General features: G+C 46.1%; 1 protein-coding gene and 2 long non-coding RNA genes across 43 annotated transcripts; 1 reads left to right on the forward strand and 2 right to left on the reverse strand.

Moving 5' to 3' along the window:
- Positions 1-3,600: 3,600 nt before the first annotated feature.
- On the reverse strand, positions 3,601-7,315 carry LOC120640441. The gene is made up of 2 exons (XR_005661791.1): positions 4,830-7,315; positions 3,601-3,928 (listed from the first exon to the last, which is right to left on the reverse strand). It is a non-coding gene; the product is annotated as an uncharacterized LOC120640441 (long non-coding RNA).
- Positions 7,316-15,585: 8,270 nt separating this feature from the next.
- LOC120640442 lies at positions 15,586-39,929 on the reverse strand. Of its 41 annotated transcripts, none has more exons than XM_039916266.1 (6): positions 39,489-39,805; positions 39,143-39,409; positions 38,981-39,046; positions 38,322-38,428; positions 38,184-38,226; positions 37,608-38,052 (listed from the first exon to the last, which is right to left on the reverse strand). In XM_039916266.1, coding segments are annotated over exons 1-5 (516 nt in total). In that variant the 5' UTR covers positions 39,563-39,805; the 3' UTR covers positions 37,608-38,052; positions 38,184-38,224. The 41 variants fall into 41 exon arrangements, 28 of the variants coding, with proteins under 28 accessions (XP_039772201.1, XP_039772215.1, XP_039772219.1 ...); XM_039916261.1 differs by having other exon boundaries at positions 38,322-38,373; positions 39,489-39,797; XM_039916263.1 differs by having other exon boundaries at positions 38,184-38,229; positions 39,489-39,795.
- On the forward strand, positions 35,137-36,614 carry LOC120640445. The gene is made up of 2 exons (XR_005661806.1): positions 35,137-35,274; positions 36,054-36,614. It is a non-coding gene; the product is annotated as an uncharacterized LOC120640445 (long non-coding RNA).
- Positions 39,930-72,089: the final 32,160 nt, after the last annotated feature.

Here is a 72,089-nt window from a genome sequence, read left to right on the forward strand (position 1 = left end):
CTTATGGAGAGTGGCCAACCAAGCACTAAGCACCGTGCTGGCCCCCTAAACCATGTTTCTAACAAAAGCCAGTTTTAACGAGACGTGAGCCACTCAAGCCACACAGAGTGCCACTCTCAGAATTAAGTTCAAGTAAACCATTAGTCAAATTAATTAAAAAGGACCAGAGTGTGTTATAGCGCAGCAACCTAGCACAACTAACCAAAATGCAACCCAAAGGTATATATAAAGGATATAAAGTGGCTAGGAAATCCTTATAGGCATACAGTATTAAAATGCAGTATGAAATTGTATTTAAAGATGATAGGTTGTTCATGTTATACTTGCCTTCCTCGTACTGCTCCTGCTGCTGCTCAAAGTGCTCCGAAGACGGCTGCTCCGGGTACTGGTACTGGGGCTCCTCAGAAGGATCAACGTCTACTCACGAACACATGGCCAAAACAATGCACGAAAATAAGCATACAAGCAATCACTAATAAAAACTAAGAAACAGTACATCAATACATAAAAACAGCGCACAAATCTATTCTCGAACTATTCTACGCGTTACAACGATCGCGTGGATATAAAGAACGCTAAAAACGGAGCTAAAACGCGTAATCTAGGCTAAAAACAAGTTTTAGGGGCTTATTTGTAAGAAAACTGATGTTCCAGGGGGTTTTCTGCTAAAACCGAGGACTAAAACGCAATAAAACACTAATTCCAGGGTCTAGCGTGCAAAAAGACCTAACTGGACTGCGGGTACTAATATTAGGAAGGTCAGGGGGGTTTGTGCAAAAACCGGGACCTAACCGTAATTATTTTTGACTAAGGCTGGATTGCGGGTTGATTAGCAGAGAGTCCAGGGACTCTTTAGCAAAATGGCCAGGCCGAACCGGTATTTAGGGTTCTGGGCCGTTGGATCTGGATCCGGCGGCCGAGATCTACTGCGGCTCCGATCTAATCTGGGCCGTGCTTCTGGGATCGGGCGGCTGGGAGGATTTGGGCGCGTGGGGGCGGCGGCGCCGTCGCCGGAGCTCTGCTCCGCGGCGGATGGTCGCCGGCGCAACCGAATCCGGTGTTCCCGGGCTCGATTAGGGTCGCGGTTTGGTGCAAAAGGACGAGCTAGGCGTGCGTGACACAGCTGGGCCAAAACCTGGACTCGGCAGGTGCCTGAGCGGCGCTGGGTTCAAACGGTGGCGGGTTGGCGCGGCGGAACACGCCGGCGAGCGGCATTCCGGCCCTGGATTGGGCCTAGGCGCCTCCATAGCTAGCGCAAAAGAAAGAGCCGGGCTACGGGTTCTCACCGAGGGCGTGGAGTGGTCGAAAACGTGGCGCAGACGTGCCGGCGGCGAAGTCCGGCGGCGGCGCACGGTCGGAGCCGGGGAAGAAGCTCGCGGTCCGGGTGACACTGGACTCCTCCGGGCTCCGGGGTGGCACGAACCGCGACCAGACGGCGCTACGAAGCCGAGAAAAGGGTCAGAGAGGTCTGAGGACCCCTGGAGGCGAGGAATTGCAGCGGCGGCGTGACTTACCGCCGACGGACCTTGGGTGAAATCCCGGCGCGACAGTGGAGGAGGGCTAGGGTTAGGGAGGCGGCTGCGGATGGGGGAGCAGGGGGTGCGGCGCGGCTACTTATAGGGCGGCGGAGGCCTTGGCGTGCGCGCACGCGGTTGGGAAGCCGGCGAAAACTGCGGCGAGGATCTCGGCAGCGCGGCGGGGAAGAAGGGGGCTGGCGTGTGGGCCCGGTTCGCCAGAGAGAGAGAGGGCGGCTGGCGCGCGGGGCCGCACTGTCAGCGGGATGAGGCGCGGGCACGGCTGACTGGGAAGCGGGCTGGACCGGTGGCGCGCGCGCGCGGGCGAAGCAGGCCGTTGCGGGGCTCGGCTGGGCCGGGTGGTGAGCTGGGCCGCGCACGGGTGGGAGAGGCGCTGGGCAGGCCGGGGGGGAGTGTTGGGTGGGCCACGGGCCGGACTGGGCCGAGCGGGGGAGAAGGAGGGGAGTGGGTTGGGCCGGACCTTGGGGTTGGGCTGGTTTTTGGGCTTTCTATTTTCCTTTCCTATTTCCTATTCTTCTCATTTCTTAATCTAATTCAAACAAAGTTTGAATTCAAATTTGAATTTGAATTCAAACCACACTCAACTAAAATTATGCACCAGCATGAATGCAACAAAAATTTAAACCTATGATAAAGTTTAAGTAATTAAGGAACAAAAATTAGATTAAATGCCAACTAAACACAATAAACCTTAGAAAATTGAACTAAAGCCAATTAATTTATTAATAAATACTGAAATTTAAAATTAGGGTGTTACACTTGCCCAGTGGGATCTCTTTAATAGTTTGCCAAATCTCCTCTTCACTAAAGTAGACATCAATACCTGATAAGTCTTTCTTTGGCAGATCAAGCTGATCGAGGTCTAGCGTTAGTGGATTGTGGGCACAAGTGCCCAGCAGGTCTTCATAATGATTGAAGAAAGCACCTGCCTTCTCCTCGTCCGGGATCAGGACCATGCCATCAACTAAAATGTTACCCACATTACTCTTCCAGTTATGGTGACATGCTTGCAGGTGGAAGAATCTTGTAATAGCGTCACCCACTGCTAGAAAAGTTAGATGGGAACGCTGCCTTGTGATTGTCCGCAGCAACGATGCCAAACCAAGGCAATTGAGCTTAGCTTTCCGGCACAATCTCTAATCATGAGGGACAAGCGGCCTAAAATCTTGAGCACAGCCAAAACGGAGTACTAGCTCCTTGGCGATCGCCAAATGCAAGCGTACCGAGCCAACATGCTTGGCGCTCTAGCTCTGCAGATCTTTTAGCAGTGTTGCGTAGTTTATAGTCTAAAATGCGGAAGGAATCAGCATCCCTCCATGGGCAAGTCCATGCCTCCTGGACCACTTTCATGAACCCATCAAACTTGGGCTAAATATTTGAGCTCTTTTACGGTGCACAATATGACCATATAGTAATATGTAGTATAGAAGAGATCTAACCATCCATTGAAAGAGGTAAGATTGTCATTATCAATTAAATATAAATTAAGAAGAATTCTTTGATTTTTTGCATTTGAACCCTCCATTCCAGCCCGTTGCCGCCCCCTCGTCATTCTCTCACGAGACTGGAAAGACGTGTATAGATAGATTTAATTCCATACTTTTGTTTATTTCAACTTCAAACTTTATATGTTAATAGCAGTATGGACACTACAACACATATAGACTTCTGCGACATTTCGTTTATGTCATTGAAAGTCATATTTTCATCATCTTTCATAATCTGTGACATTTGCGTGACGAAAATCGGTTCATTGCCTATACTGTCATAAAAGATCTTATGCGACGAAAACATATTTTTTCGTCATAAATCTTATGACGATTATTCTATCGTCACTAATTTGTGACACTCATTTTTTTGTCATAACCAATACCAAAAAACGTCACAAAACCATATGCTTGAATTACTGTATATGTGCCACGTAAGACAGAAAACATCATAAAATTTTTACATCATATGATGTTGCGATGACTAGAATATGACATAACTCCATTATGACGATTTGATTCGTAATAAAATATTCAAATTATTAAATTCAGCCCATTTTTTCATTCTTATTATTTGATTTAGTCTGAGATCACTTCAAAACATCATATTCATTTAAAACATGTAACTTTACAGAATATTTATTACAGCCCGACATCACTTGTCCAAAAACCAATAGATTCATATGCATATCACAACCCAACATCACTTGTCAAGTCACTCGATAAACAGCCCAAAAACAAAAAACACAAGTCACTCCATAATATGTTCACTGAACAGCAAAACAACTCTCTGAACTCACAACCAAAATGTATATTCCTGGAACTTTAGCTTCAAGTCTTCTAGCTCACTTTGCTGGTCATCCATTTTCTCTCAAAGTGCTGCTGAACCCTGCCTCTCTGATTCCACTTCAGAAAAATAATGCAGAAAACAAATAGCTAATTAAGAAAAATTATGCAGGTTGAGCCAATAGACAACTAGAACAAATCATATGGAGAAAATATAGTTTTGCATTTGTGCAGTACAGAGAAAACTAGTAGGCCAAACTAAGCCAATATTTTTCCTCTATCCTAGAAACAGAACGCATTAATTTTGGAGAGAATGTATACCTCATCAAGCTTGTGGAAAGAAACAACGTGTTCCAAACAGTGTGCATCCATTCATGGTCGACTATTGCTTTTTTTCAAGAACAACATTGTATTTAATGTGTTCCAAGAATAAAAAACCACAGCAGCAATTAACCCAATCTCCAAGGTCATACAACTTTTTTTTGAATAAATGGAGGCACACCTAAAAGGGGATAGCTTGCTGATTCACTGCTTTCTCTAGTAACTACATAGAAACCATTACATTCTATCCTGAATTTGACTGCATATGACTGACACCTATCTAGTGAACTACAGAGAACTTTCTGTATGAATCAACATCAACAAAGCCTTAACTTTCTGTATGAATATGACTGCATAATATAACTTGTGAAAAAAATAGAGGCTCTAATAGCTAAAATTATAAATTACCGAGCTCAATGCATGGTATTTAAATCAATCACATAACACAACTCATAGAACATTAAACATGATGTGCGCTAAGGCGTCTAGACTCATGCATGGCATTCGGAGTTAGAACAAATAAGAGAGATTCCCAGTGAAAGTATGCCCTTCATTTTTTACTAACCCCATGGCAAGAAATGTTTAAATTCAAGATGAACATTCAAGTTAGCTCCGAAATTCAGACAATGATAAATGACAAACTTATAAGATTGCTCCTATAAAGCAGAGTAAAAAGCAGAGTAGAGCATCAATCAGGTACCTGGTGGTTCGCTTCAAATGATGGAGGATTGGAGGCGGCCTTCGCTGCTCAAGGACGAAGAGCCACTTCTGCTCAAGCCATAATTCTGCTTCTAGTTCTCAAGGAATAATCAAAGATCACATTTCTCATAGACAAATGAAGAAACCGATTCAAATTTCATTTAGCAGAACTATCGCTCTTACAAATGGTATGAAAGCCTACTGATTTAACATGCATAAATGGTATGAAAGATATAAGCTAAAATGATTTCTTAACAAAAAAAATCAAAGACAGCATGCATAATTGATTTAACATGCATGGACAGGACATTAACACATTCTAGATTGCGTTAAGAAACTACACAATCAATTCCACAATCAGATATAAACTAAATCAATTCCACTTTATAGAAGTCTTATAATATGGCTAAAAGAATTGCACAATCAAGTGTAAAAGAATAAGCCACCATTTTAGACCATCCAATGCTGCAGAATAAGTATAGGCACATCTATATTAGTTGCTGAAAGAACTTTAACTGTTAGAAAGCACAAATGGAATACGAATCGCATGGATGAAGCATAAATCCACAAAAAAGGAACACAAATCACAGGGATGGAACACAAATCTAACACAAATGGAACTCAAATAGCATCTTTGTGAAGTTGTGCTCGCGGATCGACTTGAAGGACTAGTGTTGCTAACTGATGCTCTCATCGTCGTGAAGGGGGCAGCACCGCCGCATCGGCATGGAGGAAGGAGCCGCCAGGCCGCTATCACCCAGATCCAGTCGAGCAGCAACAGCCCCCGGCGGGCCGCCGTCACCCGGCGCGAGCAGAAGGAGCCGCCGGCCGACCGAGCTCGGGGGAGATGGGAGGAAGGAGGGTAGGGCCGGCCGAGGTCCCAAGTCCCAACACCCAGCGGGCGAACGGGTGAGAGCCGGAGGGCAGCTGTGCCTACGGTTCGCCGGCGGGGGGAGCAGCAGATGACAGCGTCAGTCGAGCAGCAGATGGCGGCCCCTGTCGCCACCGTGCCTGGCGGAGGTGGGGCGGGACTGCTGGATCCTCTGTGGAGGTCTGGAGGAGGACGGGGGTGGGAGCGCTGCAGGGGCGGGTGGCGGTGCTACGGGACCGGGAGGGAGGGGGTAGTGCTGTGTGGAGGGATGGAGGGAGGGTCGGCGGGTGGAGTAGGGTTGAGGAGGAGAGCGGTTTGGGCCGTGTTGGGCTGATCTGACGAGGCTCACGATGAAGGTTGTTGGGCCTTTTTACATGAATTCAGTCTGATCGGTTACTTCGACACCTAAAACGGAATTAACTGAGATTAATTCTGTTATTAGGAACATGAGGCCGAAATTTTAACTGAAAAAAAGGTTTCGGTCAGTTTGTATTTGATTTTGGTCTTTTCGGTACGGTTCATTGGTCCTGATTAATTATGCCCACCCAACTCGAGGGAGAAAATGACTAAATGTTGAAGGCATCACTACACAACGTTTAGTAATAGACATTATCCAACATGAACAGTAGGACATTACTCACCTAATAATTGCAGTGTGTGGTTTTATTAAATACATCGCTGGTTCGAGTTTCTCTAATATTGTTTTTTTTCATTTTGCTGGTGTGCACTGGGCTGCCACTTTCCTCCATATATTTTTATCTTTTTGGCAAAATATATGTATGTTGAATCAACAATGTCATAAACTTGTGACATTTACTAGTTGGCTTTTATGACGAATCAATGTTCGTCGCGTTATAGCACTAGACCAGTTTATGACGAATTTCAGCTAGTCTTAGTGACAAACACATCCTTTTTGTCACTAAACCATTGTGCCCGATAGAAAACATCACAAACACACTACCATAACCGACCCCCTAAAGCACAATTTTATTTTATCTATGGCCACATTGCGAATCCTCCCCCACTAAGGAGCCTCAACTTCGTGCACCCGAAAAAACATACCCACGATTTTTACTCTATGAAGATCTATGGCTCACGTCGCTTCTTACCGGGCTTCAACGCCATCCGACAACAGATGTTTTAAGGATCATCCCGCCGCGTTGAAGCCTACCCCCGACGCAATGCCATCCCCGCCGAGGTTCGAAGCCCACCGGCGCCGTTAAACGATTAAACGAAAATCAAAACAAAAAAAGCAAAATTCCCCAATCCCCAACCCTCGGTCTGGTCTCCACCCTGCCGCGTCCGCCGCACGCGCCGCGGAGCCGATCGCCGCTGACTTGCAGCGCGCCACAGATCCAGCCGCCGCCGCGCCTCCCTCCGGCCGTCGGAACTCCGCGTGCCGGCGGGATGAGTAGCGGCAGGCCCCGACGCGCCAAACCCTAGAAGTCGTGGGCGCGGCTTAGGCTCGGGCGAGGTCCGGCCCCAGCCCCGGCCCCGCTGTAAGGATCACCGGGGTGTCCGACCCTAGAGGGGGAGGGGGTGAATAGGGTCGCTAATCGCTTTTTAACCTAGGGCTCAAACTATTTGCATAAGATAAACCTAACACGTCCTATACATGCTAGTTATAACTAAGGTTTATCTATGCTACTCTCTACTTACCCCTAAAAGACTTGCAACCTAACCAATCCTAATCAAACTAACTAGGAAGGTAAAGATATGCAAGATAGAGTAAATGCGGAAACGTAATGAGGTAAGTAAAGAGGTAAGTGAAAGAGGGATGCAAACTCCCGAGTAGACACGGTCATGTAACGTGGTTCGGCACAAACGCCTACGTCCACGGGACACCGAGGCTCTTCCGATCACCGTCTTGCTCTACGCCACCAAGGCGATGCCGGCAAGCAAAGGCAAGTGCCCCTAAGACACCGAGTCTCGTGCACCGCCACCGTCTCTCTCGGTCACCCGGCCGTAATCCACTACGGAGCTTCTCCACCAAGGAGGGGGCCTCCTCTTCCCCCGCACAAAGTGTCGTTGCCACTCCACACCAAGACGGAGGGTCACACGACGGATCACAAGTTGCTTGCCGCAGTAAGACTTCTCTCAAGGGAGCTCTCGCAAGAACTAATCCCTATTACAAGCACTAAGCACTCTCACAAGTGTGCTTAAGCCTATATGATGTACAATGAAGCTCTATGGTGGTTGGAGATGATCTTTAGCTCTTGTATACTTCTTTGAACTCCAGCACTTCTCAAATGACCTGGCCTTGGGGGTATATATAGGCAGCACAAGCAAATATAGCTGTTGGAGAAAAGCTGCCTGAAATGTGCTTAACGCCGGTTAATCCGATGTACCCCAAAAGCCATCATCGGTTCAACCGGTGTATGTAAACTGCTACTTGAAAAACTAGCCGTTATCAATCAACCGGTGTATCGCCGGTTTAACCGATGCAATCAACTGGTGTATGTAAAATTAGCGTCGGTTTAACCGTTATTGTAACTTCTTCACGTTCCTCCAAAAACCACCTCTCTGGACAACTGAACCGATGCAATTGACCGATGCATCGTCGGTTCAACCGGTGTATGTATTTTCATCGGTCTTCGTTTGGCAATGCACCGACGTATGCATTTTCTTCAACGTCGGTTAATCCGGTGAGTGTATCTTCAGTTTCCAGCTTCTGGACAATTACACCGGCGTGTGTCTTTTCCTTAACATCGGTTCAACCGGTGTATTGAATTTCTTCACAGTCTCTTCGATTCTTGTCCTTTGGACCGAAGAGGCCATTTTCGGGCCTTGCTACGCCTCTCTTCTCTTTGTCATCACTTGAACCTAAAAGCCTGAGAATAGTCATCTTAACAATCACATTAGTCCAAGTGTTGTGTGTGTCATCAATCGCCAAAATATTATATTGAAATATGGCATGAGAGGCCATTTTCGCTACACCCGCGCGGCGCTGCCTTGGCGCGGGCGGAGCTTCCCCACGCACGCCCATGGTCCGCTCCGCTTCCCGACGGGCAGTGAGGAAGCGTGCTAGGGGAGCAGACAGGCGGAGCCCAAGGCCCCTGCCCGTGTAGGAGACCTCATGTGTAGGCATGTGACCATGCGCGGATGGATAGGGCTCGCTCTGGAACTCAATTCGGGTGGAAGTGAGCTTCCTGAGCAAGGTTACCAGCTCTGCCTTTTCTTTGTCAATAAAAATTGTATCCATGGAATTTGTTTTCTTGGCTTATATACTCAAGAACTAGTGTTGGTATACGTTTTAGATTTTTACGGCTACTATAACTATTTATAACACTATAGTGCAATTATTCAAGACTAAAATCAAAGCTATAGCTACACAGTTTTAAAAATACCCAAACTTCGGCAGTGGTGTTCCTCTAGTATCCTAAGATCATGGAAAATGTTTCATGTATAGAACTATTACTATTGTAGAATATCAAGAAATAAAAAGCAAACCATTCTACTAGATCTAGCTAAGACTAGTGTTTCATCCAGTTACAAGTGCTAACCGGTTCTCAAAATTTTACACAAGGCTATACATAGCACAAAGTATCTACCAGCCAAAAATCACCTAAAGTTAATGAGTAGAACTCCTAGAACATTTATAGCCTATTTAATCTAATCTTTTTACTAGGTTAAAATGTAGCCTGAATCTGAAGATGTGCATGAAATAAAACCTGTCTATCTTGTTGCAAGGATTCCAAAACATTCGGATTTGCATTTATATAACTTTTCTACGAATTTATACGTATTTTCAAAGTTTGCTGTTTTGAGTTCAAGTACAGTTGCAGATTAGACCCTAGAACTTTGGTTTCTTTTAAGTGGAGGTCCCTGGTCGGATTCAGAGCAGGGGAGGGACTGGTGGCACCGTTTCCGGCGAGGTCCGGCCATGGCGGCGTGGGGAAAGTTGGGAGAAAGGATGAGGGGCTCAAGCCGCACCTAACAGTGGTCGTAGCTCGTCGGGAGATGGCCGGAGTGGGGCTCTCCACGGGAACAGGCGGTCGGTGGCGGTGCTGTCCGTGGCAGCGGCTTACCGGCGGCGATGGGTAGCACTACTGGGTCGAGGAGCTTCAGTGGGGGCTGGGGAACTTGTTTGGGTGTGGAGCGGATTTGGGCAATGGGGAGGCGGAGCGACGGCGCCACGGTGAGCTCGAGCTCACCGGCATCAATGGCGGGCGGCGGCGGCTATGCGTGCGTGCAGGGGCGAGCTGCCCTTTTATAGGCAAAGAAGGAGGGTGAGGGGAGAGCGAGCTGGGAGTGACCTGCTGGGGAAAGGGCCGCCCGGGGTAGCTCGGCAGGGGAGAGAACGACCGTGGAAACGGCAACGGCGTTACCGGCGTGTCAAGCAGAGGCGTCGGTGGGGCGTGTGGTGTGCTCGGAGGGCGCCAGGAGGAACTGGTTTGGCCGAAACCGTGGGCGAGTGGGCTGTTTGGTCTGGGGCGCAGCCACGCGGCTAGCCAGGTGTCGCCAGCGCCGGCGTACGGCGCTGCCGTAGGCCGGGCGTAGGGAGGAGGGAGAGGTGAGATGCAGGGGATGGCAAACTCGTAAATAAACCAAAGTTCAAAATCTAGTTCTGTAAACTCCATTTTTCTCCTTCATCTTGGCCTCAAATGAAAAACTTTTGAATATCATTTTTGTTCCGTTTTTCAAGATCTACAATTTTCGTTTCAGGCACTTTTTCATTTGAGTAATGGTTTGTGAGTTATTTTAAAAGATTCACAAACTCCATAAAGGATTCATTTAATTTGTTTATTTGGATTCAAATTTGGCTCACTTGCAATTAGGCACATGTGACTAATGTACCAGATTCTTGTGTACAATATGTTGGTGAGGTGATTTGTACACAAAATATAATTGAAATTTCTCTTATCTGTCCTCACAAGTGAAACCACTATTTGAAATTGAATTTCAGTTACCTTTTGTTGCCTTTAATAATTGATCTGTTCTCATATTAATTCTCCTCTTTGTTCTAATTTGTCTATTAATGACTTTTGAAAACTTAGGGTGTCACATCGCCCAAGTATGAGGTTGACTCCAAGGTCGCCCTTTATATCCATTGTTGACGGTCCTTAAGTGCCAAATTCGACCGTCAACCAGACTCAATAATAAAGGAAAACTATACACCTTACTCGCATATTTGTATCACTAACCATGCTACATAGTTATTTTCGAGTTTTATGCATTTCAGATGAGCAAGAGTGGAATAAGATGAAAACACGCATCAGACACCACATAACTATGCAGAATATCGCATCCATCGTCACACACTTACAAGGAGGGCCCATCTGGCAGAGAAAACAGGCACGCCATGCAAAATGCATACAAGGAAAGACATCAAGGCCCACATGTCAGCCTGCTAGAAGAGGATGAGGATGAGAGGCAGCCAAGTGGGAGTCGCCCTCAAGTCTCCTGATCACCTTCCATATGTGCATTTGGTGGGAACCGACCTCCACTAATATAAATAGGGCCCCCTCTCACCCCTCTCAACACACACACACACACACACCTCTCATTCCATTTCTCCAAGGAGGCTCTCTCTCTTGCTCTCGTAGCTAGGTAGTGGAGCTAGGCTAGTTCTTCCTTAGCGAAGCAAGTTGTTGTCGGGATCATTGAACAATCCTCGACTCCTGGTATGGCTTTGTATTTGACTTGTCAGCTTTCTATTCATAATATAGAGTTATGCCATGGTTGCTTTACTATCTTGTTTGTTTATCAATCCATGCTTAGTTCGTTCATGAGTTGTGCTACGGATTTGGTTAGGCCAGATGATCCGGGTACGGATAGAGGTTCGTTGTGTTTTCGAGCTTGCTCTAGTGTTTTGCATGTCCATCCGAAGGGTGGGAGACCCTGGCACGCTAGGGTAGTGACTTTGTACATGAGCATGGTGCTCGGGTATATGCGGGATCCTTAGGATATAACCATGCTCCACGGTGTGACTGGGGTAGATGGCATGTGGTGACAGCCCTGTCCGTCCTGCGTAACAGCTGTGTTGCCTTTAGTGTATTCCCCGACGTTCGGATTCGGTGTAAGAGTTCATGCAAAGAGGTAACGGGACTGCATGTACTCCAGTGTGGGACCTTCTCCCCGCTATCCCATTTTCCTGGCACCTGCAGCCCTAACCATGTCCTAACATGACCTCAGCTTTGGATAGAAGCACTAGGACACCTAACCTAGCCTAAGCTCCAGTTGACATAACATAGGATAGATTAGTTTTTATTTTGTTCTTTCTCTCTTTTTTTCCTTCCTCCTGGACTGTGGTTGTGTGCTCGGTCTCCCATTACCCTTACCTATTCTTTAGCATGGCTTACCCCTATCAGAGTTCTACCTATTGCTTGAGGCACAATGTTATGATTAAAGTCAAGTACAATACCTTTGCCACTGCCATCCTTTGGGAAAATATAAATAACAATACCCTTACTCTTCAGGTGAAATGCTACAACGGTATATCCGTGCACTTGCGGATCCTTCTGTAATCGTATAGACTATACCACGAGAGTGGCGTTCCTTTGGTGCAGTTGCAAGAATGGGTCAACGCCCTCGTTTCTAGTGATTACACTAAGGAATTCCAATGAGCATTTCTAAGGCCGTTGCCGGGAACACAAAAGCCTGGTAGCGACTTAAGAAATGCTAACATCCATTACCACAAAGTTGGCAAGGATGAAGGAGTCTCGTACTCGCACCAAAATGTTCTCGACTATCCCTTCGGGATATCGAATTGTTGAATCTGCGAGCTGCACAGCCATGTATGTTGGGGATAGATCAGGGTATTGGAGTGCTTCATAAATTACCATGGGCATGATGGTGACGCTTGCCCCCAGATCGCAAAGGGATTGCTGCTGACGGTGCTTAAGTGCCAAATCCGACCGTCAACTAGACTCAATAATAAAGGAAAACTACATACCTTACTTGCATATTTGTATCACTAACTTTGCTCCACAGTTGTTTTCGAGTTTTGTACATTTCAAATGAGCAAGAGTGGAATAAGACGAAAACACGCAGCAGACGCCACACAACTACGCAGAAGATCGCATCCGGCATCACCCACTTACAAAGAAGGCCCACCTGGCAGAACAAACGGGCGCTCATGCATAATGCACACAAGGAAAGATACGAGGGCGAACCTGTCAGCCTGCCAGAAGAGGATGAGGATGAGGGGCGCCAGGGGGGTGTCGGCCGAACCCCAGGTTCGGCCGAACCTGCCCTGCCTCCCGTCCAGGTGCACTTTGAGGAGGAGTAGCTGCCAAGTCTCCTGATTACCTTCCATATATGCTTTGGCGGGAAACCGACCTCCAAGTAGTATAAATAGGCCTATCCTCCACCCCCCTCAGAGACACACACACACTTCATTCCACAATTCCAAGGAGGCTCTCCTCTCTCTTGTTCTCTTAGCTAGGTAGTGGAGCTAGGCTAGTTCTTCTTTAGCGAGCAAGTCGTCCTCGGGGTCGTTGAGCAATCCTCGGCTCCCGGTATGGCCTTGTATTCATTTTGTCAGACTTCTATTCATAATATAGAGATATGCCATGGTTGCCTTACTATCTTGATAGTTTATCAATCCATGCTTAGTTCGTTCATGAGTTATACTAAGGTCTTGGTTAGGACATATGATCCGGGTATGGATAGAGGTTCGTTGTGCTTTGGGGCTTGCTCTAGTGTTTTACTTATCCATCCGAAGGGTGGGAGACCCGAGGACACTAGAGTAGTAACTTCATGCATGAGCGTGGTGCTCGGGTATGTGGGATCCATCGGATATGATCGTGCTCCATGGTGTGACTGGGGTAGACGGCAGGTGGTGACAGCCCTGTCTGTCCGGTGTAACAGCTGTGTTGCGCTTAGCGAATTCCCCGACTTTCGGGTTCGGTGTAGTAGTTTATGCAAAGAGGTAACGGAACTGGACATTCTCCAGTGTGGGTCCTTCTCCCCGCTATCCTATTTTCCTGGCACCTATAGCCCTAACCATATCCTAACATAACCCCAGCTTTGGATAGAAGCACTAGGACACCTAACCTAGCCTAAGCTCCAGCTGACTTAACATAGGATAGAGTAGTCCTTTCTTTTGTTGTTTCTCTCTTTTATTCCTTCCTCTTGGAGTGTGGTTGTGTGTTGTGTCGCATTACCCTTGCTTATTCTTTACCTGGACTTACCCCTGTTAGAGTTTTGCCTATTGCTTGGGGCACAATGTCATGGTTAATGTTAAGAACAATACCTTTGCCAATGCCATCCTTTGGGACAAAATAAATGACGATACCCTTACTCTCTGGGTGAAATGCTACAACGGTATATCCGTGCGCTTGCGGATCCATCTGTAATCGTATAGATTATACCACGAGAGTGGCACCCCTTGGGTGCAGTTGCTAGGATGGGTTCGGCACCCTCATTTCTAGTGATTGCACTAAGGACCGCCAACAGGCAATTCTGAGGTTGTTGCCGAGGTCTTCGCAAACCCGGTATCGACTTAAGAAATGCCAACAATTGCTCATAGTATTTGTGGTAGATCGAGCAGCTGATCATGGTGACCCCTGGATCCTCTTGCACTGCTACCACCAGGCCATCCCAAGAGTCGTTCTTCGGGGGATTGTACCTACCTACATTGTTAGTGCGTTGTGGCCTCCAGGACGGGTTACCCCATCCGGTAGACACCATCCTGACATTTTCAACAGGAGTCTCGAGTTGCCCAGGGATCTTCCCGTTCTCAACAGCAGGTAATGAAGCAATAATTTGAGCAAGTTGGGTTTCGATCATTTTATTGAAACTTGATTTATTTTTAAGTGTAGAAGATAAAGTTTCAAGCTTGATATTTAAACTTTCCAGGGTTTTATCATTGGCCAAGACCTTTTTATTTATATTTTCATTGATTTTAACTTGGCCAAGCACAAGTTCTCTCAAAGGAGGTTGGATGAAATTCGAATTGAAAGAAGGATTGTAATTATTACCTCCATGGAATGGTGGACGTGGCTGATTCCACCCCTAGCCTCCTTGTTGTGGACGATATGCATTGTTGTTGTTGTTGTTGTTGTTGTTGTTGTTGTTTAGGTAAGCGCAGTCTTCGCGGGTCTCAGGGCAGTCATTCCCCGAGTGTCCTTCATTGCCACAGACTTCGCATGTGAAGTACGAACTCATGGCGTGGGCATAGTTTTCTCTATGCTTCTTGAATTCGGCCCTTTCACTAAGATGCTTCAGTAGGAGGTCTAGCTTGGCAGCGATCATATCCGTCTCCTTGACGGTATGCATGCCCTTTGTACGGGGTTTGAATCATTCATCGCTCCACCCCAGATTGGAGACCATTTTCTCAACCAATGCTTCGGCTCTAGTGATGGTCAGGTCAAGAAAGGCTCCTCCAGCAGCAGCATCAATGTTGGCTCTTGATGTCATTATGAGCCCATTGTAGCAGCTTTGTAGGACAAGCCACTCATCCATGCCGTGGTGGGGACAGGCCAGGATGTATTCATCCAGCCTTTCCCAAGCTTCTGGGATGGATTCCATCCCTATCTTCTAGAAACTTGATATCCTCCCGCGCAAGGCATTTGTCTTGCCCAACGGGAAGAACTTTGCGAGGAACGCCTTGGAGCATTTATCCCAGGTGTCGATGTCTTTCTCCTTGTAGAACCACTGTTTTGCCTTCACCGGGAGGGAGAAAGGAAACAAACGAAGCTTGATAACATCAACGGCGACACCCCGTATCATTACGGTGTCACAGAGCTCCAGAAAATTCTGCAGATGTGAATTAGCATCCTCATTCGGCTTGCCACAGAACGGGCTAGCCTACACCATGTGAAATGACCCGGGTTTCCGAATGGAGAACCTGAATCCCTATATCGTCGTGATAGTCCCTGGATCAGTAGCTATCACATACAGAACTCATTTCAGGCAGTAAATCAGTTCATACTCACTTAAAGAGATTCACACATGGGTTTAATTAATACAAAATCTAGAGGATTTGCAGTACAATTCTTTATTACAAGCCCATTGGGCTAAACTAGAACAAACAAAAAATGATAACGGTAGCTAGTCTTCGGGCCTTCCTTCATCTTGAACTCCATCTCCCAGAACTTGAGCATAGCACAGGCTTCTAAGCTTCAGTCATACCATCCGTCGATGTTGACGTCGAACTCCTGATCGGATCCTGCATCTTGCCAAACTATCCCCAAGGACGGTATAGGTTCACGTCACCATCTGTATGCAAGCTTTAAGTGGATGCAAGGTATAAAACTAGCCAATGGATAGGCTGGGGTTTCCTATGCAAACATATACATATATCTCCATATACATATCTCTCACCCATCCCAGGTCGGTGCAGGAACTCCCTCTCCCTGCACCTAACCTGACTCCATAGGGGGAAGTGGACTAGAGGGAGGTAGAAATCAGGGTTTACTACTCTAGATGAGGTAACAGAAGAGTAGGAATGTATATGATCGAGTACGCGGCTATACGTATAGATTTCACTCTGCAGGGGTTGTACACCTGTACCCACTCGGGCTGCAATTCGAGGATCAACCGATTGAGACACACCCCACAACCATGACTCCCTAGCTATGACGGTACCATTCTGCGTTCCCGGGGTTAGGGACATTCGGTAGAACGAATGACCTGGGATTGTGAAGCTCTAACCTGGCCAACTGGTTTCGAGAGTCTCGGAGACGAGTTCGGCACAGCCCAAATTCCTCAGGGGTGCGCCTGCGACTACTCTCTCTTGACACACAACTCCTATAGTCTGGTACCGCACAACTAGAAATGGCTGGAACCCCTGCCCATTCGGGGGTAAGTGGTGCGTACAATAACAAAGTCCCACTAATCATAGTTACCGCATATGTCCATAAGAGCTGGGGCATGCATCTTCTCGCGCAGTCCTCCGCAGTGGTCCGCCAAAGGCACCCATTACAGGTATCGCCTCTCCAAACTCCGCAAGTATCCCGCCTAGTGTCCTCTGACACAAATGCACCCACCACAGGTGCTCCGCAGGGTGTCCCAACACACACCCCCAGCCCCTGATCCGAAGATCAGGTTAAATCGATCACCCCCGCTAGAAAGACCTATCACTGGCTCCTCACATGGTGGTTCTTCATGCATGCCAAGATTATCATATCATGGAATCCCATACTCATTCACTCTCATGGTAGCCAAAGCATCCAATAATCAATCAAGGTACAATATGGATACAAGGAATACGGTAACAAGTAGGCCATGCAGGCTTATCTCACACACATAGTAAAGCCATAGCAATTCTAGCAAGCAATGCCTAATAGGAATTCAAGTCGTAGATGGGCGTGAACCTGGTAACTCTTCGTAGTACTCCTGAGTCTCCTGGGGCTTCTGATCTTCGGGTACATCCTTTTGGATCCTCTAGTCGTCCGGGACGTCGGTCAGCTTCTTCTCGTAGAGACCTATTCGTAATTTACGTATAACTATAGGAACCAAAGTGCAAGAATGCACAAACTTGTTCAATTAAGATCTAACTCTCAACAAAACCTACTCTAACGGGTAGATCATGATTTCAGAAGATTTATGAAACTGGTTTCATAAATTTTGGAGCTCCGGTTCATTTACTAAGAATTTTCTAAGATTAAACTATTTTCTAAAATAAATAAATGACTATCGGAAAAAGAAAAGCACATTGTTAGCCACGTGGTAGCCTCTGGGCACGCCACATGTCATGCTGACGTCAGCAGGACATCAGCACGGGGTCAGCCATATACTGATATCATCATGGCTGTTGATGACAACATCGTTGACTTGGTCAATATTGACCAGGTCAACAGGTCAACTGAGGTCCATGGCCAGGGGTTAGCTGGGCCCACAAGTCAGTCACAGTGCGTCACTGACACGCGGAACCCACACGTCAGCTTCGGTTAAGAGAAAAAGAAAAAGGAAAAGGTTAACGGGCTTCATGGGCTCAAAGAGTTAGCGAGCCAGCTCGGCAGTCCAACAACAGCTCAGCTCAAGGAACGGGCTAGCTCGACCTGTGGCTCACAGGCCAGCTCGGTCTAGCGGCAAAAGATAAGGGGCCGGCTCTGGGTCTGGCTCAAGTCCGCGGCGACGACGAGCTGGGTCAGCTCGAGTTTCGGCCCACCTTACTCTCTTCTTCTCTTCTTCTTCTTCACTTCACTTCACTTGCTGACAAACTGGGCCCACAAGCAGGTTCTCCTCCTTTCACCGACAGCTTGGTCCCACTGGCCAGTCTCTGAGCGGGTCCGGTGTGGCTCAGCTTGGTGCGAGCGTGTGTGTGCCGACGGGGTGTGTGTCGTGCGCCCGCCAGGTGTGCGACCAAATGCCCGGCTGCCTTGCCCACGACGGCATGGCGTCGACGGGCGGTGATTGCGCACGGCATGGCCGTGGCAGGCAACGGCAAGGTCGTGGCAAGGCGGAGGCAGTATTGCGGACGGTTACAGGTGTGACCGCGGCACGGGTCGGCGGCGAGCTAGGTTGGGCACGGCCACGGCCAAGGCGAGGCCTTTGGCTGGCGACAATGCGGGCCGAAACGTCATCGGCCGGCGCTAAGCGAGCGCACAAGTTCGGCATGGCCGGAACGCGATGCGGCTGCGGAACGGTGCCCACGGACGCAGAGCAGGGCTCGGCGGCGGCATGGCCAAAAGGCGTAGGCTTGGGACGTCGTGTGCGGTGGACAAGGAAGATAGGCAGCAGCACAAACACGTTCGTGGCAAGAAAGACCAAACGGAAGCTCACGTCTCGCCATAGGCTTACTAGCTTCTTGCATGGAGCTGTAGCATCATAGATTGGATTAGATCAAAGTACAAGGTGAACGACAAAGCAAAGACACAGAAGGAGCAGGTATAGGTTATGCAGGCTTGCACTCGTGGCGTCAAGAAAAGGCTAGTGCACGGTGACTTGGCTCATGCTCGGAGCGTGCGAGGACAGCGGCAAACGACATCCTCCAGCGGCGTGCAGGCACACGGTCACTGTTGGAGAATGGTACATTGGTACCAGCACGTTAGTGCCGGTCCAATTGGAGCCGGCACTAACGTGCATGAACCGTACAAAGCGGGCACGTTAGTGCCGGCTAGACACTCCAGCCGGCACTAACGTGCCATCCCCCAACGGTCAGCCCGTCTGCCACAACGGTCAAGAGACACGTTAGTGCCGGCTGGGAAATCTAGCTGGCACTAACTTGGTCAATTGCATGTTAGTGCCGGCTGGTAGTTCTAGCCGGCACTAAACGTACACACTTAGTGCCGGCTAAATTCACTAACCGGCACTAACTTGCCCCGTATAAGCCAGGCACTCCTTCTTCCCCAGCCCGACCATTTCATTTGGCCGAGCTCCTCCTCTCTCTCATGGCGTGTTAGAGGGGAGGAGCTGCCCATTTCCCTCCAAATTTGTGAGGATTTCACCCATCCAAGTGCACCAAAGGTTAGTAGCTTCTTTCACTCTTCTTTTCACGGTGTTTATTCTTTGTTTCATGCTTTCTAGATAAAGAAAATAGTGATTTTAAGGTTGAGGAAAAATGAGCATAATTTTCCGATTTGTTCATTAATTTGAGCAAAATAGAATCAATTTGTTACTTTTTAGAGAAGGTTTTCTAGATAATTTGACTATGACACATTTAGAATGATTTTTTTGAATTATTTCACGGGGACATGTGTATATGTTATTATGCAAAATTTTAAGGATTTTAAGGATGAGGGAAAATGGGCATGATTTATTAATTTGTTCATTAATTTGAGCAAGGTAGAATTGATTTGTTGCTTTTTAGAGAATGATTACTATATAGTTTGACTATCACACATTTAGAATGTTTTTTTTGAATTATTTCATGGTGACATGTGTATATGTTATTGTGCCAATTTATTTTGCTATTTAGTTTAAATTTACTAAATAGGTGGCCTATGACACATTTACATTTTTTTTAATTACTTCATAGTAACCTGTTTTTACTTTTTAGGGATAATGAGCATGATTTTTTTTAATTTGTACAGATGGACCGGCAATGGATGCACGGAAGCCGGAGCACCTCAGCGTGGATTCAGGGTTTAGATTCTTTTCTCAAGGCGGCAATGGCAAATAGGTCGCCAAAGGGTTTAATGTATTGTCCATGCAGTGTTTGCGAAAATAAAAAGGAATTCCGAAAAAGAGATACTCTATGGAATCACCTGGCCTTGAATGGTTTCATGAGTAACTATAGACTTTGGACTAAGCACGGCGAAGTTGGAGTTATGATGGAAGATAATGAAGAAGATGACGATGGTGATAACAATCTTCCAGATTGGGCATGGGTTCATGAAGCAGGTGGCTTTCAAGATGAACCATTGGACGAGGGTGAAGCAAATGTTGCACAAGAGGAGTCACATGACGAGCTAGGTCAGGCGTTGCTTGATGCACAGAAAGACAGTGAAATTGTGAAGGAGGCATTAAAGTTGGAGAAGATGTTGGAGGATCACAAAAGGCCGTTGTTCCCTAGTTGCAAACCGGAGCAGAAGAAGTTGGGTACCACGCTAGAGATGCTGAAATGGAAGGCAACTAATGGTGTCACCGATAAGGGATTTGGTGAGCTATTAAAGATTGTAAAGAACATGCTTCCTGAGGGTAATGAACTGCCGTCAACAACATACGAAGCTAAAAAGATGGTTTGCCCTCTTGGATTGGACGTGCAGAAGATTCACGCATGTCCTAACGACTACATCCTGTATCGCGGCGAATACGAGAACTTGGAAGCTTGTCCTGTTTGTAGTGCATTGCGGTATAAGATCAGGCGAGATGATCCAGGTGATGTTGATGGGCAGCCGGTAAAGAAGAGAGTTCCTGCAAAGTTGGTGTGGTACTTACCACGTCTGAAGCGCTTTTTCAAAAACAAGGATAACGCTAAGTTGATACGGTGGCACAAAGAAGACCGTAAGGAGGATCACATGATCAGACACCCAGCAGATGGGTCCCAGTGGAGAAACCTTAACCGAGAGTATCCTCAATTTGACAACGACCCAAGGAATATAAGATTTGCTCTAAGTGCGGATGGAATGAATCCGTACGGTGAGTTTGGCAGCGCTTATAGTACATGGCCCGTGACCCTATGTATGTTCAACCTTCCTCCTTAGCATTTCAACCATCGCCGATTCCTTCCTACCAATCACCCCCTAAGAACCGAAGGGAAGCATTTCAAAGGAGAGCCCGAAACTCGTCCTAAGCCTCTGTTCCGTAATGGAAAGCGTGTGTTCTCGATGATCAAGGATGTGAAGGTAGTATTTGGAAAGGGTCCCGGTAGCCAACCTGTTCCGAAGGATGACCAGGGACATGTTTCAATGTGGAAGAAGAAGTCTATAATGTGGAACCTACCTTATTGGCAAGTCTTACAGGTTCGCAACGCAATTGATGTGATGCATCTGTCGAAGAATCTTTGCGTGAACCTACTAGGCTTTCTGGGAGTGTATGGTAAGTCAAAAGATACATTGGAAGCAAGGCGCGACATGCAACAGCTAGCTGGACGACAAGGCTTGCAACCCGAGAAGAGAGACAAAGGATGCCACTATTTAAAACCTGCCAGCTATAATCTGAGCAAAGAGGAGAAGGAAAGTATGTTCGATTGCTTGAATAGTATCAAGGTCCCGTCTGGGTACTCCTCAAATATACAGGGCATAATAAATGTGAAAGAGAAGAAAATCCAAAACTTGAAGTCCCATGACTGCCACGTCCTGATGACACAATTACTTCCGGTTATACTGAGGGGTGTTCTACCGGAAAATGTGAGATTGGCAGTTGTAAAGCTTTGTGCATTCATGAATGAAATTTCGCAAAAAGCAATTAATCCAAATAATCTAATAAAGCTGCAGAAAGACATTGTCGAATGTCTTGTCAGCTTCGAGATGGTCTTCCCACCTTCCTTCTTCAATATTATGACACACCTTCTAGTTCATATTGTGACAGAAATAACTATCTTGGGTCCTGTTTTTCTACACAATATGTTCCCTTTTGAGAGGTTCATGGCCGTATTAAAGAAGTACGTGCGCAAACGTTCTCGCCCAGAAGGATGCATTGCTAAGGGCTATGGAACAGAGGAGGTCATTGAGTTTTGCGTTGACTATCTTCCTGATCTCAATCCGATTGGGCTCCCCGTGTCACACTATGAGGGGCGACTAAAGGGAAAAGGCACACTAGGAAAGAAATGTAATATGAACATCTCTTGTAGTGAATTCAGCCAAGCAAACTTCACGGTTCTTCAGAATTCATCCAAGGTGGCTCCATATATTGATGAGCACATGAATATTATACAGTCTGAAAATCCACAGAAGAATCTTGCTTGGATTACACGCCAACATATAAAAACTTTTGACGGTTGGTTCAGACGAAAATTATTGGGCAACAATACAGTTGATCAAGAACTTCAATGGCTGGCTAGGGGACCATCAATCACTGTCCAGCAATACCAAGGGTACGAAATAAATGGGTATACATTTTATACGAGAGCTCAAGACAAAAAAAGCACCAACCAAAACAGTGGTGTCCGTATGTGTATAGTAAACAGTAATGGAGAAAAGAACAACTACTATGGTGTCATAGAAGAGATATGGGAACTTGAATATGGACCCATAGTTGTCCCTTTATTTCGTTGTGAATGGGTGGCTGGAGGAGGCGTAACGAAGGACCGGTATGGGATGACCATAGTTGACTTTAAAAAGATTGGATATAAAGATGAACCATTCGTTCTAGCCAAGGATGTGACACAAGTGTTCTATGTGAAGGACATGTCGAGCAAACCGAAGAAGAAGTCGGATAAGACGCCTGAAGCAGACAAGGCTGGAAATGAGCCGAAACGGCACATAGTTCTTCCCGGAAAAAGAAAAGTAGTTGGAGTTGAGGATATTTCGGACAATTCGGAAGATTATGACCAGATTGATAACCTTCCTCCATTCTCAGTTGACGTTGACCCTAGCATCCTCTTATCCAAAGAGGACACACCTTACTTACGTTGTGATCACGCTCAAGACACTTTCGTCAAAAGGAAGATTATCAATGTTCCAGTAGATAATAATAATGAGTAGTAGTTTTATATAATTTATATATTGATTTCTCTCAATCAGTGATGTAATGTAACGCACCGCGTCGTATTTGTCTCAATTCTCGATACTATTCGTCCAATTAGAACACAATATCATCTTCAGATAATATTATATTTTTGCATGATATAAATATTATTTACTTTCACTAATTTTGAATTACTAGGAGTGTTGAAACATTAAATTATAAACAAATAATCAAGTAATTTGCGAATTGATTACATCATTGTATAGGCTATTACAGAAAAGACTTTTGAATATTTTTGCATGGATCAAACTGAATTTTTTTTTATTTATTACGAATAATAGAAGCATACTAACATATAAACTCTATAAGCTACACATAATTGATAATGGTAGCATATTTGTTAATTTACTTCAATTGCTATTATTATTGTGTAGATATAATTACTATAATTATTGTTCAGCTTAAAAAATTAAGATATAAATTTTTGTTATATTATTCTAATTATTAAGTTTGTTATGAATAAATTTAAAAATATTATAAAATTTAGTGTAAATGGGAACTGACTGGCCATTTTTCATGGAACACGTTAGTGCCGGCTAGCCTTACCAGCCGGCACTAACGTGCCCTCGTGACGTCAGATTGGCACGTTAGTGCCGGCTAGTAAACCTAGCCGGCACTAAACTGCGAAAGTTAGTGCCGGCTAGGATTACTAGCCGGCACTAACGTGCCAATCTGACGTCACGAGGGCACGTTAGTGCCGGCTGGTTAGGCTAGCCGGCACTAACCGAGCCATCCCCCGCCCAACAAATTACCCCCTTCGCCATATTTTTCAGATCGCCCAACAAACCCGCCCGCGTGCGCCGCCGCCTTCTTCCCCGGCCGCCTTCTTCCTCGCCCGCGCCGCCGCGCACCTCGCCGCCCCGGTCCGTGCAGCCACCCCTCGAGGTCATCCCCCGCCGTCGCGGCTGCCCCCACCGCCCCCCAGACCACGCCGCCCCTGCCTCCGCCGCCGCGCGCCTCGTCGTCCTCACGCGCGGCCCGTTTCGCGCAGCCCGGCTGCCCCCGCCGCCCCGACCACGTGTGTTTACATGGATGCATTTGCACTCCCTGTACTAGGAATTTTGTCTTCACTGCATGCTTGCTGTTGCTGAGATGCCCATCCTTGTGATGATGTGCTAATCCAAAGCTTGGTGTGTTCATCCTCTCTGCCCCCATGGATTTGAACCGCAGTCAACAGAAGGTATTATAGTACTGTTTATGCTCAATTCTTGGTACAAATTTCTCCTTAATTCAGCCATGATTCAAACAAAGTATGTGACTTGCTGCTTTTTTATTGTTTCAGGTAGTGGAAATGGATCCTACGGACAACCAAGACGAGGAAAGTCTCTGGTTAGTGGATCCTCCCCATTTACTAATTTCCTCTCTTCTTTTCCACTCAATTCTAGTTTATTAAATTCTTGTTTAAAAGAATCAAAGAAGATGAATAGAACTAAGAACACATAAAAAAGAGCATAGAGGACCAAGGCCATTACCAAACGTTCCTCCTAAGAATCATATTGGGTATCTGTTCCCTTCCTTTTCACCCTAGGATCAGAAACCCAAAATCCTTCCTTCTTCCCCGGCCGCCTTCTTCCTCGCCCGCGCCGCCGCGCACCTCGCCGCCCCGGTCCGTGCAGCCACCCCTCGAGGTCATCCCCCGCCGTCGCGGCTGCCCCCACCGCCCCCCAGACCACGCCGCCCCTGCCTCCGCCGCCGCGCGCCTCGTCGTCCTCACGCGCGGCCCGTTTCGCGCAGCCCGGCTGCCCCCGCCGCCCCGACCACGTGTGTTTACATGGATGCATTTGCACTCCCTGTACTAGGAATTTTGTCTTCACTGCATGCTTGCTGTTGCTGAGATGCCCATCCTTGTGATGATGTGCTAATCCAAAGCTTGGTGTGTTCATCCTCTCTGCCCCCATGGATTTGAACCGCAGTCAACAGAAGGTATTATAGTACTGTTTATGCTCAATTCTTGGTACAAATTTCTCCTTAATTCAGCCATGATTCAAACAAAGTATGTGACTTGCTGCTTTTTTATTGTTTCAGGTAGTGGAAATGGATCCTACGGACAACCAAGACGAGTTAATGCACGACCTCATTCGTGATAGTACTCAGTACGTAGCTCCAGAGTTTGATGAGGACGAGAACGATGGCAGCCAATTTTTAAACTTGCATTATCATGGCGACGAGGGCCAAGATATTAGTGGGGAGGAAGAAGAAAATGTCGAGGAAGCTGAGGTATAAAAGTTCAGTGATTCTTTCAGGCATCAGGATAAACGTTTTCTCAATATATATTGTTTGTGACACATGCGGCCCAGCTACGAACTATTTGTGTTATGTTGCTAGCTTTATTGATGATTTCAGTCCTTGTGTAAGGAGTCGTGCTCCAGCTAAAAATTCTTATGAATGTTTCAGTCAATAAGTTACCTAATATCATGATAATTTTCGATCTGGAACCCTTGCTTGCGGGTTATGAAGGTTACGCATACCTGCCGCGACGTCCACTAGTTGCTAGCAACCCGCTTGATAAATTTGCGATTCTTTCAGGCATCAGGATCGACGAAGCCTAAACGGAAACGTGGCTCCAAGAGGAAGATGGTAGGATGTACGACCATCACAGAGATCAACGAAGCAACCGGCGAGCCACTAGCTCCTGGTCAAATTAAGACAACATTTGTAAATCAATTGGGATATCTTGTTAGGGAATCCGTCCCCATAAAGTATAAGCTTTGGAAGAGAAATAAAGTCTCTGATCGACCTGAAGATATCGTGCCAGATTCAGAGAAAGATTTGTTATGGAAAGAGGTGTCGTTGCACTTCAACTTTCCCCCAGGCAAAGCTGACAAAATAAAGGGATGGGCATTTAAGAAGATGGCAATTCAGTTCGCCTCGTTCAAGAAAAAATTGGTGGCAAACTTTGTCAACAAGGGCCTCACACCAGATTTTGATAAAGTCTGAAAGAAGCAACGAGAGTGGTGGAATGAATTCGTGAATTATAAGCACAGTGCTGACAGCAAGGCAGCCTCGATTCAAGGCAAAATGAATGCTAGCAAAAAGAAAAACTTTCATAGACTTGGGCCCGAAGGTTATAAGGTTGCCATTCCGAAATGGGAAAAGATGGAAAATAATTTAATTGTAAAAGGAATCGTACCGCAAACCTTGAGTTGGCCCAAACGAGCAAGGTATTACTTCTATGCTCATGGAGGCACACTAGACCCCGACACTGGAATGTTTGTGACTAGCGACGTACTAAGAGAGGCTGCCCAAAGACTCGAGGACGCAATGAGGCGTACCGAAGAAGGAACCTTCCAGCCCAACAGAGAGAATGACGAGCTGACTTACGCTCTTGGGAATGCGGAACACACTGGACGGACCCGAGGCGTGGGCGTAGTTCCATGGAAATATGGCTTTTTCGGAGATCTCGAAACCTACCGAAGCCGATGCAGAAGCAAGGCAGTAGTGGCTGAGAAGATTCATAGCCTAGAAAACCGGATAATGTCACTTGAGGCAGCAGTTGGGCAACGCTCGGACCAACCAGCTGCCAATGTGGAGATCAGTCCCTCTTCTCAGCGTCGTAGCAGTGTTGCTTCCACGGAGCACCCTAATTTGGGTGCCGACATGCCGAGGGACCCCATTGACGACATCACCGTTAGGACCCAATGTGAGCTTCTGGTTCTTTATGGGAAAAAGCTTAAAGTTTGTGCTGAGGGTTATGCGGAAGTCCAAGAACAGGGCCGGACAATACATTGCCAGCCGATTCCTGAAGGATTCGCCAGTCTTTGTTGACCGAATTACTGAAGAACGCTGGGAAGACATGGACCTCCCGATCCCTATAAGTCCTGAAGAAACAGAACTACAACATGCCGTACACACATGGATCGCGTGGCCAAAGCGCGACATAAGATTGGTGCAAGCAGACACAGATTCCGCTCGGTGCTCAAGGCAAAGATCACCAACGCCAGCTGACAGGAATCCTAGTGTTGGCCCACCTTCTCCACCGCCTGCACGGGACCCCAGCATGGATCCGCCATCACCAGCCGCACAAAGTGAGCCAATTCCGGCATCATCACAGGCCGCACAACAGAATCAGAGTCAGCGACATAAGGCATACACGATACCTTCGGTCCAGCCATCTCAAAAGTAGCAAAGAAAGAAGAAAAAGAAGGCTCCAAAAGAGGAAGAGGCAGAAGAATCGTTTCAAACCTTCTTGCTGAAGCGCAAGCTACTGAGGGAGGCTGCGAACAAGAAGCCAGAAATAAATCCGGTTGCAAAGGCACACCTTGTTAAACACTTCATTAAAGATCCCACCAAGGAGAAAGAAAGAGAGTCGGATTATGATCGACAGATCAGAAAGTGCTACAACAACCCCAAGAATCGCCTGATTAATGCAAAGACCGTTCCCCAGCTCGGAGAGCAGTCCAAACAATCGATCCCTCCGTTGATAGTGCCGCATGAAGACTGTCCCGATGAATCAAGAGATCCGTTGACCATGACTGGGATGATATTGCAAACTGATCTAACAAGGGCTCAATTGCTTGGGGAGGCCCTACAGAATGCCCGCGGCAGGAAAAAATTTGTACTTGGTGAACCTTTGATATGGCCAGAGTTGCTACCATTCCTACCAACGAGAATGGCCGAGTTACACAAATGGTATGCCGTGCAATCTAAAGCTAGTAAATTAGAGATGTTCCCAGCTCGGATTAAAGATGAGCATTTCTGGCGGGGGGCAGATGATGTATATATCGAGTTTGCATCACTCTACGATTTATACCATCAAGATGCCCTTCACAAGTCCCTCGTCAGTGTATGGTGCATGTAAGTATTGTCTCTCGTTTCATTATTTTAGCCTTGTGTGTTGACTGATCCCCGTTTTTCTTGTGTCCCGTAGGTCAAAAATTCAAATTTGCCGAAAGAAGAACTTCCATAACGTCGGGTTCTTCGACCCCGATATTATACACGAGAAATCGCTAGCGCTAAATCCTGGAGACATAGTCAATGTTATATACAGGGGGTTGCGTAAAAATAGCATGTGTCCCTTCATTCTCTTGCCATACAACCATCAGTGAGTCGTTCTTTGTTAGACTTTTTTTTCAATCCCTTCGTATTAATAATACTATTTAATAACTATTATAATCAACATTAATTGGTTATGCATATGTATATGCACAGCTTTCATTGGATATTGCTTTGTATTCGGATTGAGGAGCACAAGGTCTTGGTGTACGACTCGTTAAGGCAAGATAAATCAAAGTACCAAGATATCATCGAGGTGGTAAATACTGCATGGGGTCGCTACCTCCACAAACACATAGGCTTGCCCATAGGTGAAATCGAGCCTCTTCATTGGGTGACTGATTTTCCGGTATGAATATACTCTTGCTACTAATGTCATTCGCAATAAACATCAGAAAAATTCTATATCGTAACCCACGTTTGTCCATAGTGTTGGAGACAGGGCCAAGGAAACAACTTATGTGGATACTACGTATGCGAGTGGATCAACTCTTTTGCAAGTGAAAAAGGGCAAATGACAGTGGAGGCATTCAATGTACGTGAGCACAATCACATCTGCTCATTATTTTAATTCATTATTTTTTATTCTCATGTTTTTATCGAAAAATGTGACAGCGTTGGCGGATGAAAGAAGAACTCATTGAAATCGCTCGGATCAGAGCAATTCAAGAAGCTATATGCGGATTTCTACTCGATGAAGTCATAAATCCTAAGGGCGAATTTCATGGCGATCTCCGTCTAAGCGTCGCCCAAGAAGATCCGACGACGAGGAAGCTGATACGTTATTATAGTTGATGTGCGCAATAATTTGTAATATCTCATGTACTTTTGAATTCCTAAGTGTTCCATACATGACAAATATATATATATATAAATATATAATGTTAGTGTAATATTCTGTTCTAATAATACTATGCAATGCAAAGAGTACGACTATGTAGTCACATACGCTAGAAATACGCATAGCCATATGTATAAAAACGAAAAGAAAAGAAACAAAAAGAAGAAAAAACATTTAGTGCCGGCTAGTAATATCAGCCGGCACTAACCTTGCTGTCAGGACTCGGGCGGGGGCGGGCACGTTAGTGCCGGCTGGTATTACGGACCGGCACTAACATACGCACGTTAGTGCCGGTCAGAGTAGCCGGCACTAACGTCTGTCACGTTAGTGCCGGCCATTTAGTGCCGGCCACAGGGACCGGCACTAAGCCGTCCTGTGACCGGCACTAATGTGCCGTTCTCCAACAGTGGGTGCTCGGCATGGCCGATTCGTGGTGTGCTCGCCCACGGCGAGAGCGCGGGGGCGATAGTAGCACCACGCGAACAGCAAGACGGGTTCTTTGTGGGCAAAGGTCATGGGGGTCTGGTGTTCTGGCTGTGCCGCTGCACAAGCAACGGTCGTGGCGAGGATAACCTCGTGGCCATGCTTGTACACGTGCGTGTGGTTATGGCCATGCGGGGTCACGGCTTGCCGTGTCCGTAGGCGAACAAGGGTGGTGGCGAGGTCGTGCTGCTCACCGTGGGGTTCGAGGATGGTAAGCCGGAGCAGGATGGATGGCTAGGACGGATGTGCTCACCTACAGCTCCACGGCGTGGCATGGGTGTGCGTGAACGGGTGTGCACCGAGAGTGCTCGACAGGTGTTCGGCAGAAAGCCGTGGCGGACTTGGCGCGACGGCACCACGTCGGCAAGGGCCAGATGCGGTGGCGCGACGGCGACTTCGGTTTGGCTGCGCGGTGGCCGGGTTTACGCGCGGGGCGGCGTTGGCGACTGGTGTGGAACGCGGTGAGGGCGTGCGTGGGCACACAGCGATGCTGAGGCTGCGGCACGGCCTCGACGCGTGCGGTGCTCCGTCAAAAGTGCGGCCTTTGGCCGGGTTTGAGCGCAGAGACGTGCTCGCGATGGTCTTGGCTGAAGTCCGGCGGCTCTAGGGCGGCGTGGTTCGTGGCGGAGCGGGTCAAGCTGCGACCTTTTCGGCCGGACCGTGGCTTGCGCGTGCGCTCGCGGCTTCCTGGCATCCCAGGGCCGGGGCGCTGCGGCGGCGTGACAAAGGTTGGGCAAGGTAGAGGTCAGGGCAGGTCAAGGCGACGACGGGGCTCCTGCACAACAAACGGGATGGACGGCCTAGGGCTGCTACCGTAGGGTTCATCGACGGCCTGCGCACGTCGGCAGCACGAGGGGAAGGGAGAACGGCAGCAGCAACCTACCAGCGCAGGTTGGAGGCGAACGGGGCGACGCATGGCCGAGGCGAGGCCGGGCGCGGTTGCTGCCGTGCTGTGAGAAACGCCCAATTTGATACTATTTTAAACAAATCGTCGGTCATTATCATCCAGATGAGAGTTAACACGTGCTTGCCGTAGAGCGTGCCACGTGTTATCCCACATCTAGAGACACGAATAACCGACACGTCATTCATCCAAAATAATATCAAATCCGGTAGTCCCGGTATGTGCTCCAACATACGTCCAGAATCAGCATATGCACATACCGTTTACAATTGAATACATCGCCAATAATCCACAAAGAGCAATTTTACACACTTAATATTACAAGTTTAATATAAGTGGGTTTCAAACTTCACTTACAAGCCTTGGGCTCACAAAAGTCATATTAAACAGAAACATAAAGTTTATTGCATTTACATGCTCTCACGAAACTCGATTACGATAAAGACTTACTAAAGTAATGACGCCTTGCCCAAGGACATCATTACAGCCACCACGACCTACTCTTCCCCCACGTTTGGATCAGCAGGGTAGAAGTAGCCGAACACCACTTCCGACTCACCTGCAACTAGGTTTAGAAAGCAACCTGAGTACGAAAGGTACTCGCAAGACTTACGCGATTACATATACAAGGATCATGCAATGGCTCAAGTAAAAGCTTTAAGGTTAAGTAATTATTGCATAAGCATTACCTCTCTACACTATCACCTATCAGAATTAATTAATCTTGCCCAACCCCAAACACTTTTAGTTGATTAAGAGAGTAATATAAACTATAACTGTTCATAGCTATAACATGAACCATTCCCAACATAAACGAAATTCTACGAGGAGTTCATGGGATAATGAGTTTGCTCATAACCGAGAGCGCGGCAATTCAAATTGATTATAACCTTGCAAGAGTGTACTACTTTACCCACACGACGCGAGGACCATGCGACTCACCCAACCGATCATGCCAGGCAAGGGGGTACTCACGTCAACCGTTCCCAACAAGGCTCGATCATTGAATCTCACACCTAACTTACGAGTAGAGACTTAGTTCCACCAGGGACATCTCTAAACTTTCCTACACATAAGTCCACCTGGGGACACACTAAGCCTCTCTGCATAGCCCGTAGTCACATAGCTAGGACTGCACATCAATGATCAAGTCAAAGAAGGTAATTGGCTCATCCATTCCATTATATTGGATATGTGGTTGCACGAAAAGGTGCTCAAAACCGACGTCATCCACATGGTCCTTAATCGATCCAAACGGACTATGCTCATGTGATTTCATTCTCTAGGCCCTACCATTCCGCTCGAATCTCGATACTACCAAACTCTTAACAACCCAACCGAACTAGTGCGATCAAGGATGAATGGTAAATGTGATCCTCCAAACCATTTCTGTCTAGCGAGCAATAGAAGTATTCTAAGCAACGCTAAGCATCTAGTCAAGTTAAGTAATTAACTATCTAACTAGTGCCAAGAATAGGGATAACAAATCAAGGATAGATTATGCATAAAGATAGGTATAAAAATGCAATACAAACGCACTATACATATATAGCCCAACAATACCTAAGTGGAATAGCTAAACTAAATCAGATTAGATAGGTGCAAGGAATATGCTTAGCTGCTTGCCTTGGTTAACTTCGGGCTCGACCACGAACGGGATTCCGGGTTCCGGCTCGACGGATTCGGTGGGCTCCTCGGGTTCATTCTCCGACGGTTCGGTCACTAAAATGCATGAATGCGATGCAAGAATTAAGAAACGAACTAAACAACAAGTATAAATCATGAAACAATTTGAGCATGTAGAGGGCAATACAGGGAACTCATGAAAATTGGTTTTGTAGTAAAAGCATTTTCTTATAAATAATCATAAATGTATTAGTTTTCAGCCACTCTAAACAAGGTAAAACAGAAAAGGAATGCAAACTAAGCTAAACAAATTCAAGAAAATTATCTTAGATACTACGCATGAAAACAAAGCTAACAAAACTGGTTTTACTATTTTCTCACTTTCCAGTAAAAAATTCTATATTAAACCATTTTCAGATAAAGCATAAGAAAACAAGCTAAAACTTTGATAAACAGCAAGGAACTATGTGAAAAAGTTAAACCACTGAAAACTACACCTCACAAGGAGTCTAACAAAATTTGGTTTGGCATTTTTCAAGCAGTATACAAACAACTAAGCATTAAACTCAATTTTGCAATATAAAACTATAAATAAATCTACAACAAAGTAACATGCAAAACAATAATTTTTCTAAGTATATCTCAGCTAGAGGAATCCAACAAAACAAGTTTCGCATTTTTCCGAGGTCTGTAGAATTTTCTACACATTTTTCAACATTGCAGCACAAATAAACCTAGAGAAACCCTAACAAAACTGCTAGGCACACCCGGATCCCACACCCGCAGGCATTGGCAGGTGGGGCCCGCTGGCCAGCGGCCCACCAGTCCGAGTCAAGGCCGACCAGGGGCCTTGACCGGCAGCGGGGCGCGGCCACGGTGCGCTGGTGGGCGCGGCGCGACGCGCACGACGCGTCGGCGGCGGCGTACGGGCGCAGGTGTGGCGTCGAGCTCCGGCGTTCAGCGGTGCGTCTCTCCTCTGCGAGCTCGGCCCCTGGGTCCTTCTTCTTGGCGTGGTGACGACATCGGACCTCGACGTCGGCTGTGGCGGCGTCCTGCAGGCCGCTCCTCCTCGTTGGCGCGACGCTGGGCACGACGGCAACGTTCGACGGGCACTCCTTGGCTCTGCAGTGGCGGCGCTGGGCCCTCCTCCTTCTTCCCTTCTCCTTCTCCCTCCTTTCTTCCTTGCTTCTCCTTCTTTCCTCTCGGCTCTCTCTCTCTGCTCTTGGTCTGAGGCGGCGGCGCACAGGGAAAAGCAACCTGGGGCGGCTAGGGTTTGGAGACGGCTGAGGCACTGGTTTTATAGGCGGCGGCTGAGGCTCGATTGGGGCGCGGACGGCGGGGATCCTGGCATTCGGGCCAGGGACGCGTGGCTGCATCCCGCCGCGGCGCGGCGCTGGGTTCGACGTGCGCGCGCGTGGGCGGTCAAAAGGGGAGGCGCGGCGGTCGTGGGTGACGGGAGCAGCGTAGGCGCGGCCTCCTTGTCGATTTGTCGCGGAGCGGAGGTGAGGCACGGCGTGCGCGAGGCGAGAGCAGGGCCGGCGGACGGACGACTTCGCGAGGGAGGAAACGGAACAGGGGAAAAAGGGTGCCTGACAGGTGGGGCCTCGGTGTCATTGGCTCAAAGGGGAAGGGTGGTGGTGCTGGCCGGTGCAGGCCCTTGCTGGGCTAGCTCGCACGCTAGCAGGCCGGGGTGAGCAGGCCAGATTGGCCAGGTGGGTTGAAGTTTGGCCGGGCCTTGGTGTCATTGGCTCAAAAGGGAAGTTTGGATGGGTTTGGGTCCAGGTCTTCGTTAGTTTGTCAGCTTTTGAATTTAATTTGATTAGCTCAAATCAAATTAGATTCCACCCAAATTCATACAAGAAAATTAAACTCAACTCAATTTCAAATAAACAAGGCAGAGCCAAATAAATCCGAATAAATCCAAATATTTTCACACTAGCAAAAATAATATCCTTAATTTAAATCAAAATTTTAATTACTAGGAATTTGAGGTGGAAGGTGACGTCAACCTTATCTTTAAAAGACCTAATTGGGGGGCAATTTTTGCCACACCATTGTGCCACGCCTATATTAATTAGCAGCCGTACGTTTTATATCCAACGTCCGAGGAGATCGCCATCTTCATAAGCAAAGGAGAAAAGTTCTGACGCAAGCAAAAGTTTTTTTCTCAACCACACCCACCGTAACATCTGGGCTCTAGAACAGCAGCCGTCTCCTCCATGCTCTCCCGTGGGGACCCGTCCCCGATAGCCGACGCGTGGCATCCTTCTGCATCCAATGCTTACGGTGACAGCGCCCTTCCGCGGCTCCGCGCACACAGGCTCATAGGCTCTAACATGACTCGCTAGCTGAGGCTTTAGAGCCGCTCAGATGTCACGCTGGTGCAGGCTCGTGAGCTGCCGCCTGAGGCTCCAATCATATAACACCAGGGTTGTCTTCCTCCGTTTTAGTTCCCAAAAAAATTTATACAGTACCCGTCATATCGAATCTTCGGACATATGAATAGAGCATTAAATGTAGTTAGAAAAAATAACTAATTATACAGTCTAACTAATTAGCACGAACTGAATCTTTTAAGACTAATTAGTTCATAATTGGATATTATTTGTCAAATAACAACGAAATGTGCTACAATATCAAAACCCAAATTTTTTCACCAACTAAACACACCCTTAGATCACAACTAGAAAAAAAAAACCGCCATGGCAGGAGAACCCTATATGGACAAGGACAACGCAGCCACCATGGCAAGAGGTTAAGAGAATGGCGTTGGTCTCCCCTCGTACCCTCCGTGCTGTCTTTGCCTGCACGGTGCATACAATGATACAATGCAGATAGGGCATCTGGGTATTTCTCGTCATGATTTTTCAGCATTGATCAGTAACATTAAATTCCTTTTGAATTGAAGCACAAGTAGTACAACTAATTAGAGTGGCCCATTGTTCGTTCAAAAAAATTAGAGTGGCCCACTGAAGTGCTATATCATCATGCCCCACTACTACAGAATATGGCTTTATTTCAGACCATTTATCTCGGTTATCTTTGGGTCCGGGACAAAAGATGACTTTTGTCCTTTTAAACCAACAGACATCTGGATTACACCGTTTTAAGTGCACAGTAACTTAATTAACCATTAAGATAATAGTTAGCGCACTTAAGCCGGTTTAATTTGGACGGTTCTGTTACAATAGCAACTTTGGAGGGTTTTTTTTGCATATATTTATGCCACGTGACGCCATCTCAAGAGGTATGGACCTAAGTGGCATAATTTAACAAGTTTAGGGAGTTAGATTTCGATTTTGCAAGTTCGTGGACCTAAGTGGCATCTCATGACAAGTTTGAAGACCACTGGTATATTTAACTCTTTATTTAATTATCAGCTCGATTGGTAAAAACAAGGACCCATCCGCCTGAGCCGATGGACGAAGCTGATCATCTGAGCCAAGCGAGCGCAGTTTCCTAATCGCGAGCGTCGTCGTTGATTCGCGAGAGACACCACGCGTCGGCTATCGGGGACGGGTCCCTACGAGAGGGGGTTTGGGGACGGTCCCCACCTAATTTTTTCCCTCCTCCAGAACCCTCCGCAGAATAAGCGAGACACCCACACCCAGACCTGAACGAGTCGAATCGTTGCGGCGGCGGCGGCATCCTCCTATTCCTCCTCCCCCTCGCCCGCCTCGTCTCTCACCGCTGACTCGCCAGTGCCACAGGTACGCCTTCACCTTCTGCCCCTCCCCGATCCGCCAATCGCATGCGCCGGTAGTTCGGATCGGTGGGCCCTACTAGGCCCGTTCCTGGATCCGTCTCGCCAGGTCCCCTTGGCTGCGATTGTTTTTCCCTGTTGCCTCTGCTGCTGGCGGCCAGCCATATGTAGGCTCTGATGCTCTGAAACTAAAATGTCTCATCTGTACAATATATATAGTAGTACAAATCTGTGTTCTGTTTGCTAGATTTCTGTGTACCACCATCAGACCATCTGCATATATCATCACTGCATGCCCACATTTTTTCCTGAATATATACAATGCAAAACTGTATTATGCGTGCTTCTGTTCGCATGATATTCAAATTTGAACATGCTTCATTATAAATATGGCACGAAATCCATCCCTCTAAATTGGCCATCAGTTAGGTTTCTTTTCTCAAGTCTGATACATGGTAGTAGCGTTGGTTCCTGTGAGTTCTATATATTAATTATTAACTGGTTTGTCGCAGGTTGATTTAAATTTGGGGGTGATTCTTGATTATGATTTTAATAAACTCTTGTTCAATAATTGAGACTCCATAAATATGATTGATGATGCTCTTTTGTATATAAAATCTTCAACCTTCGGTGGATATAATATTGTACTGTCCTATGTTGGGGTGTAGTAATTTGACACACGGCAGGGATGAAATGGGTTCACTTCACTCTTTGCGTTTTAGCTGATTACAAATTTCTGTTTTACATATTTCAATATTCTAACCTTAGTTCACATGGTGTATGCAGGGTCCACTCTCAGTAGTCTTTCCTATAGACAACCGTGGAAGTCCTGTAGGAATGAGCGAGCTGAGAAGCCACCTGAACCGGACAAAGCATATGATGACACTAGGTCAGCAGGCGCGCTACGCCGCGCCCATCCGATGGTGTCTGTGAGCCGAAACTTCTGTTTGTTCAGTCTTGAGCATTGTCATGGGCTTCCATGTTGCGTGTGGGCTGGGCTCCTGCTATGCTTGTGGATTGGACTGTCAGTACACGGCGTGTTTGCTGTTGGTGGTGTTTGATCGTGAAGCAGGTCGGTATGATCGGCATGATGAGACAGAGGCGGTTTGGAGAGGTTGGTTTGTATGGCTGGTTTCGTTGGAGGCAAGGCAGCCCGTGTATTTTAATAGAGGCCGGTCTTAGGCTGTGTTTTGTGTGTGTGGAGGCACTGCAAGTGGCTGTGAAGAGCTGCCGACGGTCTCAGCGTTGAGGCAATGGCGGCTATTACTGGTTAGTAGACGTGACTCTTTGCTTGTGTAATGTGAAGGCGAAATGGTACTGTATTTTGCGTTTTCATTTGCTCTGGAAGTGATGCGATCTTGTATCCCTGTAGGAGGAGTTGCTGTTGCATATGTTTCTTGCCGCACTCAGTTGAATGCTGTGGTCAAGACTTTAGAGGGTTCAGATCCTTTCTATTCATTTAAAAGTGTTGATGGTCTCTATGTGGCAACGGGTTTCGTGATTGTTCCTCTAGCTGCTGAGTTTGATGAGTTCACTCTGCTGGAGGGAACGGGCTGTGCTTCGATGACGAAGGATGGAGCATAGGAGGCCGCGGCTAGCGCACTGATCAAGGCAGCACTGAGGGATTTTGGTGTTGTGGTCGCTAATTCAACTTTCAGTGATGCAGAGGAGCTACGAAAGGAAAATGAAGAACTGCGCAGGAAGAATGCAATGCTCAGGTCTGGTTGGAACCAATCAATAGATCATGTAGAGATACTTCAAAAGACAATGGAACATATCACTCTGGATGCCATCGGTGGTTCTTCGAGGGTGGGCATCGGGGTGCTTGCTCATGGAGCTGCTGTTTGGGCAGAGGAGAGTGTTTGGGCTGCCACATCTGCAGTGGAAGAACTGTCCTCCGAGTTCATGGATGAAACCTGAATAGTTTGCTGTGTTATGTGGGGCAAGTAGTTTGTGTAGGTGCTTGTTTGGTAAAACAGTATGCGCAGAAAAGTTTTGTGTATGGATCAAAATGTTAGGGGAGTTCATGTGCCTGAAGGCTGAATGTATCTTCCTTTTAAGTGTATCAATGTTTTGTATGACTGACAATGGGCAGCATGTTTAATGCGGCTGAAATGTATCTGTACCTAAGTTCCTATATGAAATTATGAATTGATGGTTCATGCTAGTATCTATAGTGTCCTTTGATATATGGCTGCATTTGGTCTAGTGATTACAGTATTTAGGCCTAGTGTAAACAACTGTTTGGTAATCAGGAAAACCATCCAGCAAAAGCAAGAACACACGAAACCTGGTAATTAATACACACGCTATAATCATAATGCTTGACATAAGGAACACTTCAGACGGCCACTATAGCCAAAAAGAAATAGTAGTTCATATATAACCGAATTTCAGTTTGGAGGATGACAGTCATAGGTGGTAGAAGCTTCTACCCACATCGAACATGCTCAGGTGCAATGATGAGCTAATATGTGCTAGTACAGAACATAAGCGCTGTGAAGGGCAGGTGCAATACTAATTTTGCCCAACAAAACACGCACAAAGTTGAAACCAGCAAAGAGACCTGGGTAGGTTCTTGTTCATCTCTATATTGTACTAAGAAATTGAGTGAGATCTTTGAGTGCAACGGGCTGCTGAGGATCCAGAAGCTGGTTTCTAGCCCTCTGTGTGTGAAGTTAACACAAAGCTGTACTCCAAAGCATATTTTGGATCATTGTTGTAAGCGGTGCCTCACAGTAGAGGACCCAAAAGAATATCGGCACAATTGGTGTGCTGGTACTGTCTGAAAAGGCAATTTGCAAAAGGAAGTGCCATACCATAGTTAGTCGTGCTAAGTGATAGAGCACGCAAAAGAACCTATTAGTAGGTGCTGAGGCAACTACTGTCTCTGTGATTGCAAGCTAGAGGCGGTACCAAAAGGTGGGTATAGACAATGGATGTGACGCGTCCCCTCGTCCTGCTGGAAGAATTTAATTCAGTGCTAATTATGCAAGTGTGGAGGCAGAGCATAAGGCTGTAGGGAGGTGGTTTTAGATAAGTTCAGTAACTTACAGAATGCAGTGGTGCTGTGTTTGGTCTCATAGATGACCCCATCATGAAGGACCTTCAGGAGAGCCAAAGCAAGCTGATCAACGCTAGATGGATTGGTTTTGTTGCCACTGAAAATGAATCCAGTCTCGGTGAATTCAGAGCAAAAGTGGCTGCAGCAGCCTCGTCGCGGCGCCACCGCCGTGACTGAGTTAAGTCTGGTCTAGGACACCTAGGCCGCACATTTCGACCAACGGAAGGGGCAGATTCCCTACAACGGCGCCGAGAAGGAACAGGAACATCCATCTAAAGAACTATATGAAAAGAACATCTCCCATCAGAGAGACGCAAAGACAAATGGCCACAATTGGTCAACCTCCTAGGAAGTCATTTTCTGTCCTGCAAATTCAGCGTAAGTCTGAATAGAAGGGCCAGAGACGTAAGCACCACCCACCCAAGCCGTTGCCTATTAGGGCTAGCAAGTTCCTGGCAAATAGCCGGGAAAGGGCTTTCGCACATATTATGTTATACGCATATCACAAACCGTAACGCACAAAAGAACTGAACGCAGAGGAAATTGCAGCAAGAACAGCACTCTAAGTAAACTGACACCGGCCACATCTTACACAGCACAGATTAGGAAGGCGCAGATCACAAAATTGAAGAATATATAAACCACACACCTGACAAACTGGAGCAAGAGGCAGTCACCGAGAATGTGTCGCAGCGGCAGACCACCTAGAGATAACCTGCGCATCAGGAGCACGAACAATGATGAACAGGAAAGAAGAGGCTCATGGAAGGGCGCACATAGAAAGATGTGGAGAGGAAGAACAGAGCAGAACCGCTTCGGAGAGTCCAGTGAACCAGTCAACGGCGGCGGAACAGTGCAGGCGTGGGGAGCGGAAGAAGGCAGCGGGCACCGGCAAAGAGAGCAAATTCCACAAACATAACAGGAAGCACAAAGGTAAGAATCAGCAAGAAATTGGAGGAAATGGTAACAACAAAACGGATCTGGAACCCAACACACACCTGATGAGAGCAGGAGGAACGGAAAGCAGGCAACGCCGGGCGAAACACTGCAGGCCTGAAGAGCAGAAGGACGAGAGCACCTGCAAACAGAGGTAAAAGGTCAAAAGGAACACGAAGCGCAAAGGCGAGGACCGCCAAGGAACGCGAGGAAACCCGCACAGTAAATTGGATCCGGAACTCAGCAAAGGGGCGAAGAGAACAGGGGCAGATGCAGTGAAAGAGACACGGCCCATCGGTGGCGCGCCTGGAGTACGACGCGGCCGCCGACGGACGGGCTGAGTAATCCCGCGCCGCCGCTCTCCCGCAACGACGGCGAGATCCCGCCCTCCCCCAAACCCTCCCAAACCCTAGGCCACCGCGAGAGGAGGAAAAGGAAAGCGGAAAAGAGGCAGGAAGGGAGCGGGCGGTGTCCCGTGGAGACCGAGGCAGGGCACCGCGGCGAGGCCCGCGCGGGTCAGAGGCGGTGCGGCACAGGAGGCCCACTCACAGAGCGCTCTGAGAGCGGCATCGGCACAACGACAGGCCGAGCAACCCAGGGCCCGCGTCGCGGGGCCTCCCCCGGCACGTGTCGATCAGGGAACAGCGGATCGCTGTGGTCGCTCCATCTCCAGGGTGCATAGTGACTAGAGTATTTGCGAAGCCGATCTCCGACTTCCATTTGCTGCTCAAGCTCGCTACTTTCTTAGATGTAAAGGCAGATGTGCCATGTGCCTCCCCTAGCTGCATGTGTATAAGCATTTTTCAATTCTTATGCGATGACCATTCTGATAGAGTGACATCTTTCGTTGTCGTGGCGATGCTTGAACCTTATCTTGCAGTGACTTGAATCTTATTACTTTGGATTTTGGAATAAGTCTATATCTGGCCTCTCAACTCTTCAGTTTGTCCAATTAACCCTATCTCTAATACTTTAAAGTGCTTCAGTGCAAAAAATCTTGATTACCTTTTGTTATGGACAATCCAACTTTCATCTCTTTTAGTTTTGGCACATTTAAAGCATTTTAAGACGCGCTTCATGTGGAGCTTTTAGCTTGCCAGGCGGGGAGCAGAAAGGTAGCTGAAAAGGCAAGTGCAGTGTTGGCGCTGCAGACAAATTCTTTTGCTTTAGCACCAACATGAGGCATAGCTTATGAAGCCAAGCCAGCGTGCAGACAATTTGGCTGAATATGATAATAATAGGTCTGAAATACAGTATAACGAAAGAAAAAGACTATTACATTATAAAATAAATTTGCAAAAATAGATACGTACTTATTTATACAGTGCTAACTAATGAAACCTTGCAGAGTGGTGCGTTAGCCATCCGCCCCTGTGGTGGATTAAAGCTTGCAGACAAGACGTTTACCAAACATAAGTGTTTGTCATTTTTGCATTATTAACTCAGGGACCCTACGGGCGCGCCAAAGGAGCGCCAAATTTCTAGTATTATTTCCAGCTATTATCACTTGCACACAATTTTTTTTTTGAAATTTCACTTTTTCGGAGAATATAACATTCCATAAAAATACGGGATGTTACACCATGTTGATGAGGCTGGACTTGAGTTCGAAGTTCAGGTCCCCAACGTTGATGTTGGGTCCAATGGCCACATTGGCGGTGGAGGGGACAGAGAACTCGCGGAGAGTCTTCTCAGCCATAGCCTCAAGAACGAGTGGTGTTTCCGAATAGGTTCCTGTGTGCCAGGAGAATGGCGAAAGGAGGAATGACGCGAGGTCGTGCCCTTCTCACGAGCTTCTCTGAATTGTTTGTGTAGTTTTCCGGTAGGGAGAAACCGGTCATACACTACCCCTGTCTTCTTTTCAATTCAAAAAATAAAAGATGACATAAAGTGACATTAACCTGAAAGAGTAATGACTATATCTTGAGTACAAAGCCTAGATTAATATCAGTACAATAACTTTGTTCACATGCCATCCCCGGCAACGGCGTCAGAAATGCTTGTTGGCATTTCTTAAGTCACTACCAGGTTTTTGTGTTCCCGGCAACGGCCTTAGAAATGCTCGTTGGCATTCCTTAGTGTAATCACTAGAAACGAGGGCGCCGGCCCATTCTAGCAACTGCACCAAAGGAATACCACTCTCGTGGTATAGTCTATACGATTACAGAAGGATCCGCAAGCGCATGGATATACCATTGTATTATTTCACCTGGAGAGTAAGGGTATCGTTATTTATATTTTCTCAAAGGATGGCAGTGGCTAAGGTATTGTACTTGACTTTAATCATGATTGCCTCAAGCAATAGGCAGAACTTTGACAGGGGTAAACCATGCTAACGAATATGTAAGGGTAATGCAACACAGCACACAACCATACTCCAAGAGGAAGGAATAAAAGAGAGAAAGAACAAAAGAAAAACTAATCTATCCTACGTTAAGTCTGTTGGAGCTTAGGCTAGGTTAGGTGTCCTAGTGCTTCTATCCAAAACTGAGGTCATGTTAGGACATGGTTAGAGCTGCAGGTGCTAGGAAAATGGGATAGTGGGGAGAAGGTCCCACACTGGAGTACATCCAGTCTATTATCTCTTTGCATGAACTCTTACACTGAACCCAAACATCGGAGATTACACTAAAGGCAATACAGCTGTTACGCCGGATGGACAGGGCTGTCACCCCTTGCCGTCTACCCCAGTCACACCGTGGAGCATGGTCATATCCGAAGGGTCTCGCATACCCGAGCACCACGCTCGTGTATGAAGTCACTATCCTAGCGTCCCCGGGTCTCCCACCCTTCAGATGGACAAGTAAAACGCTATGGCAAGCCCAAAAGCACAATGCACCTCTATCCGTACCCGGATCATTTGGCCTAACCAAATCCGTAGCACAACTCATGAACGAACTAAGCATGGATTGATAAACTATCAAGATAGTAAAGCAACCATCGCACAACTCTATATTATGCATAGAAAGCTGACAAGTCGAATACAAAGCCATACCAGGAGTTGAGGATTGCTCAACGACCCCGAGGACGACTTGCTTCGCTAAGGAAGATTAGTCTAGCTCCACTACCTAGCAAAGAGAGCAAAAGAGAGGGAGAGCCTTCTTGGAATGAGTGGAATGAAGTGTGTGTGTTGAGGGGGGTGGAGAGAGGCCCTATTTATAGCTCTAGAGGTCGGTTCCCGCCAAAATGCACGTATGGAAGGTGATCAGGAGACTTAGGGGCGACTCCTCCTCAAAATATACCTGGACGGGAGGCCGACTAGGTTCGGCTGACCCTGGGGGTCGGCCGGCCCCACCTGGCCGCCTCTCATTCTCATCCTCTTCTGGCAGGCTGACATGTGGGCCCTAATGTCTTTCCTTGTATGCATTTTGCGTGGCGCACCCATTTGCTCTGCCAGATGGGCCCTCCTTGTAAGTGTGTGATGCTGGATGCGATATTCTGTGTAGTTGTGTGGCGTCTACTGCGTGTTTTCATCTTATTCCGCTTTTGCTCATCTGAAATGCATAAAACTCGAAAACAACTGTGGAACAAGGTTAGTGATAGAAATATGCGAGTAAGGTGTATAGTTTTCCTTTATTATTGACTCTAGTTGACGATCGAATTTGGCACTTAAGGACGATCAACATGCACCCCTAGGAGGAGGGGCCCGAGGGGCACCAGGGGACGGTCATCGGCGTCAAGCTTTTCCAAGATGAGAATGCACCCAGGCCAAGATTAAAGCCCGGTGAAAAATATGTGCACTTTTGGGTAAACAAGGAGGGCTGCATGATCAGCCACGATTACTGGTGCAACAAAATATCTCTAGATGAGCCACCACTCCAGCCACTCCTCAAGATTTATGGAGTTAGGACACCAGCCAAGGCAGAAGATCATCAAGGTAAAACGGAGATGGGAGAATTCTCCCATGAACTCAGAGGAGCTCACATGGCCAACATAAGACTGGACATGTCTCAACAAAGACTGAGGGCAGAAAATAAGTTGTGCAAGAAGATATTTACCTCTATCTGGATTACCTTGATGACAAGATGGATCACCTAGTGAGTGCACTAGGGATCATAGATTTTGAGTAGGGGCCCTAGAGAGTGGGTCCCTCGTTGTCATTAGTTTAGTTTGGGCGCCAGTTTAGGTTAATTCATTCAGAGTTAGTTCGGTTTAGTTTGCGCCCCAAGTTTAGTTGGGTTTGTTTGAATAAGAACTTTGGCTCCCCGGTGTTAATGCTGGCAGATCCCCTTTATCTTTCATATTTTTTTGTCGATAATTGATGAGCAGGTCGAAAACAAGTGTGTGGGGAGGGGGGGGAGATCTCGTGACGTCGCACATACATTCTACTATCATCCTCATACGTCATGCACACCTCTTGCTCCGACACCTGAGTTTGCACTACCTCACTTGTTTCCTCCCTATAGCATTTCTAAACATGAGCATGATGTCTTAAATATTCGAAAACTATTTAAAATATGCTAAATGAGTTCTTGATGAACGCTTGCATAAATGTTGTTTCCTACTGCGCTTGAGTTTGTGAACAAAATCTTCTAGGACCCCATGTTGTTTAATTGTTGACTAACATGATATGTTTTGGCTCTAAGTTGTTCAGCCTTACATGTTGACAAGTTTGGGAGATTTATTTATAAAAATAAGAACCATATGATACCTCCATGTATTCTTCCCTACCAGAGCCATATGATACTTTCCACTCGAAAAATCATTTGCATATGTCTCTTGACTATGTGTTGAGCTTGATCAAATTTTGTGACCCATCATGGTTTCACTTTATTTGCGTTCTTGGTTAAGGGTTGTGTGTACAGATGAAAATAAATGCTCCATAAGTATTGACTGACAATAGTATTCAAAAAAAGAGAGAGGAAAATATGGCTTGCCCAAGAAGCTGACCCAAACAGAGAGAGAGAAAAGATGGCATGCCAAAGAAGCAAGACCCAATAAATAAAGTTTGTCATGAAAGGAGTATGTAATTATCTGTGCACTAACCTAATCAGTTCATAAATATAAGTATTATACCTATGGATCCAATCTTTGATGTTGCAACAGATTTGAGTCAAGCAGATGTCTTTTTACTCCCTATCCAAACTCCACAGATACCAGCCATATTAGTAAGGCAGAGTAAAGGCAAGCCCTGGTAAGAAGATACACATGAGTGACAATGAGAGACCTATGAAGGAGAGTAAGGCCATGAACAATTTCTGTAGGAAAATTCTTGCAAAACCCCCCAAATTTGGCAACATGGCAAGGATGGCATTTGAGGCCAAGTTCATTCCGTTCTTCAACAATTACAGACATCATGGTAGACACACTCAAGTTCACAAGCGACGGCAAGGTATGGAATAACTTTTGTGCAGGATGTTCTATCAAGGAGATGCCAAGGCACCTTAGTCCTGACCTTTACTCGGGACAAGCAAAGGGCTAAGTATGGGAGATTTTGTTGACGGTCACTAATGACTCATTTTGACCGTCAACTCCTGCACAAAATTCAACCATAATGTGGAATAAATGCTAGGATAGATTTATTTACTACTGAATTTCACAGATAGTGTTTGAGAATGTGTGCAGGTGATTTTAAGCTAATTTTGCAGCATAACGGTATGGCATGATCCAAGACACGACGTTAAGATGAATCAGAGCGCGACATGTGTCACTACATGGATTAGAGGGCCCACCAGAGCAAGAAACTGACATAATAGAAGCCATTCCTCGTGCCATTGACAAGTGGGCCCAGAGCTCAGCCCACCAGAAGAAGGTCGAGGTTGGTTGGACCCACTGGGTGGCCGGCCAACCACCCCACCGCCTCAAGTCTGCCACATGGAGGCCTCTCATTGGATGCTTAAGTCGGTTCTTGGAGGAATAGCTGCAGAAGACACCCCTGCTGGCCGTGGCTCCCTCTTATAAATACAAGGGAGGGGGTGAAGAAATGAACAACACACCACACACATCACAAACTAGGGATGGCAATGGGTCAGGTTAGGGTCGGGTGGAGTGTCTGGGCACCCAAAACCGAAACCCGAACTTAAAACTCGAACCCGATCCGAACACCGATTCGTGTCAAAATCCATCCCCAAAACCGAAACCCGCGGATACCCGAATCCCGATTGGATACCTGAAACCCGCTTTTGTATGGCAACATAATAAGAGCAATAAGTACTTTTTATAAACGTATACATGATATACATAACATTTACATGTATAAACAAGATGTAATAAATAGTAAATATTTTCCTAAGTCAACATAGAATAAATTTAATAGTCTAACTAAACAAAGTTATTACTAAGTATACTATAAAACATAAGGTTTTACTCCAAATGGTTATCCATTGGGTATCCCCAGGTGAAAAGCCAAACCTGAAACCGAACTCGATAAGTTTCAGGGCTCTGAACCCGAAAACCGTGGGTGAGAAATAATACCCGATCCCGAACCCACAAAACCCGAAACCCGTGGATATTCGACCCGAAACCGAACCATTCCCATCCATATCACAAACCTCTTCTCTTCTTTTGGAGCTTGATGATCTTCATCCTAGATGCTTTAGGTTGCCTAGGAGTGTAGAATATTAGGAGAGTGAGGAGGAGTCGGGGGAAGTGCCAGGTTTGTCGGTACTCTTCTCTGCTTGTACCTCGACGGATGCTTATTCGGTTGTAAGTGTTCGAGACTTTCTTATTTAGAATTAAAGTTTAGTTGCATGTTATTTCTTCCGCCTTCTATTGAATTGAGTGTGCTTATAGTAGCATTTGGTCCTAGCTTAAGACTCCGGATAGAGAAGGGTAATCTTGGCCAGGATTAGGATTAGTACGGAATAGATTAGACGTGGTGTCTAGGCTAGACTTTACCACTCAGTTGTCTTATATTACCATGGTTTATAGAGGTAGCCGGCAGGTGGTGACAGCCCTATTCGAGCCCTAGTATAACCCTCCATGTTCAGTTATAGGACAGAGCATTATTACCGGAGCAACTGGCTTGTTTAAACGAGGGGAAACCAGTAGCTTGAAGTATAAGGCGAAGTTATCTCTTCTTCTAAGCATAGATTCTAAATCTTAGGAAGTCCTCTCTATCCTATCCCTCCTACACCAGTGTGTGTTCTTGGATGAGCCTGAACCCGTAGATAGTGTACTCATGTTTCTCAGTGGATAGATACCCTGGAATACTCTTGGGTGAAAGCTACAGTGATATGTGCGCTTGCAGATTTTTATTCGTGACATTACAAAGTACCAACAATATTCTGAGTTATCGGATATATATTTTGTGATCTGGCTGCGTTATCATTCGATGCTTGCATTGCATGATCGCCCTATGCTTGCAATGGTTAACCTATTAGCTTTAGAACTCTAGCAACTGCTCCAGTATTCGTATGTTTGCTCTAGTATTATGTCTGTCCATCCGGAGGATGGGGCCTCTGTGCGGGATGCTAGAGTATCGCTTGCTAATGTAGACATGGTGTCTAGACTAGTTAACACTACTACAGAACAGGCCTTTGGTCCAACGGCTAGCCGGGCAGCGTGGGGGCACAGGGGCCTTTTTGTCCCATTGGAGCCACCAACCGGGACCAAAGGCCCTACATTTGTCCCGGTTGGTGGCTCCAACCAGGACCATTGGTGCGAGGGTCCTTTGGTCCCGGTTGGAGCCACCAACCGGGACAAATGTAGGGCCTTTGGTCCCGGTTGGTGGCTCCAACCGGGACAAAACAGCCCCAACCCTTTATCCCCTTCTTCCTCCCCCCGCCCGAGCCATTCAGCTCAGTCTTCTTGTTGTTCTTGGCTCGGGTGGGGGGAGTTCTTGCCCATTTTCTCCACGATCTCTGAAGACTCTTTGATTCCCTGTCCATTCAACAGCTGCAAAGGTTAGGAGCTTGTTCCTCTCATCATTCATTTCTTGTGTAGCTCATTTTTTTATGGTTTAGAAATAGAGAAATAGGAGGTTTTTAGACTGGGAAAGTTTCATCATTTTTATACCATTTGAACTCAAATGTGTGTGGTACTTTTAGCTGTGCATATATAGATAGATTTACTTGTTTTAGTTTATCTAGATGAGCATAGAGAGTTGATGTGTGATTTTCTTGTATAGAGAGTTGATGTGTGATTTTCTTGTATAGAGAGTTCATATTATTATTACAAATTAATACTAGATTTTTGTTTAGAATGAGAGTATATATATTATAATGTGAGTATGTATATATTACAATGTGACTATTTATGATTTTATTTATTTTTTCTTGTATTATGAATAATTAGTTGTATTTTTTATGTTTTCATTATTTTCTTGTAAAGATAAGTGTAGGGAGTATGAGTTTGCCACCTGTTATTCCATTGGAGTGTCGTGCGTCCGCTCGGGCGTCGGTACACAATCAACTGGAGCCCACTGGACATTCCCTTGAGTTCCGATCTGAGGAGCGTGTTGGACTTCTGAGATGTCGTATTCATCATTGGATTAAGAGAGCATTTCAATGCTTTGAACTTGGAAAAGAAAATCGCAAATTTCAGCGTGAATTTAATGTCGAACTACATGGTACGGATGACGATTGCGAGTTGATGGCTCATTATAATGCAAGGCATGAAGCGTCAGGGCTAGCAGAATTTGACCGTAACATGGAGAGACTTCGTGAGGTAGTTCACGAGGCCTTGGTTAATAGGTCTCGTGAGTAGTTTGTATTATCATGCATGTACTGTTTTCGCTATTATTGCAACTTGGACCATTTAAATTATCATGTTTGTGTGATGGATTATGTAGACCTTTTAATCAATCGTGATGTATGAAGAATGTTATTATTCAAATTGTGTGATTGAATATTAATTTGGGCCTTTATTTTTTTATTCATGTTATTCAAACAATGCAGATGGACTGGCAATGGTTGTACAAAATTGACCGACGTACCCAGGAGTTCATTGATGGCTTGCATTATTTTTTGAATGTGGCCAAGGCAAACCAAAAGAATGGTTTCATGTGCTACCCATGCATACACTGCCAGAATAATAAAGATTATTCCTCTAGAAGAATCCTTCACAGTCACATTTTCACTCATGGTTTCATGCCCAAATACTTCTGTTAGACCAAATATGCAGAAAAGAGTGTTCTGGTGGAAGACAATGAAGAAGTAGATAATGACGGTAATTTTCCTATCCATGTTGGATTCAGTGCCTTTGACGATGATACTGCCATGGAAGAGCCTGAAGCAGATGCTGCAAAAAATGAGCCCACCGACGATCTCGGGCAGGTATTGCGTGATGCGTGGGAAGATTGTGATAGTGAAAAGGAGAGGATGAAGTTCCAATAGATGTTAGAGGACCATTGCAAGTTGTTGTACCCAGGCTGCGAAGATGGATTGAAGAAACTTGGCACAACGCTGGAGTTGCTGCAATGGAAGGCAACACATGGTGTATGAGATAAGGGATTTGGTGAATTAATAAAACTTTTGAAAAACATTCTTGCTAAGGACAATGAATTGCCTAGCACAACGTACGAAGCAAAACAGCTTGTTTGCCCTCTATGACTTGAGGTGTAGAAGAGACATGCATGTCCCAATGACTGTATCCTCTATCGAGGTGACTATGAGAATTTGCATCCTTGCCTCGTATGCAGTACATTGCGTTACAAGACCCAAAAAGATGATCCTGGGGACGTCGAGGGGGAGCGTCCCAGGAAAAGAGTTCCCGCCAAGGTCATGTGGTACTCGCATATAATACCACGTTTGAAGCGTCTGTTTTGAAATAAAGAGAAAGCTAAGTTGATGCAATGGCACAAAGAGGAACGCAAGCAAGACTCAATGTTGGGACACCCAAAGGATGGGTCACAGTGGAGAAAAATAGATAGAACCTACATAGACTTTGCCTTCGATGCGAGAAACATAAGGTTCGGTTGGAGTACGGATGGCATGAATCCTTTCGGTGAGATGAGCAGTGGGCACAACACTTGGCATGTCACTCTATGCATATACAATCTTCCACCATGACTATGCATGAAGCGGAAAATCATCATGATGCCGGTACTTATCTCGAGCCCAAAGCAGCCTGGAAATGACATCGATGTGTACTTAAGACCATTGGTCGAAGAACTGTTATTGCTATGGCATGAAGGTGTACGGATGTGGGACGAATACAAACAAGAGGACTTCAACCTACGAGCATTGTTGTTCGTAACCATCAATGACTAGTCTACTCTTAGTAACCTATTGGGACAATCGAACAAGGGATATAGAGCTTGCACACACTATTTAGAGGATACCGATAGTATGGTTGACTCACTGCAGAAAGTGTGTATACATGGGTCATCATCAGTTTCTTCCCGTCAGACATCAGGTACGAAGGAAAGGTAAGCATTTCAAAGGGCAAGCAGACCACCAAAAAAAACCGATGCACCGTACTGGCAATGACGTCTTTGAAATGGTCAAAGATCTAGAAGTAGTATTTGGAAGGGACCAGGTAGCCAACATGTTCTGAGCAAAAATGGATTGGCGCCCATGTGGAAGAAGAATTCTATTTTTTGGGAGCTACCATATTGGGAAGTATTAGATGTTCGCCATGCAATTGATGTGATGCACCTCACAAAGAATCTTTGCGTCAACCTGATAGGATTCTTGGGGGTGTACGGAAAGACAAAAGATACACTAGAAGCATGTCTGGAATTGCAACGAATGAAAGATAGAGATGGCTACATCCAGAAAAGCGAGACAATGTACGACACTTTTTAAATCCCGCCAGCTATACTCTTAGAAAAGAAGAAAAGGAAAGCATGTTTGAATACTTGAGCAGTGTCAAGGTCCCATCTAGATACTCATCGAATATAAAAGGAATCCTAAATTTGCAAGAGAAGAAATTGACAAACCTAAAGTCTCACAACTGCCACGTGCTTATGACTGAACTTCTTCCCATTGTGCTATGGGGGATTCTGCCTGAGAACGTGCGATTAACTATCGTGAAGCTATGTGCCTTCCTCAACACAATTTCTCAAAAGGTAATTGACCCAGTCAATCTGACAAAGCTGCAGAACGATGTGGTACAATGTCTTGTTGGATTTGAGCTGATATTTCCACCATCATTCTTCAACATTATGACACATCTTCTAGTGCACCTTGTGAAAGAGATTGATAACCTCGGACTTGTATTTCTACACAACATGTTCCCCTTCGAGAGGTTCATGGGTGTACTAAAGAAATGTGTTCGTAACCGTGCTCGTCCAGAAGGAAGCATCGCCAGTGCGTATGGAACAGAGGAGGTTATTGAATTTTGTGTTGATTTTATTGATGATCTTAAACCGATTGGGGTCCCTAAATCGTGGTATGAGGGGAGACCAAATGGAAAGGGCACACGAGGAAAGAAATGTCATGTCTACACAGGTGATGACTCATTCAAGAAAACACATTATGCGGTTCGTCAACAATCGTCCTTGGTGGATCCGTATACCGAGGAGCATAAGAAGATTCTAACCTCCGAATTCCCAAAAAAGTCTGATACCTGGATTACACGTCAACACATCAACACTTTCGGCAGCTGGTTGCAGAGACATCTAATGCATAACATGGATATAGGTGAACAATTGTTCTTGTTGTCTAGGGGTCCATCTTGGAATATCTTAACGTACCAAGGGTACGAGATAAATGGGAATACATTTTACATGATAGCCCAAGATAAAAAAAAGCGCAAATCAAAATAGTGGTGTCCGTATGGACGCCACAGACAGCAATGGAAAAAGGAGACATTTTACGGTTACGTTGAAGAGATATGGGAACTGGATTATGGTCCCAATTTCAAGGTGCCTCTGTTTCGGTGCCAGTGGCTGAAGCTGACTGGAGTCACAAAAGATCAATACGATATGCCAATAGTTGATCTTAACAATCTTGGGTACAGAGACGAGCCATTCATCCTAGCTCAGGATGTTGCTCAGGTTTTCTACGTTAATGACATGTCTAGCAAGCCAAAGAAAGAGATCAATAAGCAAATGGATGAGCCAAAGCGACACATAGTCCTTTCAGGTAAAAGAAACATCGTTGGAGTCGAGGACAGGACAGACTTGTCGGAGGATTATAATAACTTTGTTGACATTCCACCTTTCACAGTCAATGCTGATCTATGCATCCTGCTAGCCAATGAGGACGCTCCATACTTGCGCGTGATCATAATCAAGGGACATTTGTGAAGAGGAAGTCTGTTACTGTACCAGCACCTGCTGATCCTTGATGTATTAGAATCATTATGTAATATTTCATAAACATGTGATGGGCAATTTGAATATTTTGATTATATATGTACTGCATCAATTTCTCTAAACCAATAGTTACATTTCTCTAAATTTATTTACATACTCATCACTCACAAAAACATCCACTTTCCCTTACCAATTCCATGAAATAGACGCAGTTAATATTAAAACTCACTTGTGTAACGTTAATTTGTTGAGAATACTCATTTTCTCTCCAATACCAAGTGTTTGAAACATTTATTTATCTAGCACATTTTTGCATGGTCAAAACAAAAATTATAATATGTACCAAGTTATATAAATCATGGTTCCAACTACTTAAATAAAAATAAATTTTTTGGTGTACATATCAAGTATAAATAAACCCAGAAACTTTGTTTGGTCATTTTTGGAACCATAATTTATTTATTACACAATTAACAGCTGATAACCTATTTTTAAAAGGCAAATAAATTGAAACAAAAAAAAGAACCCAATGAAGCACCCAAATGTTTTGGCGCCACAGGCCTCATTTGTCCCGGTTGGTTAGATCCACCCGGGACTTAAAGTGGGCCGCAGGCACATTTTCGCCGCGACCTGCCAAAAGCCCCTTTGGTCCCGAGTCGTGGCTCCACTCGGGAGCAAGGGGGGGGGGGTCTTTGGTCCCTATTCCAGCCACCACCCCGGACCAAAGACCCTTTGGTCCGGGGTGGTGGCTGGAACCGGGACCAAAGCCCCCCCCATATATATCCTAGACCCTTCTCCCCCTTCCTCTGCCCCCGTCAATTGCCACTTCTTGATCTCCACCGCCGCAGCCTCCTTGCCGTCGACATTTCCTCGCTCTAGGCACCATTATCCCTGTTCGCCCACGCGCCGCCCCACAACGCCATGGGCACGCGCCGCCCCCAACAAGCACGCACCACACCCGAGCACACGCCGCCCCCAAGCCGCTGTTGATGGCCATAATTTCACGTTCTGACCGTCAACTTCTCAGAAATAAATCGAGCATTACACTATGTTCCATTCATATTTTATTTAATTCTAATAAGTTCCACAAGTTTTAGATGAGTTCTGATTTCAGGAGAATATATGACAAAAATGGACGAAATTGGGCAAGATCCCAGGCCGACCGGCCTCTCCTAGGCCGGCCGGCCTGGCACCTCTACGAACACTGCCACGTCTTCGATCCAGAAGCAATGTGACAAGTTCAAGTGCATCTAAGCCGAGGATTGGATGTCAGTTTGATTGTACGGAACGAAAGGCTTGCACAAGCATCAAAGGATCCACAACTCAGTGCAATGACAAGTCCAAGTTAGCAATCCACCTCCCTGGAAGATCACAAGCATCCACTCACAACGTCGGTGCGACGGAGGGCCGAGGAGAGCCAGAGGGAGGCCGGCCGGCCTCCCCTAGGCCAGCCGGCCTAGCAGCAAGCTACACCGACATCCAGGAGTGATCAGGGATGTCCACACAAAGGCGGTGGCCAGATGGCCACACCCCTAAGCAGGCAGCCTAGGGGAGGCCGGCCGGCCCCACCTTGCAGCCACTTAAGTCCCGGCTTCGCGTGGAAGCTAAGCACAACTGCCACAACCGCCTCCAACTGACGCCACGTGCTTCACCTGCTCAGAACTGACCCTAGAAGGCTATAAATAGAGCACTCATCCCTCACTTGTAACACACACACACACCTTGGAGCTCAATCTCTCTTCACTTTCTAGAGTAGGATTAGTAGTTTGGGAGTTAGAGTCGAGTCGAGCTTGCTCGGGATTCCGGATTCCTCGGAAGTCTGGTATAGCTCTTGTATCCTTCTTTCGAAGTTATCAATATATGTTATCTTCTCTACTTTTTTGAGTCTGCTCTACTTTCCGCTTTCTTTTATCTTCTCTAGTCTGAGTGTTCAGCTCGAGCGCGGAAGTTGTATCCTTTAGCTTAGGCTAAGTTATCTCTCTGATAGTCGGGAATTTATCTTACAGGTTTTCTCGCCCAAACTAGAGTATCTCAAGTCAGTGCTCTAGGTTGAGGGGGATTTCTCTCGAAGGCCTCGAGAGAAATCCTAACACCAAGTGCAAACGTGGTGTCTGAGCTTAGTGTTAGCTAGAAAGTGTGTTCCACCCCACTTACAAACAGATGATTAGATCCTCCTATGAAAATATCTTGGATCGTCTACTTCACGTCGAAAACCAATCAGCCACCGCTAGCTGGGAGGCACCCATTTTTGACGTTTACCCAGATCCAGTCGAGTCACCTCAAGACAGCCTGGATTTCATCACCAATGCACTGGCTAAGATGCAACTTAAGTCTTGCAGAGGTCATACCCTCGCAGAACTACTCGACTACCCGCGAGAAGTCGCCAGCATTGATGATCTCCCATTTCAACTGAGAGGGAATCTGGCTCCGGTGGAACTGTCCTAGCTGATTACAAATCAGACCTGGAAAGCTTCTCTCATGAGTGTTTGGTTCCAGTAATCATCCAGCCCGGAGGTGCTCCAAGCCACCATGATCCAAACGAAGCCTTGGATCAGATCTCAGCAGACAACCTGACCCAAGACGCTCCAGCAGATGAAGACGAAGTCACTCGTACAGCTCGCAGAGAAAGGAATCAAAGCAAAGAAGTGCACAGGACTCATGCGGCCGAACGTGCTCATCTCCCGCCACGTGACCTCAACAACGAATTCAACAATGCTGCGGATCCCATCTTCAGAACACTGATCGCTGCAATGACAGAAGCAACCCTGCGACTCATGACGATGCCCCAGAATCCCGAGTTGGAATGAGTCATAAATCTCACCAAAAATGCTGTTGAACAACTCGAGAAACAGAACCCCCTGTCCTCGCTTCACGGTACGCGATCAAGGCTACCGCAACAGCAATACCTCAAGCAAGTTGTACCCCCGAAGGCCACCAGCGTCAACAGCAGCAGGAACAGCAGAACCGAAGAAACCAAGAGGATCAGGAAGCTGCGAATAGTCATCGCCCCAGAGGTGGCCAACCACAAGCAAATCAAGCTCCTGGCCCTCAGTCAAACTGCAACAACAACAACCGTGGGAACAACAGGGAATAGGTAGCCGATTCCATTGTGGACGCACGAGACATCATCAATGCAAGACGCAGAGCGCAACCTGCGGACAACTCCGACCGCTTCCAAGCCCTGAGCAAGGCCTTCGATAACATCGAGTACCCGAAGGATTTCAAGCCTACGAACATCCAAAAGTACGACGGTAAGCAAGACCCTGCTCAATGGTTACATTTATACTTGACCACTATTTGTGTTGCAGGGGGAGACACCAACACCAAGGTCCTCTACCTCCCGATGGCCCTGGAGCCCGCACCCCTCACGTGGCTCGAAAGCTTGGCGCGCGAGTCAATCTACTCGTGGGAGGACCTCAAGAAGGCGTTCGTCGACACCTTCCAAGGGTCGCTACATCGAGTAGTTACTCGTCATGCCCTATCCATGATCAAGCAGGAGCAAGGCGAGTCGATCAGATCCTACGTCAAGCGCTTCTTCGACACAAGAGCCACCATCCCCAACGTCGCCGACGACGACGTCATCGACTACTTCCAGAGCGGCATCACCATCCAGTCACTATACCGCGACTTTGGGCATAATTAGCCCAAAACGGTGGTAGATCTACGTGACATGATGCAGCGCTGGGCAGATGAAGAGGAGCAAGAACGCAGCCACTTTCCCCGTTGCAACAACGACAACAACAGGAAGCGCCACAATGACCGTGGAGGGCCCAGCAACCAGCGGGTCTTATGCGTAAGCGTAAGCCTGACGACACTGTCGGCACTATGGATCGCACACCGCGTGGTAAGAAGGGAGACAAACCGCAGGACCAGTTCGACTAGATACTTCACAACAAAAGATGTCCAATCCACCCCAAGAGCAACCACTCGGTGTGGGAATGTACGATCCTGTGCAAATCCTTCCAGTCGGCACCTGCAACTGCTCCAAAGAAAGAACAAGACAAAGATGATGAAGACGACAAGAAAGACCATGATAGTTTCCAACAGCAGCAAAACGTCATCAACGTCATATTTGGAGGAGATTCTAGCTTCTCCAAGCGAGCTCAAAAGCTCCTACTCAGAGAGATCCTCTCAGTTGAACCAGCAATTCAGAGGCCACTCAAATATAGCGAGGTCCCCATTACCTTGTCCAGGGAAGATCAGTGGACCAGCTTCTCTGAACCTAGAAAGTTCCCGCTAGTATTCGATCCAGTCGTTCAGGGCTCCAAGCTTACTCGAGTACTCATCAACGGTGGAAGTGGGCTCAACCTAATCTTTGCAAGCACACTGGTAAAGATGGGCCTCATCTATATGAGTCTGCTTACTCCAAGCAAGGCTCCGTTCTACGGCATCGTCCCCGGAAATTCCTCTACTCCAATTGGCTCGGTTACCCTCCCTATCACATTTGGTACAGAACAAAACTTCCGGATAGAGTACATCAAATTCGAAGTAGCCAACTTCGAGTCCTCTTATCATGCTATCTTGGGAAGACCTGCACTAGCCAAGTTCATGGCAGTGCCACACTATGTCTACCTGCTCCTCAAGATGCCAGGCAATACAGGAGTCCTTTCACTACGGGGAGACCTCCTCAAATCCTTCGAGTGTGACAAGGAAGCAATAGATCATGCTTCTACTATCCGGGTTCCTAGCTCTGTCAGCGAAATACTTGCCGCTGCTAAAGAACTCTCACTCAAGGAGTCGATGCCTTCCAAGAAGCCAAGCCAATCATCGGTTAAACCAACCAATGGTGTGGGCACTAAGACTATCCAGCTACAAGAGGGAGATGACTCTAAAACAACCATCATCGGAGTAGGATTGGGTGACAAACAGGAACTCGAGCTCGTCAACTTCCTTAGGGCCAACCAATACGTATTCGCATGGAAACCAGTGGATATGCCAGGAGTGCCCAAGGAGTTGATCGAGCATGCCTTGAAGGTCGACCCTAAAGCTACACAAAAAAAACAATGGTTACGGCGGTTCTCACTGGACAAGCGAGAAGCTATTAAGAAAGAGCTGGCAAAACTACTCGCAGCTGAGTTCATCATGGAAGTCTACCACCCTGATTGGTTGGCCAACCCTGTGCTCGTCCAGAAGAAGAACCACAACAAGTGGAGGATGTGCGTCGACTACACTGATCTAAACAAGCATTGCCAAAAGGATCCTTTCGGGCTACCACATATTGATCAAGTAATCGACTCGACGGCAGGATGTGTCCTGTTATCCTTCCTCGACTGCTACTCAGGGTATCATCAGATCAACCTAAAAGAAGAAGACCAAATCAAGACGGCCTTCATCACCCCTTACGGGGCATACGCCTACAAGACCATGTCCTTCGGGTTGAAGAATGCTGGCGCTACTTTCCAGCGCGCGATACAGCTGTGCTTTTCCGACCAGCTACATCGCAATGTTGAAGCTTATGTTGACGACGTTGTCGTCAAAACGAAGACCCAGGATTAATTCATTACTGACCTGGAAGAGACCTTCAACAGTCTCCGAAAATTCCACTGGAAGCTCAACCCAACCAAGTGCATCTTTGGAGTACCCTCTGGAAAACTACTCGGATTCATCGTCAGCAACCGAGGAATCGAAGCTAACCCAGAGAAGATCAATGCCATCATGGCCATGGACGCCCCAGCTACCATCAAGGATGTCCAGAATCTTACAGGCTGCATGGCAGCCTTGAATCGATTCTTGTCCAAGCTTGGCGAACGGGGATCACCCTTCTTCAAACTCCTATGTAACGAACATGGCACCATTGATGCCATTTCGAGTGATTTTGGTGATCAAATGACAACACAACACTTGGACTAATATGATTGTTAAGATAATCATTCTCAGGCTTTTAGGTTCAAGTGATGACAAAGAGAAAGAGAAGATAGGCGTAGCAAGGCCCGATGGACTGCCCCTACGGGGGTTCCGCTACCCGGTTAGCGGACGGGGGTCGAGGGGGAGCCGCCCCTCGCGGGTCTCAGGGCAGCGCCCTGAAAGCTCTTCGATTCAGGAGCACCGGAAGAACCGACGCCAGGGCATCGGAGCATCCGGTGGTAGTCGGAAGAACCGACGCCATAATACCTTGGTGCAGAAAGGAATCGAAGCCAAGTCAGCCTATAGGCACCGGTTGAACCGACGGTCCAAAATAGTGCATCGGTGCATTGGGCGTCCTATGTACCAGAGACGATGTCAAGCGCCCAGGAGAAGTTTCTTCAGCACCGGTTCAACCGACGGTGCATCGGAGCATACCGTCGGTGCATTGGCCGTCCTTTGTACCAGAGACGATGTCAAGTGCCCAGAAGAAGTTTCTTCAGCACCGGTTCAACCGACGGTGCATCGGTGCATACCACCGGTGTAATGACGTCAGCGTCCAGGAGAAGATTCCTTCAGCACCGGTTGAACCGGTGAGGCATCGGTGCAAAGCATCGGTTCAACCGGTGGTCTCTGCGTCAGCCATAAGGAGTCCAACGGCTACTTCGTGTTATGAGTGACCGGATGAACCGACGCTACCCTGCCAAGAGGCATCGGTTCTTCCGGTGGTACGCAGATTTTCAGCTAACCGTTGGAGCAACGGCTACAAGACTTGGTGGCCTATATATACGCCTCACCCCGGCCATTTGAAGATTGCTGGAGTTGCTGGACATCCCACACACACCCAAGAACATCTCCAAGCCATACAAAAGCATCAAGATCATATCCTTAGCCCTTAGCACACTTTGAGAGTGTTGTGTAAAGGATTAGCTCTTAGTGAGTGAGTTTGCAAGGCTTAGAGCCTTTGTGCTGTGGTTCATTAGTGAACCAAAACAAAAGCTTGGTGCGCCGGCACCTTGGAGCGTGGAGCTCGCCGGCAACGTCATCGACCCTCCGACTTGGTGTGGAGCGGCGACGACACCTTTGTGCGGGGGACGTGGAGACCCCCATCCTTTGTGGAGAAGCTCCTTAGTGGAACCCGGGGCCAAGGTGACCGTGATTGTGTTCACGGAAGAGACTTGGTGGCCGAGTAGCAATACTCTTAGTGAGTGCTACAACAACGTGGATGTAGGTGTGCCTTTGTGGCTAACCGAACCACGGGATAAACACCCGCGTCAAGAGTTTGCTATCTCCTATCCCGCTCTTTAAGCTTCCGCATTTCTTTCTAGTAATTTGTATGCCTTTACTTTCATAGAATAGTTTCTTGATAGGAAAGGCTATAGGTTGCTAAACTCTTTTGGGATAGGGGTTTTACACTAGAACAACCTAGTTGCACATATTGATAGCATGTTTTAGTTTAAGTTTTGTGCAAACTAGTTGGAGCCATAGGTCTAAGTTTTTATTAGTGCCTAATTCACCCCCTCCCCCTCTTAGGCTAGAGCACCCGATCACTTTCAATTGGTATCAGAGCCGGGACTCACTTGTCTCACAAACAAAGCCAATTCTATTGGCAAATTTGTGTTTACCGGCTCATTAGATCGGTAGGCTTCACCGCCTAGTGAGTTAGCTCTTTCAGGGGAAGGGATGGATTCTCTAGGACCTCCTCCACGTTTCGATGGCACGGGCTTCCAACGATGGAAGATTCTAATGCAATCACACCTCCAAGCAAAGGGCCTAAATGTTTGGAGAGTTACGAGTGAAGGAACTAAAAGCAATAATCAACAAGAGAGGCAATACGATGCTATAGCCAAGTGTGCTATTTTAAACTCTCTTGGTGAAAATGTGTTCAACCGTGTGTTTGCTTGTGAAAATGCAAAGGATTTATGGAAAACTATTAGTGAGAACCATGAAGGCACAAAAGATGTTGCAAATGAAAAATATCATGTTCTCATTGATAAACTTAATAGTTTCAAGCAACTTGATCATGAAAATGCCGAAACTATGTACTCACGGTTGAATATTCTTGTGAATGAGATTAATTCTTTAGATGTGAAGAAAATTGAAGATTTGGAACTCATTCGCAAGATCCTTCACTCACTTAGAAGGCCGGACTATGATTTGGTGACAACAATTCTTTATGAGAAAGATCTCAACACAATGACACCAAACAAAGTCCTAAACAAGGTGATAGCCCATGAGCTACGTCATGATATCAAGCCAAGAGCGTCACCTTCTTCACCAACACATAGTGCACTTGCATGCAAGCAAGTCAAGAAGTTGAAGAAGATGGCCATCAAAGGTAGCTCAAGTGAAGAGGAAGAAGAGGAGGCATGCCAAAGCTCCTCAAGTGATGATCAAGAGCCAATGAACCCCTCCCTTTATAAGCAAGTAAAGAAGATGAACAAATGCTTGAAGGAAATTAACACCATGGGGTATGTGGTCTTCCTCAAAGATGGGCCTCACCATCAACTTATGAAGGTTGAGAAGAAGTTCAAAAAGAACAAGCAAAAGAAGGAGAAGAAGCCCAAGCATGAATCATTTGCCATATTTGGTGAATGGGTTAGTGGTGGTGAAGAATCAAGTGCTAGCTCAAGCGATGAATCAAGCAAGAGATTCACCACCCGCACCAACTTCGGATCATCATCAAACACTTGCCTTATGGCCAAAGGTATGGATAGCGATGTAAGTGATGATGACTCCGATTCTCCTTCAATTGATGAACTTCTTGACCTTGTTCATGAGCATCAAAAAGTCATTAAGAAACAATCAAAAGAAATTAAAAACCTTAGTGCTCTCAAAGATCTAAATGCTTCTCTTGCTACAAACTTTGAAAATTTGAGGTGCAAATTCAATTTGCTTAGCAAGGAGCATGAAGAGCTCAAACTAAAATTTGAGAGCATTAATGATACTAATGACTCTTTGGAAATGAAGCAAACTATCCCTTGTGCAATTCCTATCTCTAGGGTAAATGCTTCAACTTCTTGCATTGATTTAATTGATAATTCTTGCTCTAACCCTTGCAATGAGAAATGCAATGAGAATGTTGTTGTAGAATCATGTGATGATCTCATTGCCAAGGAGAATGATGAGCTCAAGCAAGAAGTGGAAAGGCTCATGAAGGACTTGTATAGATTGAAGGGCAAAAGCATGAAGAGCAATGTCCAACCTTCTCAAGATAACCGTGAGAACATGGTGAAGAAGCTTGAGAAGGGGTCCACCGTGACTTGCTCTAAGTGCCACAAAGAAGGCCACAAGTCCAACAAGTGTCCTCAACCAAGAAAGAAGCTTTCGGATGAGAAGAACAAGAAGAAGCTAACAATCAAGAGTTCTCTCATCTACACCAAGCCCAACCGGAGGAACAAAAGCAAAAGCACCTCCTATGTGATCAAGAAGAAAATAAATGGCAAGGTGGTTGCTCACAAGGTTGGGAAGCAAGAAAGGAGTTGGAACCGCCCCATTTGGGTGCCCAAGGATGTCATCATCAATATGAAGGGGCCTCAAATGGTGTGGGTTCCAAAGGAGATTTGAAGCCCAAGAATGGCTTCGGGGGATTTGGAGGCTTAGCTTACAAGTTGAAGTAAAGGTTCAAGCCATAACAAGCTAAGCTCACAACTTGGACATTTGTTGCCCAAGTCCCCCATAAGGTAATGGTAGCTAAAAGTTTCAATTCAAGCATCATGTAGCTCCATTGCTCTTGCTAGGTTATTTGCATTGCATCACCTAGTGTTATATATGGTGGGTTGCTTATGTCATGACTCTAACCCATGAGCAACCTACATGGTTTGATAAGTGTGTAGAAAGCTACACAAAGTCACCCTTCATGGTACATGGACTTCATGAGGTATGTATTTCATATGTGTACCATGAACACAAGCTCTAGGGTAAACTTCCTAATTGTGTCAAAATTAATGTGCATACATTTGCTTGGTGATTCAAACACTAATTGCACACATTCAGGGGGAGTTCATCCTATGGCTTGTGATTTTGAGACTAACATGTTTTCTAGTTTATCTTTTGTAGTCTCACTTGGAGTTAACACTCTAAGAGAATGTTTCTCACGATCAATGTGAACAAATAACTCTCTAAGAGTGGTTAAATAAATTGTGCTTTCATGCATATTGAGCCATGCTCTATTGAACTTAAATGATCATATCTAAGTTCATAGGCTATGTGCTCATACATTTGCTCAACCTTGGTGTACCAAGTGCTTTTCTTCAAAAAGACTTACAAGTGGTTTTTTGTGCAAATCACTTTCAATTGGTACATGCAAGGTAAACAAAAGTAAACCCCTGGAGGTATGTAAGGTTCTAAACTAATTAAATTGGTATCTTTGTCATATCCTATTTACTTTAGAGCTACCTCCGTGCATGATATGATCTAAGCTTTCTAATTATTACTTCTAGTTGTGCACTTGATTTTCACATTATCATTTTGTGCACACACTTATGGAAAGCTTAGCTCATGTCATGCTAAGTTTCGTGATTTTGTGATCCACCATAGTAAATTTTCAATTGGTATCTTCATTGATATCATACTTTTGGATCATGAGTCATGGAACTAACTCCCTAGGCTACTAATCTTCTCTTGAGCTATATTGTTTTGCAAGACCTTGTTTTTAGGAACAAGACCTTTTTTAGGTGATTTGATTCCAAAGGGGGAGAAATGTGGATCAAAGCAAGGTATTTTCTCAAGGAGGAGAAGCATATCCCAAAAGGGGAGAAATATCTAAGTGAATCAAGTCATTAGGGAGAAGTAGCAACATAAGGGGAGGTTCAAAGGGGGAATCATGGTTTTAGGGGGAGGCCAAGTCGTCATTGGATGGTGGTAAACATCCAAGCAAGCGTAAGCGGTTTTCAATTAATTTCAATTGGCATCAAGTTGTTAAATTTGTCAATTTTATGCAAATTATGCTTGCTTTGATTGTGTTGTCATCAATCACCAAAAAGGGGGAGATTGTAACGAACATGGCACCATTGATGCCATTTCGAGTGATTTTGGTGATCAAATGACAACACAACACTTGGACTAATATGATTGTTAAGATAATCATTCTCAGGCTTTTAGGTTCAAGTGATGACAAAGAGAAAGAGAAGATAGGCGTAGCAAGGCCCGATGGACTGCCCCTACGGGGGTTCCGCTACCCGGTTAGCGGACGGGGGTCGAGGGGGAGCCGCCCCTCGCGGGTCTCAGGGCAGCGCCCTGAAAGCTCTTCGATTCAGGAGCACCGGAAGAACCGACGCCAGGGCATCGGAGCATCCGGTGGTAGTCGGAAGAACCGACGCCATAATACCTTGGTGCAGAAAGGAATCGAAGCCAAGTCAGCCTATAGGCACCGGTTGAACCGACGGTCCAAAATAGTGCATCGGTGCATTGGGCGTCCTATGTACCAGAGACGATGTCAAGCGCCCAGGAGAAGTTTCTTCAGCACCGGTTCAACCGACGGTGCATCGGAGCATACCGTCGGTGCATTGGCCGTCCTTTGTACCAGAGACGATGTCAAGTGCCCAGAAGAAGTTTCTTCAGCACCGGTTCAACCGACGGTGCATCGGTGCATACCACCGGTGTAATGACGTCAGCGTCCAGGAGAAGATTCCTTCAGCACCGGTTGAACCGGTGAGGCATCGGTGCAAAGCATCGGTTCAACCGGTGGTCTCTGCGTCAGCCATAAGGAGTCCAACGGCTACTTCGTGTTATGAGTGACCGGATGAACCGACGCTACCCTGCCAAGAGGCATCGGTTCTTCCGGTGGTACGCAGATTTTCAGCTAACCGTTGGAGCAACGGCTACAAGACTTGGTGGCCTATATATACGCCTCACCCCGGCCATTTGAAGATTGCTGGAGTTGCTGGACATCCCACACACACCCAAGAACATCTCCAAGCCATACAAAAGCATCAAGATCATATCCTTAGCCCTTAGCACACTTTGAGAGTGTTGTGTAAAGGATTAGCTCTTAGTGAGTGAGTTTGCAAGGCTTAGAGCCTTTGTGCTGTGGTTCATTAGTGAACCAAAACAAAAGCTTGGTGCGCCGGCACCTTGGAGCGTGGAGCTCGCCGGCAACGTCATCGACCCTCCGACTTGGTGTGGAGCGGCGACGACACCTTTGTGCGGGGGACGTGGAGACCCCCATCCTTTGTGGAGAAGCTCCTTAGTGGAACCCGGGGCCAAGGTGACCGTGATTGTGTTCACGGAAGAGACTTGGTGGCCGAGTAGCAATACTCTTAGTGAGTGCTACAACAACGTGGATGTAGGTGTGCCTTTGTGGCTAACCGAACCACGGGATAAACACCCGCGTCAAGAGTTTGCTATCTCCTATCCCGCTCTTTAAGCTTCCGCATTTCTTTCTAGTAATTTGTATGCCTTTACTTTCATAGAATAGTTTCTTGATAGGAAAGGCTATAGGTTGCTAAACTCTTTTGGGATAGGGGTTTTACACTAGAACAACCTAGTTGCACATATTGATAGCATGTTTTAGTTTAAGTTTTGTGCAAACTAGTTGGAGCCATAGGTCTAAGTTTTTATTAGTGCCTAATTCACCCCCTCCCCCTCTTAGGCTAGAGCACCCGATCACTTTCATCCTAAAGCGACAAGATAAATTCGAGTGGACTACAGAAGCCGCAGAAGCACTCGAGAACCTCAAGCAACATCTCCAGTCACCGCCGATTCTAACAGCTCCACTACCCGGTGAGGAATTACTCCTCTACATCACTGCGACTATCCATGTAGTCAGTACGGCGATAGTGGTCGAACGCCCGGAGGAAGGCCACGCTTACGGTGTTTAGAGACCAGTCTACTTCATCAGCGAAGTACTCTCTGAATCAAAGGTTAGATATCCATCAATTCATAAACTTCTGTATGGAATTCTAATCACCTCTAGGAAGCTCCGGCATTACTTTGATGAATACAAGATCTCAGTCATAACTGACTTCCCATTGGGGAACATACTCCACAATCGGGATGCCACTGGACGAATATCAAAGTGGGCAGTTGAACTAGGAGCTTTGGAAATCAACTTCAAGCCAAGAACAGCAATCAAGTCATAGGCACTAGTCGACTTCTTGGTTGAATGGTGGGAAAATCAAATTCCAGTACCTCAGAGCATTCCAGAGCATTGGGTGATGTACTTCGATGGCTCACTCAAGATCGATGGAGGCGGCGCAGGAGTTTTGTTCATCTCCCCCAAGGGAGAACAATTGAAGTATGTGTTCCAAATCCTGTTCTAGGTCTCCAACAATGAAGCTGAATACGAGGCATTGCTACACGGCCTCCGACTAGCAGTATCTCTCGGCATCGACTACTTGTCTACGGCGATTCTCTACTCGTCGTTCAACAAGTCAATAAAGAATGGGACGTCAACAAGGATACAATGGACGCATATGTTGCATAAATCAGAAAGCTCAAAAATAAGTTCTCAGGATTGGAAGTCCACCACATCGATCGCAACAACAACGTGGGAGCTGATGTCCTCTCCAAACTTGCGTCCACTCGAGCAGCTGTTTCACTAGGAGTTTTTGTCCATGAACTTCACCACCCATCAGTCAAGAAACAAAGCCAACAAACCACTGACACAGAGGCCCCGGCCACAGTCAGAGAAGTGCTGATGATTGATGAAGATTGGCGAACTCAGTTTATTGATTTCATCAAGGAATTCAAGCTTCCACCACATGTTGATCCTAAAAGCGTTGAAGCTGCCCGCATCACCAGGCGCAGCAAGGGTTTCGTCCTTGTTGGCGACAACCTATACAAGCGCTCTGCTTCAGGCATCCTCATAAAGTGTGTAACCCTTGAAGAAGGTAAAGACATCCTCCAAGAAATACACGAAGGAGTTTGCAGCAACCATGCTGCATCAAGGACACTAGTCAGCAAGGCGTATAGGTCAGGATTCTTCTGGCCAACAGCTGTCTCGGACGCAGAAGACCTGGTCAGACGGTGTTCTGGCTGCCAATTCTTTGGCAAGAAGACTCACATCCCTGCACACAACTTGATAACAATCCCTCCATCATGGCCGTTCGCCTGTTGGAGTTTGGACATGATCGGACCATTAACCGTCGCTGCAGGAGGATTCAATCATGTGCTGGTAGCAGTCGACAAGTTCACCAAGTGGATCGAATACAAACCCATTATCAAGATCTCATAAGATAGAGCAGTGGACTTTATCTCTGACATTATCCATCGGTTTGGTTTTCCTCACATCATTATTACAGATCTTGGCTCCAACTTCACGTCACAATCATTTTGGGATTTCTGTGACAACTCCTGCATCGAGGTCAAATATGCTTCCGTGGCTCATCCTCGGGCAAACGGTCAAGTGGAGCGCGTCAATGGTTTAGTACTCGATGGCTTGAAGAAAAGACTCTACGACGCCAACACCAAGAAAGGTGGCAAGTGGATTCAAGAACTACCTCATGTAGTTTGGGGGCTGCGAACCCAGCCTAGCAAAGCAACTAGACAATCTCCTTTCTTCCTTACCTATGGGTCAGAGACTATACTACCCGCGGATATCATGTGGAGATCCCCAAGAGTAGAAGCCTATCAAGAAGGAGAAGCAGATGAAGCTCGACAACTGGATTTAGATTCAGTCGAAGAGGCCAGAGTCAATGCCTTAACTCAATCGGCTAGATATCTTCAAGGAGTCAGACGCTATCATGAGCGCAACGTCCAGGAAAGATCCTTCAACATTGGAGATCTAGTACTTCGCCGGATTCAGGATGAAACAGGACTGCACAAGTTAAATTCCAGATGGGAAGGTCCCTTCATCGTAACTAAGGTTACAAGACCAGGTTCATACAGAATCACTGATGCAGATGGCAATGAGGTACCGAATTCCTGGAACATTGAGCACTTGCATAAGTTTTATCCTTGATCCAAGCAGACTAGTAGTGTCAGTTGATTTCCTTTATAAAGTGAAGATTCTTATTGACTACATTAAAGGCAGTCTGACAGCATCACTAGTCTGGGATAAGCTTACATAGTTTTCCATCAGAACAACTACACAAGCTGCATCCTTTCCCTTAAAGGGCACAACCTACTCCCCTAGCTCGGGAAGGTGAATGGATACCTTTACTAGTTGTCCATCTTGGATAACTCGACGGAGTTCATCCTAACAGGTCAACTATGAGGAACTCCAGCATTATTGTCAATGCAAAACTACTCGCTCGCTCGAGTATGTTATGGATACTACTACATTTTGTCCATCTTGGGCAACCCGACGGGGTTTGCCCTAACAGGTCAATCTTAGTAGTTACTCCAGTCTACAAGTTAGACAGCTTACTCGCCTCGCTCGAGTAAGTTTTGGATATCTTTCTGGCATTTACATCTTGGACAACCCGACGGGGTTCGTACCTAACAGTTTTGCCTTAAGGATTACTCCAGTCCTTGATTAAAGGACACCTTACTCGTCTTGCTCGAGTAAGCCTTGGATATCCCTATGACATTTACGTCTTGGGCAACTCGACGGGGTTCGTACCTAACAGTTTTGTTTTACGGATTACTCCAGTCCTTGGTAAGGACACACTACTTGCCTGATCGAGTAGTTCATGGGTATCTTTACAAGTTTTTTCTATTTGGATAGTCCAAACGGGACTCATTCTAACTGATTAACTTTAAGGATTACTTCATGCAGGCATTCTACTAGATTGATCGACTAGTTCATACTTATCCTACGGTATCAGATTATGCTTCTGAAGACACACCAACAAGATACAAGCTATGAACAACGACAAGAGCTCACTGAAGATTATAAGAGTTGTTACAAGCAGTCTACTCTGCCATGTTCTTCAGAATTTCCTCCACAATCACTTCTGATTCCTTACAATACTCTCGGAATTTCTCATCAGAGCAACTGGGAGCTAATCCTTTAGCTATCGGAGCTAAATTGAACTGAGTCAAGTATGACTTGACAACTCCTATCATGTGGGTTAGATAATTCTTGGAAGTTGCCGTCATAACGTCAAAAAATTTCTGGGGAGCTTCTTCCAAATGCTCCACCAAGGACTTGCTACTTGACGACTCTTCTTCAGTATCAACCACATCCACAAGAGCTTGAGCTACTGCTTTTAGTTGAGTATGGTCTTCCGGAGAACCTGATGGGAAGATATCTCAGATATTGATATGACAAAGCAAAATCCGGACAAAAGATCGAGTGCTTATAGGCTTGAGCAGTCTGCAATTGCTTTAAAAGCCTGGAATTTTCTTCTTGAAGATTTGATCTTTCTTCCTCAAGGTTCTTAATCTGGCGCTTCATGTCACAAATCTCTAGATGATGCTGCTGACTGGCTTCATAAAGTTTGTTCCGAGCAGCAAGAGCTTCATCCAGTCATTTGGAAATCATGATCTTTTGCTCCTCTAAGATCTTCCAATTGTCTACAGTCTTATATAAAGCATGAGACTTCAAGAAAGATCGATTGGCTACATTCTGAGACATACAAGGCGAATCTGGTCAGACATCAACAACTACTCGACAAAGACAAGTACTGGCAGAAGACTCACCTTGGTGAATTTAAAGCTCCATTGCATATAATCTGCAAGTTTCTTCATATTGTCTAGAGACAAGAGTGGATCATCAAATAGTTCCTTTCCCAGCTCTTCTTGGGCTGACTGAGGCATAGACTGGAATGGTACCAGTCGAACGGAAGGACCTTTTGACCCTTCTACTCTACTACTCCCAGATCCACCAGCTTTGGAAGCTCCTTCAGCAGCCACGTGAGTATCAGATGTTTCAGGGCTTGGTTCACTCGGTTTCTCAGTTGAGTTTGCACTCGGGAAACTAGCAGTCGGGGTCTCGATCAACCCAATTACAGGAGAATCGGGGCTGATCGACTAGTTTCTTCCGAACCACTCAGTTGCGAAAGTCTTGGATTTGATCTTTTTCATGCGCCGAACGATGTTGGACCCTAGCCAAGCAAGATTCTGAATAAGGAAGCTGAGTCAAATGGGATACAATCAACAAAATATTATATACTTACTAGCCGGCATCGAGATGAGGAACTTTCCACTGCAACATTGATCCGGGAGCCACCTTCCGTTTTTTGCTGTCGTCAGAATCAGCATTTGCAAAAGTTGGAGGCATACAATACCAGGATTTATAATTCTTCTGTAGAAAGAAGCCAATACTTAGTCAGAAGATCAAAACTGGTTAACTACAAGTACTCGACATGGTATCCAAAGCACGTACCCAGGCATTCTCGGGAGGATTTTGTGCCGAGAAGAGTGTTGGAAGCGTCAAAGACTTGTCGAAGTTATCGAGTACTTTGCAGCATCTCTTTATTACTTCAGACTGCGCCAATGTTTCTGAGGACATCCTAGTGGGATCCTGTGTACCTTCATATCTAAAGGCAGGATGCTTTCGCAGCTGGAGAGGCTGCATCCGGCGACTGATAAATGAGAAGACCACATGATCTCCAGTGACTCCTTTTTTCTTAATAATGGCAATCGCACGAAGAATGGCTTCAACTTGCTTGCCACCAAGTCCTCTACTCGACCAGCTCTCCTGGATTTGGGGGGCACCAACTGTCCTTTCTGGAAGAGGGGATTCAAAGTTCCCAACATGGAACCAGAATTTCTTCCATTCGGTTCCTTGACCTGACAGATCATAAGCCAAGTACTCGCCTCGGTTCTCAGGGCGGAGTACCAATTCACATCCCCCGATGACGGCAGGATTGGTGGCATTAGGGATTGGAACAAGGAAGAAGAAATGTTGGAAAAGATGGAAATGGGGGAGAAGTCCAAGGAATGCCTCACAGAAATGATTAAAAATTGAAATATGCAAGATGGATTGGGGAGTGAGATGGTGTAACTGAATTCCCCAAAACTAAAGAAGTCTATAGAAAAATTCTAACACGGGAAGAGTGAGACCACGTTCTACAAAATCGTGAAACACAATGGTCTCAAGGGTACCTTCCATGGGGTAATCTTCTCCTTCACCAGCGCGCCATTGGCTTATGCCCTGCTCTTGGAGGAGACCCATATTCTCCAACTCCCGGACCAATGATTCAGACATCTTGCTTTTACGCCAACCTGTGGACATATTGGCGACAGTTCCCTCATCAACTTTGGATTTGTTCTTCTTGGGAGCCATCTCAAAGTCACGAGTTTTGGCTCAGGGACTACGAGAGGGGCTTTTGGATTTTGACTGATAAGAGGCAAATGTGAAATATGAGTTTGACGGCGGTCAGGAGTTCAAGGGGTGAAACCCTTGGAAGTTTTCAACCGGCTTTATACGGTCTTCAGGGGCAATTTTGTGAATATTTGGAATGCCAACGGATTCTTTCCTTCTCAAGGAAGTTTTCAGATTTTGCCACGAGTTTACATTGATTCTTAAATCTAAATAGAGGAATTTAAATTCAAGACTCGGGGGCTGCGAAATATATGTATCAGAGATTTATTTTTCAATTTTTTTTGAAAAGTAAAGAAGAAGAAAAAGACTGAAGTGACCCTCTGCCTGATTCTACGATTCAACCTAATGCTCAGGGGCTACTCCATATAGAGCGAGTACTTCGCGCACCATATATGATCAACATTTCGAGGCTTGAGCACCTTACAGCCTCGAAGCAAACGGAAGTACTTGATGGACTACTTGACGTATCTGAAGGAAGAGTCAGAAGCAACCAGAAGGATGTTCTGACTACTCGAAGAACTCGAAGACGCCTGGCCAAGTACTCGACGCCTGCAGGACTCGGCTACGAAAAGCTCGGGGGCTTGTCAGACCCGGGGCAGCGGGACTGCTTACAGACATAGAATATTCTAGAGTAAGGGGTAGCTCATGGATGTACCTTACCTCTTTTGTAACTACCCGAATAGGCGTAGAACTAGCTGCAGTACAAGGAAACTACCCGATCGTGTTGTAGAAGGACTCCAACTATACTCAGCTAGGACTTTCCATGTAACCTTGTCCCCCTGGATATATAAGGGCAGGCAGGGACCCCCCTCGAAACACATCTACACCTAAGGCAATACAAACTACCACACGGGACGTAGGGTATTACGCAACTCGCAGCCCGAACCTGTCTAATCTTTGTGTTCCTTGCACCATCGAGTTCCAGAGCCGTCGATCCCTACCTACAAATCCTACTGCTAAGGGTATCCCTGAGCAGGCTTGGCGGTAAACACCGACAAAGGGTATATAGTATCCCTTTAACTAGACATGTAAGGCTTGTAAGGGTTCTGGGGTTTCTTTTGCTGAAAACAACAGAGAGTAGATCCTTACTTTCAAGTTTTAACTTTCAGATTCTAATGGATTAACCAGTCTAGATAAGCACCTATCTACACAAACATGGTAGAGGAATTATTTGCATCCAACAAGATTGGGTATCATCTTTGTTCCACTTCTTACTCTATATGGCAAAGAGATTAAGCAGTCTCAATATCCGTGAGCGGCGGAACAGTTCGAACCAAATTTCAATCCTTGCAAGGTAAACCTAACACGCACAATTGGAGCACTGTCGAGTCACTCCTAAGCAACCGTTGGCTTCTTATTCCGGTTCGTGGATCAGTGCCACTCTCCCCGACTATAGGGCACCAACCTCATCCCTCATAGTCGTAGTGTAGCGGTACAATTTCCATATCATTCATTCTATTCATCTTATCCCTAAGAGAGAGTGGGAGGTATGTCCACTTGCCGGGTCGATTGGTTACTAGGCTTACCGCGTACCATATTTACGGCATGTGGCTAGTACTTTCAAACGCTTAACCAACACTACCACACACTGCGGCCTTAGCAAATTCAACTACACAGGCGAGATATAACCATGAATCTCGTAACCAAATCCCGTCCGTGGTCCTTATAGTGACTGCAGGAATGTAAACAGTCAACTCCTATAAAGCTCGCGAGTGACAAGAAATCACTCGACTTTTACTGGTACTATTAGCATAGCATCTATTCAGACTCAGATTCTAGTATTCAATCAATAGGAACCTAGAATTATGCATCTAAGGTTTTCATTCAACTCCAATAACTTAAATGCACAAGTAAATAGTAACAGTAAGTTGCATAATTTAAAATAATAGGATTATGCACTGGGGCTTGCCTTCAATGGCGTCTATAGAGTCAGTAGGTTTTGGCTCTTCCGAATCGGAGTTCGGAACTTCAGTTAATTCCACAACGTTGGCCTGAGCTTCAGAAAAATTCCCGTCTGATTCCTGGATGAGCTCGTATGTTCCGTCGGCTAACGAGGTTGTTTCTATATGCAATGCAATGATTGGAATTTAGTGAAGTGCTTGAGTATAGCTTTCCTTCACTATAGTTGAAAACCAATAAAGTAAACATTTAAGATTAAACTTAAAAGTTTTACATTACTGGGCAATTGTTTATAGAGTAAAAATGAACACAAAGAACTCCATAAAATTACATGAAAAAGGGGTTTTTATTTCAATCAAAAAGGATTTTTAAAAGACATCCTGAAGAACATAAGCAAAATACCAAAAAGAAATTTTAAAAGTACAACTAGAGTTCACTAATGGGTTTAGAAAAATTTACAGAGTTTGACATACTTTAAAGAGCATATGCTCAAAAGCTCACTCAAAATATAGCTTTAGAACAAAAGATATAAACAAAAAGAGCTATATTCTAACCCTATTTTTAGTATTAAATACAAAAGGATTTAGCCCAAACCCACAACATCAAACTGGTAGAGCTAAAAACAAGGAAAACAACAAAATTAGTTTGGCATTTTTTGATTTTTCAGCAATCTCCTAGGAATTTTTGAAGTTCACTGAAAAAGAATAAAAGGGAAAACAACTTTTTGTAGAAAAGACCCCAGGAAAGATTGCAATCCTTGCAATCAAGTCCTTGGCCGGGGTCAGA

This window comes from Panicum virgatum, chromosome 7K (genome assembly GCF_016808335.1).
Source record: "Panicum virgatum strain AP13 chromosome 7K, P.virgatum_v5, whole genome shotgun sequence".
Classification (NCBI taxonomy): Eukaryota; Viridiplantae; Streptophyta; class Magnoliopsida; order Poales; family Poaceae; genus Panicum; species Panicum virgatum.

Excerpts from the sequence above, each read along its gene's own strand:
- LOC120640442 (XM_039916258.1), bottom strand. The coding sequence starts at position 39,562 with ATGGGCCGTGTCTCTTTCACTGCATCTGCCCCTGTTCTCTTCGCCCCT. Across the intron at positions 39,410-39,488 it reads AGTTCCGGATCCAATTTACT|GTGCTCTCGTCCTTCTGCTC; the intron begins GTGCGGGTTTCC and ends CTCTGTTTGCAG. Across the intron at positions 39,047-39,142 it reads TCACTGGACTCTCCGAAGCG|GTTATCTCTAGGTGGTCTGC; the intron begins GTTCTGCTCTGT and ends CCTGATGCGCAG.